The sequence below is a fragment of the Chelonoidis abingdonii genome, chromosome 4 (assembly GCF_003597395.2).
Source record: "Chelonoidis abingdonii isolate Lonesome George chromosome 4, CheloAbing_2.0, whole genome shotgun sequence".
Lineage (NCBI taxonomy): Eukaryota > Metazoa > Chordata > Testudines > Testudinidae > Chelonoidis > Chelonoidis abingdonii.
In genome coordinates this window covers 9,709,061-9,780,757 of record NC_133772.1, presented here as the reverse complement: position 1 = coordinate 9,780,757, position 71,697 = coordinate 9,709,061, and the positions used below count along the sequence as shown (strand labels likewise).

The window sequence follows — 71,697 nt, the reverse complement described above, 5'->3', positions numbered from 1 at the left end:
GGGGGTGGGAGCTGACCCCTGGCTGAGGCCTGCTGTGCCCAGCTTTTATCACTCAGCCATGGAGCAGATGAAGCCAGCTAAGCCAGCAATGTCTACCTGCCTGGCCAAACAGAGGCTCTTTTGTGCTGCTTACAGACCGCCGGGCTGTGCTTTAGTGCAGGGGACACACACACTGAAAACAGATGCACTGCAGATCCTGCCACAAACTGACTCAGTCTCTCTATCCAACCACCAATTGATGAACATGTGGTCAGTCCTTATACAGCCCAATTCTCTTGTGTTAGCAGCTAGCTTGCACCCCATTTGCTCCTGGCTGGATGAGAGGCCAGCAGCTGAGCGCTGTGGTCTCATCAGCAAACACATGGCTACCCAGACATGTCCATGTCTGACCAGGATAATGTGTGTGGCTATTTCCTGTGGCTAAAGTGGATTGCGTCATCCAGCCCTAGCACTTTCTGAAAAAGGAACATGTTGTTGGAAACAAAAGTATCTCCCTTAAAACAACTCCATGACCATTATTGAAGGGAAATGGTGGGAGCCCTGCGGGTATAAATCAAGATCAGGCAAAGCCTTGGAGGATAGCCTGTCTGGGGAAGCTATTGAATCAAGGAACACTGGCTTTTTGGAATGGCTCATGATGCCCTGTTATTATTTCCCCATCTCTCTTGTCTATGGGCCTGTGATTCCTAGTCCTCTGATGTACTCTGAAAGATTGAGGGTGTTGTTTGTCCTGATGCCTTGGCTCTGGTTAAAATCCTCTCCAAGGCTGGAGAAAATGCAACCAGCTGCTAAGACCTCCTGCTGCACTAACACCACAATCTCCTCATGACAAGTCTTCTGTACCCTTGCAGCTGCCTATGTAAAAGGTGCTTTTGTTTGCTTATGCTCAACAGAAATATAGCAGTTTTTCCAAACTGAGTCCTGCACCCGGGAGCTGAAGCTGTTATTCTGAAGGGTTTGGTCTGTGTCCCTGGCCCATAAAATCATGATCTGCTATGTACGGTTATACATTATTCAGGAAGAACGTACATGCATATTAGACATCACAACAGAGCTCCAGAAAGCCTTTTTGCTGGAGCTATTAACTGGTGCTTCATGCTTGACCTATGCTAAAATATGATAAAACAAAAGATTTGGACTAAACCCTGGTGACTATTTAACTGAAAGACATTAACAGATTTTAATATTTCATGTGAGATGCATCAGAACAGCCAGCATGATTTATTGAAGCAGATCACACGTAGTGTATATTAACATTGCTTTGTATGTGTCCCACTAACCCCCAGCCAATTAATTTTAAGTGACATGCTGGATGTTTTGAAGTCTTGCCTGGTCTTGCTGATGCTGAGCAAAGCAATTCAAAAAGTAGAGCCAGCATCATATGGAGGGAGCTCAAGAGAAGGCTGGGTCAGTGAATCCTTGGCTTCTCTAGGGCCTGACCCAAAGTCCAGGTGAAGTATGAACAAGCCCGAACCACGTGTTTCTTTGCAATCTCCTTTTTCATGGGATGGGGAGATGATTCTCTTCTCGAGAGTGTCCCCATTGCAAGGGTAGATGGTGCTTTACCTCTAATATCTCCGCACGCGAACTGCTGTTTTGTGATGCAGAGAATTGGCTTTTCTGGATGAGCTACGAAGAGTGGCTGCTGTCAGGTTTATCTCATCCCTGAGACTGGTAGAGCTGTGGCAGGCAGGCGGATGCAGTGGAGAGACTGGACCAGGAGAGGTTTAATGTGTTTCAGCAAGGAGCCTGGAGAGTGGAAGCACTGGAGTGAATTCAGGCCCAGTTGACTTTTCTTTCCATCACCGTGAACTTTACAAGGTGAATTTCTGTCACTGACTGGTCAGACACTTGCTCATGGGCAGTGCTAGCTTAGGGCTATCCTCTCCCCACCGGTCTCCAGCAGAGAGATGAAGCCATCAGAATCAGAGCGGTGAAATCCCACCTCCCTTAGGTGCAGCTGAAAGGTGAAAAGGAAGGAACAGCAGTTTAAAGGGTATGTCTACATTGCAATTACACACTCGCAGCTGGCCTGTGCCAACTGACACAGGCTTGCAGGGCTCGGGCTGTTTAACTGCAGTATAGATGTTCTGGCCACAGCCCAAGCTCTGGGACCCTCTCACCTCCAAGGGTCCTAGCCTGGGCTCCAGCCTGATCAAAACATCTACACCATAGTTAAAAAGCCCCTTAGCAGCTGGCCTGGGCCAGCTGGCTTGGGCTGGTTTTTAATTGCAGCGTAGATGTATCCACAGTCTCGGGTTAGTCCATCTGCAGCTTGGGATTCCAAACCCTCTTTCCACAGAACAGCTGGTTGGATATCTAGCTAGCTGCAGCCCGCAGGCAGAGCAGAGGTATGGAGGGGGGTTCAGGAATGATCCAGAGCATCCAGTCAGATATGTATGGCTACAGGGCTGTCCGTAGGGAAATCTAAATTCAGGAAGCAAAGGCCTGCTTAGGCAAAAGGCTTTGGTGGCTAGAATCAATTGCATGCGCGGGATTTGTTTATAATCATAGCTCCCCGCTGGCAATGCACTCATGGTTACCAATCCCTGAGCCATGTGACCATATTTCGGGACCTGTTCAGCACCAATTCATTCAGAATAATAGCTTTGGAACCTTGCATTTGGGAAAGGGATTCCAGACCTCACTGCATTGGCTGAATAACCCTCCTCGGCTTGCTCTGACAGGGGCATGGCTCTGATACTGCCACCTGGCAATTATTCTTCATTCAATTTGTTACCAAACCCCAAACTGTTTCCAGCGCCTATTTAAGAGCCTCTGCAAATAGCATTCGATAACGAGCAACTATCCCTCCCAAACCGTCATAATATGCACCGCTGCTTGACACTGTACACCAGAGTCAAGAGCCACAATTTATAGCCAGCTGCAACTTTGTGCTACATGGGATGTGAGAGTCCAGAAATGACTTCATTGCCCTGAAAAGCAATCTTACCATCTCTTTCCCTGTGTGCTGGACACACTCACTATCTCTATTCATCTTCATAGCCAAAGGTTTTGCAGTAAGCTCTGATGCAGAAAAGCTACTGTTTCCAAGATGGAAACAGAAGATAAAAACAATAAATCATTTCCAAAGAGTTATGATAATGGGTTATTGATTAATAGGAGAGGGGAGAGAAAACATAGGAGGCGCTGGAGGACATAAATCCCGTAAATTAGTTAACCCTCTGTGCACCAAATGATGTGAGCTTGTGAGCTGTGCAATCAGATCACCACAGGGAGCTGCAGCCACTGCTGCTTCTCAGACCTGCAGGCTTTACCACCTTTTAATTATCGGAGGTGAGATGAGCGACTGAAATGTGACCATTAGTTACATCTGCCCTTCTCCATCTCTGGCCATGCAGTGCTAGCTGTGGAGCTCCGGGGAAAGGCTGTGGCTATAGAAAGGCTAAGCACTGCATGTCGTTCCCTTCCTTTCAGCCTAAGAAAGATACACAGGACAAGCTGGTCCCAAGGTCCTGAGTCTCGCTGTTCCTGGGGAAGTACAAGACCCCTTCCCCTCCCTCTGCCTCTCACCAACACTGCCTTGTGTCCTCAGTTCATTTACATAATGCTGTTCCCTAGGTTGAAATATAAGATGCTTCCTCAATTAACTTGCATGCTGCGATACTATTGGTTTAAATATGAGCCAGAGGCCCATATGGCCAAATAAAGAAATGAGCTGTGTGATGATTGCTGGACCGTTGGGTAGAAGGTACATACTAGGGTACACAGGAGGGTGGAGGGGCATATATGAGCATGGGTGGATGAATGGATGGCTAGCTAAGACATTTATTTATTTTCTGCCTCAGAAAGAGCACTTCTTTACTCCATGAGGCTGTGAATTACCCCGCATATCATCTTACCAGTGTTGCACCTTCCATCCTCCTCTAGGCCCCTCCCCAACATCTTACAGCATTACAAGGGATCCCTGAGGGCAGGAGTCATTTCTTATCTGCATTGTGAGACATCTAGCAAACTCTTGGCCACTGCAAGTAACACCACGGTAAGAGCACAGAGGATGAGCACCCAGACATTTCCAGTAAGATTCAAACTATGGGCATGTCTTCACTAGCAACGTTAAAGCGCTGCCATGGCTGTGTAGTCGAGGCACCAGTGCTGGGAGAGCTCTTTATTTACAGAGCTCTCTCCCAGCGCTATAAAAAATCCACCTCCATGAGGGGCGTGGTTCCCAGCACTGGTGCACTGTCTACACTGGCACTTCACAGCACTGAAACTTGCAGCGCTTGGGGAGTGTTTTTTCACACCCCAAGTGAGAAAGTTGCAGCGCTGTGAAGTGCCAATATAGACAAGCCCTATGACTCAAGTTTCCCCGTGAACTCCTGGGTGAATGGATGGCCTAAGGCCAGGTGCCCAGAATTCCTACTCCTTAGTGAAACGAGGGCAGATGGCTTTGACTGACTTCCTCCTGAGCTGGTGTTTTGTTTTTTAATGTTTTACATTGTTTTGATCATAGGCCTTTGCTGAGTGACAGTGTTTGTGTGTGTGCAATATATGGTTGCACCGGGCTGAATGCATTTACAGCAGCATGATACAATCAGGTGGTCGATGATCTCTGTGTGTATCATTCACTCTGCCAAACTTGGATCACTAGTATTTTCTTCCTGCATTTTGACTTTGGAGTGTAAAGAAAAGTTGCCCATTTTCTCTAATAACAATGAACCAGAGGACTGGAATAAGCAGACAGTGTGTTTCAAACGTACTGTGTTCTCCCTCAATTATAGATCTTGCTTAGCTACAAATCACCAGTTCTGAGAGAAGCAGGTGTCTCTGAAAATACAATGGGATCAGTGATCATCATAAGACTTGGAAATACAAAACATTCCCACTAGATGCCCTAAACATCACAGTAAACGAATGAGAATTGCTGCATTCTTCTCTTTCCCACTCATTCCACGTAGTGTAGTCACCAATTAAAATGTTTTTGCAGTACAATTCACTTCCCTGCTGCCACTAGACAACTAAATCAACTCAACAAACAGCTTTAAGGTATTTGGGACCAATCTAATCATCCCTTAAAGTAACACTTACGTGCTAATGCTGGTAACAGCAACTTTAATGGTCTGCTTTAACATCATAGTGCCCTCTTGTGTCTCCCAGTGCAAAGGACTCTGTTACAGGAGTTTATGAGGAGGAACAAGAGGAGTTAATGTTTCCTTGGCCTTTCACCCTGCTACAATGGGCTATTCTTTCAGGGCAGTCTCCTGTCTGCCAAGCTAAGAAACAGTCAGACCTTAGACACCAGAAGGCAGCTGTGTCAGAACCAACAGAGAGGGGAAATTAAAGAAAAAAAGATAAAATAAAATATAAGAACAGGAAACATAAAGCAAGAGTGAGGCAGAGAGATGGTAATAGAGCTGACATTCAAACACCAGGGCTACAGAGCCCTGATTTCTGTTTATTCTGTCCCCTGAGACCACAGTCCTGGTGTGAGACAGACCCAAGCCCAGGGTACAGAGCCAGTGAGAGAAATGGGGTGGGAAGTTGAGTGAATGCAAGCAGCACAGGGGAAATGATGTTTAGAAAGTTTGTCCAACTTTAGAGTAGTTACTTTGCAAAAGGGCAAGGAAAGAGGGAGAGGCACAGAGGCTGGAGAATGTGAAGCTGCCTACAAGAATAGAAAGAGCCTTCCTGAAAAAGAAAGACATTTAAACAACTGTTTCAGATCCCAGATCAAAAACAGAATTGCCATCTATGCATTTCTAGCATGCCAATCACCATGGTATCTAGGCACCAATGTACATGCAGGCTTAGGCATTGCAAACAGAGCTCCAGTGGCAGAGAAAGTATTTGAAAATGATTCATTTCCCAGCCCAGTCCTGACCCCAGGATTCTGGGTTTCCTCCAGGAAGAGATGACATGATCACTGGATTCCCAGCCCCACAGGGTGCAGGTAGCTCAGAGGAATACTACTCTGCTTTAGATGCCTTGTTGGGCGGAACAAATAGAATCTAGGACCTGGAGCAAAGTGAGAAGGGAAAATGGCTCAGAAATAAGCCTCTGCAACTCCACACCCAGTTCTCTTGCTGGTGTGGAGTCAGACAGGTTGTACTCACATCCCAAGCTTCACACAACCCATCCTCCTCTTTTACTCTTCGCTCCTCCACTGCCTTGCAGTAAGAAGGTGTTGGGTATTTGCTTTATCCAGGAGAAGTGCTGGCACCTCAGCAAACATCAGCTCCAGTTCCTTGTGAGCTCTGCTGCATGCAGTGCATAATTCATAGGCTCAGAGATAACATTTCTGCTTGTGTTCCAGTTGGAACAGGCCAGACACCTCCCACCACCCAGTGTAGCTGAGGTTGCCCATTATGCTTTTTATTCAATATTTTGACACAATAGTTTTGATTCAAAATATGCACAGCTAGATGGATCCATGAGCACTGGGCCAGTCATACCAGGGAGAACAATGGAGTTACCCCTAATCATTTTTGTTGCCCTTTTCTGAACATTTTCCAATTCCAATATATCTTTTTGAGATGGGTTGACCACATCTGCACACATTATTCAAGATGTGGGTGTACCATGGATTTATATAGAGGCAACATGATATTTTTGTCCTATTATCTATCCCTTTCTTAATGATTCCCAGCATTCTGTTTGCTTTTTTGACTGCCACTGCACATTGAGTGGATGTTTTCAGAGAACTATCCACAATGACTCCAAGATCTGTTTCTTGAGTGGTAACAGCTAATTTAGACCTCATCCTTTTATATGTATAGTTGGGATTATAGATTATTATAGATCAGGGTTTCCTCTGCCAAATAAGCCAGTTGACAGCTCCAGTGTAGGCTTATCAGCTTGTAATTGCCGGGATCGCCTCTGAAACCTTTTTTTGAAAATTGGCATCACATTAGCAATCCTCCATTGCTCTGGTCCAGAGGCTGATTTAAGTGATAGGTTACATAGCACAGTTCTGCAGTTTCACGTTTGGGTTCCCTCAGAACTCTTGGGTGGATACCATCTGGGCCTGGTGACTTATTGCTGTTTATCAATTTGTTCCAAAGCCGCCTTTATTGACACCTCAATCTGGGACCGTCCCTCAGGTTTGTCACCTACAAGCACAGGCCTAGTGAGGCAAGGACTGATTTCCCTGGAGAGGGGAGTTTATTTTAATATGAAGGGGAAGGCCCTGTGGTTGGTTCTTGCTGTTGCTGTCCTGCACACATGACCCTAAATGATGTAAGAGACACAGTGGCTCCTATTCTGAAGCCAAGGTTCAACCGTCTGCAGACAGACCAACAGAAAATGCCAGCTGTTCTCTCAGGAACTGCTGCCATTCTCACTTGCAATAGGCTTTGCAGGTGCCTGGGGACATGTTTTTTTAAAACAAATGGTGGTTTAACCACAGCAGAGATATGCCCACATAGGCAGACAGGCTACAGACACTGAGCTACATCTCCTGTTTGGGCCTGCTGCTCCCCTACCTTGCACCTCATCTAGTCATTTACCCCTGGGCTGGGTGAATTTACAAAGAACCCTCAGCTCACTCACATTGCTGGAGCAGTTTTCACCTGGTTGGCAGCTGTGTAAATGGTTACACGGGATTCCAGGTAATGAAGAATCTGGACCTTTGCCTTTAAATAGTTTTGGGGGTGGAGGCTTTTAGGAAAAGTACAAAAGACCAGCTGATAGTACCATGCAACCTGAAGAGAACGGGAAGATAAACAAGCCCTGTGCTTGGTGGGTAGCGAAGTGGAGAAGTTTGGCCATTGGGGCTGTCAGAGAAGTCCTTTCATCTGAGCCAAATTCCCCTTCAGAAACTAGATGGCATCAAAGTGGAGAGGGGGATCCCACGTGGCCTCACAGAGAGATTCATTATACCACAGGTCTGAATTTCCAAGACATTTTTCCTGTTGTTAAAATCTTCCTGTTCCCCAGAGGTGACTCTATTTCAAAAACAGGCTTTTTAGCTTAGAAGAACCCTGTGCTATGCACAGAATATCAAGGAGCCACCTCTGCTCAAAAAGCAAAGGCTGAGGCAAGGAGGAGGACTCTGAATTCTTTTACCATCTGCTCCATCTGCTCTCTTGCAGGCACCCTGTATTGTTTTTCCAATCTCAAGGCTTGTCTACATTGGCAATTAACACCGCTGCAACTTACTGGCTCAGGAGTGTGAAAAAAACACACCCCTCCCTGAGTGCTGCAAGTTTGAGCACTGTAAAGCGCCAGTGTAGCAGTGCACCAGGGCTGGGAGCCATGCCCCTCGTGGAGGTGGGTTTTTCAGAGCTCTGGGAGAGCTCTCTCCCCACACTGTGCTTTAACGTTGTCAGTGTAGACTAGCCCTCAGCCTGTTCCATTCTGCGCTCTGCTTTTCCAGGGGATTGCTCAGAGGCTTTTCCTCTGTCTCTCCCAAATGGGAAATGAACACTACAACATTTCATGTCAAACCTGGGCGCCCCAACTGGGCAAAGTGAGTTAATCCCACCCTACTCTGAAGGGGGATTGGGGGCTAATTGGTGTAGCAGAGAGTTGGATAAATCAGAAGACTGACGGATAGTTGAGAATGAAGGTACAATGTCCATGGGAAGCCAACACCCAAAATGATAGTTCAGGTTATTGAGGTGACTATGAATAAGGCCAAACAAGGCATGTGACAATCGCAGCTGATTGGAGAGTAATGGAAAAGAGTATAAAATAATCCATCAAACATGGCTGTGGGAAAGACTTAAGTCTCAAACAGGATGAGTCGTAAGAACAAGAAATATTTATGCAGACCTGGGAAGCCTATTAAAAAGAAAAGTAAGAACATTGATCAAATGAAATTGCAATTACTTTGATGTCTACTGGAGAATAACTAAGACATGGCAAGTGTCTCTGGAGATAAAATATGAGTCTCTCTTTAGCAATGCAATTAAAACAAAGAAATGGGAAGGCTTCTTTGGATGTAGCCCTCGGGAATTAGCAAAGGGCAGGAATGATCTGGAGAGCACCCTGCTCCTAGTGTTTGCAATGTCCTTAGACACAAGGCATTTGTGCAAGCACGCTATACGACTTTTAGATAGTAACGGGGCAAAATTGAAAACTGCAGAATGCTGAGAATTTTAACACCTGCAATGAGAAAGCAAATTAGGCCAAATCACATCTGAGGGACCAAGAACAGTGAAACACATGGAAAGGGAATAAACTGAACACTGTGTACGCCTGGAGTGAGCATCTCATGGAAGCATCAAGAAAAGCCTGTAGGGGAACTGGGAAAACATTCCACTAGCTAAAGGTTAGCATGGGATTCTGCCCTCGTTTGGGGAATCAGTGCAGTGGGTTTCAAATTCTTCAGTAGAGCTGGTCGAAAATCTTTGTTTTAAACATTTTCCCATAAAAATGCCCTTTTTCCAAAAAAATCATAGAATCATAGAATATAGACCCAATCCCCAGACAGCTTATGATTTCTTTGGTGGTTTTTTTTTTCAAAATATTCCAAACTTAGATGAAAAAATTCCCTGAAATTATTTTCATATTTTTCCATTTTCAGAAACCCAAAATGAAATATTTTTGTTTTGTTACAGATGTTTGTTTATTCGTTTGTTTTGCTGAGGGTTTGTTTGGAAGGGAGTAGTCTTGCTTTTTGTTTGGTTGGGTGTTTTGTTTTTGCTTGGTTTGTTTGTTTTTGTTACTTGAGCTCTCATTTTCAGTAAGAAAAGGAAGAGAGAAGTGAAAAATCAGAAAAATACAATTATCATTGCAAAAAATGTCAAAACACTTTCCAGCTCTATTCTTCAGTGTAGGGTCTGATAACATTTTGCCATTTAATAACCTTAAGAAAGAAAGAAAGAAAGAAAGAAAGAAAGAAAGAGCCTCTTTTAAATGAATTCCCCTGGGGAAAACACCACTTGCCTTTAAAAATAATTAAACAGCAAGTTTTGATCAAATATGCACCAAATAATCACAGTCCATGTAATTCACCAGGGAGGGAGGTAGAAAGCTGTCTGAGTGGTCAGTTTTACCGACACTGCTGCTTTGACCAATTACTTGGAGCTAGTCTACAATGGCAACGCTAAAGCTAGAGCTTTTCCTCAACAAACAAAGGTCTTTGAGTCAGTCTAACAATAAAGTCAGCCAGCGATCTAGCTTGGGGGGTGGAAATAAGTCCCCAGCAAAAGGAAACCAAAACAGGCTGCAGGTGCCTGTGACAACTTTAACTGTCTAGGAGACTGTAATGTGTGCTCACAAATCATTATAAATAATTATTGAGGCTGGTATTCTACAGTGAGATCTCATAATTAAACATAATGATTTCATGGTGCTTTGGCTAAGTAAGAACCAGACATTGCAAGATAACGGCTTTTCTTTCCTTTTATTTGCAGTGTGTTAGCTCCCCATACAGCCTGAAAGGCTGTTGTTATCACAAGTGTATTTAGGTTTATTCTAACTTGTATGCTATTCATTAACTACTTAAAGTCAAACCTGATAAGATCTCGTTGCTAGGAATTGAGGTCTGAACTAATAGGTGGTCTTATTCTTGTTTACACAGCCCTACATTGAGCGGTGGTGTGGTCTAATACCTATATCCCTTTTACAGTTCCATAAGGGGTAGTCACTCAGCCTCAGAGTCAGCCACAAGACACAATTTCAATACCTGCAAAGTAAAAGTTACAAAGTATAAGGATTTATAAGCAAATTGGTAATGAGGTGAGAATGGATTCTGTGCAGCACGGGTCGTTTTCAAGTGATTGATTATTGCCAAGGCTCAGAGGCCTTAACTGTTTGACCTGCACTGAGGAAAAACTTGTTTTGTTTCATGTTTTATCCTGATTGCTAAAGCAATCAAAAGACCCCCCTGGTTGCTGCAGCTCAAGAGCTAACCCAGCAAGGCTGCTCATTCCAAGCTGAGCACTCTTTGTGGTCAAGGATGACCCACTGAATCAGTTGTTTTTCATTGGGGTGAAATTCACCCGTTGCATGGGGCCTACAGAAGGCCAGCGCACCCTTCAGTCTCACTTAAAGCCTCTCTGGAGGGCTTAAGTGGTGTCTGGGCCTGGCACTGGGGTGAATTTCACACTTAAGGAATTATTTTATAGTATGGAAAAAAAACAAGGAGTCCTTGTGGCACCTTAGAGACTAACAAATGTATTTGAGCATAAGCTTTCATGGGCTAGAATCCCACATATAGACCTTGCTCACATACAGACCTTTCTTTCTTTCTCACATACAGACCTATGAGAATCCTCCACCATTGTAACTGATTTGACTTTGTCAGCAATCTGAAATCAGTGAGAGAATATAATTCATTTGGCCCTGTTCTTTGAACCTGGCCCAGGCATTCTGAGCTTGCTGGGGGTTGAGACCACTTGTCAGGGCCGGCTCCAGGGGTTTTGCCGCCCCAAGCAGCCAAAAAAAAAGAAAAAAAAGCCGCAATCGCTATCGGCGGCAATTCAGCTGGAGGTCCTTCTCTCCAAGCGGGAGCGAGGGACCCTCCGACGAATTGCCGCCGAATACATGGAATTGCCGCCCCTCTCCAGAGTGGCCGCCCCAAGCACCTGCTTAATAAGCTGGTGCCTGGAGCTGACCCTGCCACTCGTGTCACTCCTTGGGGAGACTATGGGCTTGGCTACACTCGAAACTTCAAAGTGCTGCCGCGGGAGCACTGCCGCGGCAGCGCTTTGAAGTGTGAGTGTGGTCACAGCGCCAGCTGCACGTAAACCACCTCCTCATGGGGATTAGCTTGCAGTGCTGGGAGCTGTGCTCCCAGCGCTGCAGCACAGTTTACGCTGGCGCTTTACAGCGCTGTAATTTGCTGCACTCAGGGGGGTGTTTTTTTCACACCCCTGAGCAAGAAAGTTGCAGCGCTGTAAAGCGCCAGTGTAGCCAAGGCCTGAGTTATCTTGCACAAACCCTTGCAAAGTGCAGGCCTCAAGCTGCACTCCTAGAGCACTGAGTGCATCCTAGGTGGTGACACATGAAGGCTACAGAAAAAATATCACCATTTAGTTTGTTTGTTTCCATATCCCCAGTGCAAGGTGCTGAGTACTCATAACCGAAGTCCATTGAAGCTTCAGGTGCTCACACCTCTGAAAATCAGACCGAAGGCATCTCCGGCTGGGCACCCAAAAATGGAGGCACCCATGGTGAAATATCCAGGTCCCACCATCTGCGAGCCAGCCCCATCCAGGTACATCCAGGAGGAAACCTGTTGCCGACTGCCCTTTCTGTGGCACTGCTGTCTCAGAGAGGGCGAAAGACAAAATCTCAGTGTTTCCTTGTAAAATATTCCCTGCTGTTGGGTCTTTGTCTTGTGGAAGGGCAATGGGCACAGTTCTCAAGCAGGATAGCTGCACACGCTGTGAGAGGAAGAGGCTTGCCCCCAGGGCATAGCTAAGGCTCACACACTTCAGCAGTAACTACAGCTTGGTTAACTTTCTGAATTATTGAGCATTCACCCCCGTTAAGTACATTCATTGTGTCAACCTTAAAATACGGCCACCCTGCTGACTGCTTTGCATCAGACACTCCTTCATGTCCAGCAAGCAGAATCTTAAGGAAACTACTCTCCGCAAAGACTGATTTTCTGTTTTCTTCGTACATATTTGAAATTAACGTCAAAGACCATTTTGCAAACACTAATGAGGTGACTGGCAACAGACTGACAGCCAACACATCTGCTCTGGCAGCTTGGAGTTCAGACTCCATGTCTCAGGGTGTCACCTGAGCTCCATTTACTGTGCTTTCTACAGTACACTCCCTTTGTGCTAGAGCAGCCATGTAAGACTTGCCTCTCAATATTTTATAGACATTTACAATTGTTCTCTAAGATCCTGTGCACGCTTTGGCCAGCACGTGATGTTCAAAGGTTCTGGCTGTGCAGCCAGTGGATCTTTGTGTATTTGGTCAGGAAGCTCCTTGGAAAGGTCGATGCATTGTAATTGTGTCTAGCACATTAATGTTTGGCACGGAATTGCAGCAGCTTGACTGGCTTGGTGTGGAAAACAAACAATGAGCAGAGGTTGAGTGGAAGAGGATGCACCATACCAGTACGGTGATGGCCAATATGCTTTGCATAAACCATCATCTGCTTCCTAGTGACTATTAGCTGGCTAATTTCTTGTAGGGTCACAGGTAGGTCTTGAAGACAGACTGGAGCAGGGTGAAAGTACAGTGACCATAGTAGGGCAGTATCTGTCTAGGATACCTATCATGCTAATATTGAGGCATATTGCTTTCCCCAGCTACCAAAATTGCTATCTTGCACACTGAAGATTTTGCAGGGTGAGGTCCTGAAAGCAGAATTCATGTAATTGCAAATGTTGTTTGTGTGAGTAGTATCATTTTAAAATAAAATGGTTAGACAATCTATTAGTCTCAATAATCTTCTGCAGCAGGGAGTTCCACGGGACAATTATATGCTTGCTAATAAAATACCGACATTGAAGCTAAGCAATCAAAAGCCAATGTTTCCAGCAACAATATCATTCCTGGATATTGATTTTAGGGGGCTGGACCTCCTGAAAATAGAATAATTTTAAAAACCTCTCCAGCATGCGGTACTATTCTGAAGTAGATTTCAATGCAGCTGCCGTATCTGGGATTCTGCAAACCCCCTTTGTGCTCAGCTCTCGCTCAGCCTGTCTGGTGTATCTTGGTTTGATTTTTAATTGCTCTTAACTAAGCCAGAAGACTGTTTTGCTTTTAACTGACTCTCAAGAAGGCTCCTTTTCCATGACTGTTTTCCACATAGAGGGGGAGGGGTCTGAAAGGAAGCAAACCGTGTTGAACCCCATTTCCCCAGATTTCATGTAATTCTAATGAGCATACATTGGTCTTGAACTCCCCTGCTGTGAGCTTTCTCCAGCTCAGCAGTGTCCTTACAACAATAGGAAGCAGTATTCTCTTTTGTTCTTAGCATTCCACCAGCATCTCTGCACTCAGGGCTGGGCTTACCTGCTCCCACCAGCGCTGGGCTCATGAACAAGTTCTCATGAATAAAGAAGCCGGTCCATATGGAGCTAGTTCTGTGTCTAACCCCTTGGAAGGCAGCAAGGTCAGGCACCTTCATGCCATTTGCATTTTTTCTTTTGTGCACTGAAGACTGAAAACACTACCTGAGTTCCCACTTGCCTTTGTGAGACACTCTCCTTTCCTATCTCCTGGGGCATGCCCCTAGCTGTGCTCTCTGCTTACTGCTTCACCAGCTCAGGGTGACTCCCTCTGGGCAGTCCTGCTTGGCTGAAGGTCCCAATTTAATCTAAACCAAAGGGAAACCAGCTGAGATTGCCGAATGTGAATCATGGTATGCAGATGCCAGTGTGTGCATAGAGGCTGGGACCTGAACTGATGAGTTTTCTGACCTTGACCACACCATCCATTCCTTGGAGGGGCTGGGAGGATGGACAGTATTAGCATCAAAGATGTAGTTCTTCTTGCAACCAAAGTTGATGCCCAGGGGCCATATTGAAACCAATGCACATGCTGGGTAATTGTACAGGTGCCTTCCACCGTAGGTTTGTAAGAAACAATTGTCTGGCTGCAGTTTTCAGCGCTCGTTGCTCTCTAGCCGGGAGGGAGGGAGAGGAGGTGTTCAGGAATGGTAGGGGTACTGCAGATTAATTTGCTCGCACACCTATTGCATGTCTTTCATCTTTCCTATCTTATCCTTTCACTGAGCAGTGTTCTCTAATGGTTAGAGAAGAGGTGTGGGAGTCAGGACTCCTGGGTGCTCTTCCCAGCTCTGCCCCTGACTCCTCATGCAACCTGGGGAAAGTCACATCCACTCTCTGTGCCTCAATTTCCCCATCTGTATATCAGGGCTGCTTGCTCCTGCCTCACAGGGCTATTCTGAGGATTAAGCAAGCAGATGTTTCCAGGTCACTTTGCTCTTCGGTGGCCCAAGGATCACTAAGTGCAACAAGTTTAAAATTAGCTGGGTACATTATTTATAGCAATTCCTGTGGGTTTTGATCCCTTTTGCTCTCATGTTTCTCATGCATGGTCTCACTTCCCAGGCCACGTTTGAAAGCCATGATCCTTTGGTTTTGGGGGGAGAATCCTGGTCAGTTTCTGAAGCCTTGTTCATTATTTAGACATTAATCAAATGTTAATGAAAGCTCAGGTCAGCTGCATCCATACATTCGCTTGAAGTCTATTATATCACCTAGGAAATCCATTTTTCTTTCTTGACCTTATTATTGTCAATGGCACATGGCTAAGAGTTCCAATAAATCACTGCGGATATTCTCGGAGTGGCTTTGTCACTCTCGCCTCAGCTTCTACCCCACAGGGATGAGTAAGCTGGCTTGCCCAGCTGCTTTGCCTTCTCTTATTTCAAAGCACCAATCTTCCCCCACCGGCCCACTGCCACACCGGCGATCTGGTGCTTTTTTCCATCCTCGGTACAAGGGAGCACATGAGTGAAGCATGGGCAAGAGGGATGTGTGGGGGAAATCTCCAATCAAGACTAGTGAAGAGCCCAGCTGAGGCCTGTGTGCAGATTCCTGCTGCACCAGCCTCTCATTCCAGCAGGGAGTGAAGGGGGGACAATATGCCCCAACCCCTGTCATGCAGAAGACACCTGTGCCCACTGGCCAGCCGGTGCTCTGAGCAGGAAGGTGCCATGTGGGGACCCTATGGGGCAGGAGCACCAGGCAGCTCCCATGAAGGTTAACACTAGCCCTTCTACGGCAGCCTTTCATCCCTAGGGTTCATGCGTAGCTCTTCCCACATGGATACCACCAGGGCAATGGGCACAGCCAGGAACAGATGTTCTTGGGGACATTTTGCTGCACAACGACACGTTTCCGCACAAACCCAGGCGGATCTTCCTAATGTGAACGTTCACATCATCCCCACTTCCACTCTTGGAAGCAGGGGTAATGTTGCTAAAACACTCAGCCCCGTCTCCATGCAGCAGGGAGCTGTGCTGCATAAGGGATTGCATCAGGCAACTTTCCAAGGAAAGCCCTGGGGCAGGGCAGGGAAGCTGGGCAAACACATCCACGTTTTCTGTAGACTCCTCTCTGCTTCTCTGACATCCCCTTTCTGTCTCCCCTCCACACACACACTGACCTGTGCACTTAGAGCAAACCCCCAGCCTAGGAAGGAAACTAAACACGCTTGAAAGACTCTAACACATTTCAGGGAGAGCCTGAAAAATCCACCAACAGCTGCTTGGTGCCAGACACAGAACATCTTGCTGAATCCCAGCCCAGTGTCCCTCAACAGTGTCCACATGCCGGAAATCCACCCTGGCAATTAGCTCACTAGTTGGGACTGGAGAGAGAGGCCGAGGACTGAATGGGCCACGCAGCCCCAGCTCCATTTCCCCCCTTGGGGCTGAGGCATATTGGCAAAGGGGCAGGCACGGTGTTGGAGGAAGCTTGCCCAGCACCCATATTGTACTCACAGTTAAGCAGAGGGATGTTTCTCATGCACACCAATGATTAGCATCCAATCATAGCCAACACCCCAAGTCCCTGCTACTGGGGGATGCCAAGCTCTGTGTCCAGTTACCATCCATCCCTTCCCACAATGCACTGGGGGTCTTAAATAAACAAGCACATCTGAGGCACTTATCCATATGCTTCCTGATCTAATCCTAGCCCTCAGAGGGATGGATCACACTGAATTGCACTGAGAGAATGTCAGGCATGGCGCTGCACCACATTGTGCCATTTATCAGTGCCATGGCAAAGCTGCCAAGCAGAGCCTGTGCCAAGAGTCTGTGAAAAATAGATCCAGAGCCAACCCAGCAGACAGGCTGTGTGTGCGAGGATGCAGGCTGCGCATCACCTGGATCAGTGATTGGTGCACCGCTGGCCCATGGGTGCTTGATTTGCCATTTAACAGCAAAGCTGGAGCATAGGGGAGACCAGGGACCCACATCATCACGCCAAAGGATCAACCAGTCACAAATCAACTTCACTTGCACCCAGGTTTGGCCTGATCGACACACCTAGCTAACTCTACCCCAGCCTCAAAGCCACACAGGCTACAGAACAAACTGCTTGCCAAGGCCCAGTCAGCTACTCCTCAGCCAGCCACAGGGACTGCCCATCGCAGCGGCCCTGCTATTCCAGTATGTGTAACACCACAGAGGGAAGATGGGAGTAAGGCAAATGGCTGAAGTGTCAGACTGAATGATGCCTTATCCGGGATAAGAAGCACACATTCCCAGCACCCAGCCCCAGCCTTCCCCTGCCTGTCTGCAGGGGGTGGTGATTGTAAGGTGTATGTGTGTGTGTGTGTGTATGGCACTGGTGTGGGTGCTGGCCAGGATGCTTAGATGAAATGTTATGCACATGGCCAAAACTAGCTGGCACACTGAGCTGTCTGTATACCCCCATACACACATCTGTGCACTTTTCTCCAACAGGTGCCCAGGAAGGGTATGATTTCCACCCAGGGCAGTGGGGCCCTGTCACCATAATCCAAAAATTAATACTTTTCAATTGGAATGCAGGTCTGTCTAGTCCAGTATCTGGTTCCAACAGTTGCCAGCCCCAGAAGTGTCAGAGGAAGATGCAAGAACCCTGCAGGGGGCTGGTGTGGGATAGTCTGCCCTCCACCCCACCCCCGCTCATCCCTCAGTTGACATAAGGGTTTCTCACCCATCCCAAAGGCTTTGCTGTTAGCGTACAGTCTGGGGTCAAGGATGGTGGCACTGGAACATGACATCATCTCCCACCTCTATCACTGGCAATCATTCCTGGGCACAAGTGGAGAGGGAAGAGGATTTTCAGTGCAAAGGATTTTTTTCTTCCTCTGCATTCATCTGTGGGAAATTGCACATGGTTCCAGCACTGCACTCTGACTCCCCGTCACATCTAAAGATGAATCATCCACAGAGCAAGATCTTATCTAGAGTGTTAATGTTTGTTTTCATCATCCTCTGCTCGCAGAGCCCTCATCCCACCTGGCACGGAGGTGCTGCAAGGACCAAAAACTAGAATGTCAATATTACTGATGCCCAGGCGAATTTGTACCCCAAAAAGCAAGACTCAGACCTGCCGAAGCTATTCTGTCCCAGATTCATAGAGCTTAAACACCAGAGATCATCTGACACAGGCCATTCTATTCCACTCAGTTACCCTTGTGCTGGGTTCAGCGACTGCTTCTTTGCATCTTTTCTCAGCAGTCACCCTACACCACCATCTTTCAAACAACCAGAAGGCCTGTCCAAGTGCCCCCCGAAACACACACACCTCTCTCTCTCACACACACAAAATAGTTCTCTTAGGCTGCTGTTTAACTGGCAGCAGCAAGGAAAGCTGTCACTTTGCCATTCACTCTGTTGTTTGACTGCATGAGGATATGCCAGGTCTTCAGGTAGCTGTGTGAAACCGCACCATAAATTAATGGAACTTCAACCACTTTGGATTCCAGTTTGGCTTGTTGAATTGGGGATGGCTGGGTTGCCCATCCCAGGAGCCCTCTCGAAGGAGAAATTACCTCTGTACAGAAACTTATGCACCAATTAAGCCCTCACAGTATGACCTGAGTGGTGCACAAACCTCTGCATGGGGGTAAGATTCACCCTTAATTTCCACAGAATCAAAGAGCACTGAAGCCATTATTATTCACAATTAGGGCTCCTAAGTAGCTTTCAAATGACCCAAATTCTCCTTCTCCTCCTTGGGAGTTAGCAAGATGTGAGCCCACCCTGAGATTAGAAAAGTCCCTGTCGCCCTGAGTAACTGAGCCAGCACAATTCCCTGATACATCTTCAGGGATTTATTATTCCCAAATCTGACGATTTTCCATTCAGATCTCTGCTAAAAACTTTTCCAGAGACCACAATGACCATGTGAAGCTGCGACAAAACATGCTTCATTATAGAGCTTTCCTTCTAGAAACTGTGACAAGAAACGCAGAGATGCCACCAAACACTGCCAGTCTGGCAACAGCCTCTTGTCCTCAGCTGCTGAGACAGCACAGGGGCTGGGCTCAGCAATCAGCAGGGATAAAGACTGAACATTTTGTTTTTGTCAGGTCAGGGTCTGCTGAACATATTCTGCTGAGGCTGAGTGGGAAACAAGAGTCTGTGACTTGTCTAATGGGAGCAGAAACCGGAATAGAGAACAGTAAATATGCTAGGATGACAAATAAGCTTGGAGAAACTGCTCCAGAATGCCGTGGGAAGTTTACAGGAGGCACATGTGCTCCCTTGATTATTTCATTCCCCTCTGCCTGTGCGTTGCCTGGGACAAGGTGTGGTTCACAAGAATGAATGTTGACACAACCCTGCTGTACAGCAGGGCAGTCGGGATGGCTTCCACACTTCACCAGGGACGCTTCTTAGTGACTGTGATATCCAGACGTTGGCTTTTGACTCCCTGTCACTTAGCCATTATTTTCCACCAGAGCTGGCAATAAAATAAGGGATACGTTTAAAAGTCTAATTTTCCTCCCTGGCCTTTCCTCCCTGGGCACGACATTCCCCCCTTCTCCACCCGTAGCTGCCCAGTGGCTCCCTGTATAAATGTGTCTAGAGCCCCAGATGTACAAATGGGGCCCAGTTCTGGCTACCACAGAGAAGCTACTGCTGCATTCCCCCCTTCTCCACCCGTAGCTGCCCAGTGGCTCCCTATATAAATATGTCTAGAGCCCCAGACGTACAAATGGAGCCCAGTTCCGGCTACAACAGAGAAGCTAGTGCTGCATGGATGAGCTTAACTTGCACAGCTGGGACGTGTGGAGGTTGATCAAGGGCTTAACCTTCAGGTCTTCTGTGGGAAGAGACTATTCACCCAGCCATGTGACAGAGGGGGAAATCCACTCCCTCCATGCAGATAAAGGCGATGAAGATATCAGACAGGTGACACACCGCTGTGTGGGACTTGACTCTTCATTACTGAGTCATCAGGCTGCCGAATCGATTCCATTTTCACACACTTTATTGTAGTTCAAAGCTTGGTTGGCTTCAGCATTTCATTTTCTGCGGGTGCCGTGCTCTCCTTAGACAGACATCAAAGAAAGAGGAGTATTAGAGGGGTCAGCCAAGCACTCACCAGTGGCATTAGCACCAGGAGAGCCAGAGCACTTCGTTCATTAAGATGTAAGACAAGAAGTCTTTCAGTGAGAACATTTGGAATGAAATAGTCTGTAAAGAGGATGACTTGTTAATGTCAGGCCAGGGGGACGATTCACCACTGCCGGCACGTGCCTGAGGAAGGACTCGAGAGCTCAGAACAGAGAGTGCAGGCGATCTGTGTAAAAGCAGAGTCTCACTTTAAGGAGAAATGCTTTTTCTTTTCCCAGCCAGCCAGAGCTAGACAGGTTCAGAGAGCTGGTGGTCTCAGCATCCCTCCGTTAAGTCAGTACAGGTGTGGCACAGGCAGCAGCAAGGTCCTTCCTCCTTAGCCTGGAGGGACCCTAAGAGTGAGCCTGGAGGTGCAATAGATGAACCCAGAGAGATACACAGACCAAGGGACTGGTGTGTGGTTAAGGAGACCCTGAGACTCCAAATTCTGAGCTCTTACACCTTTGTACCTCCCCTGACTCCAGTACGGCTGCACCAGTGTAGCTGGGACTTTGGAGCTGAATCTGGCTCTCAGTCTAGCCCTGTTCACCAGAGCTGAAATACATTTGAAATGTTAGGAGCTAAATAAAACAGCAGTCCAGGGTGGCCCTCATTTCCCAGCTGAATGTGAGTACGTGTTTTACACAGGCACTCCCCAAGCAGCAGTCCCTGTCCATGTGCAAAGGGCAGCTCCAGCATTGTGTTCCTTTCTGTGCCTGTCAGCTGGGGCCAGACAGTAGAGGAGGCTTACCCCATCCATTTGTGGGTGGTGGGGAGTACACAGAGAGAGAGTAACATTGTTATGGAGGGAGTCACCAGATGGGCTGTTACACTCTTTCATTACCATGTGAGAAGAAATGCTGTGATGCTAGTTTTGTGATGTGGTTTCTTTACAGGAGCTGTTACAAGAAGCAAGGGGGTTTGTTCTCTCTCCCAATCTCCCTAGCTAGTCAGTGTTGTGGGTGGAGTTGCTCCCTGGAGCCTGGCATTGCTGCTGGGCTGGGATTCCTGAGGGGTGGGGTTTCCCTCCATGGTGTTTGTGACCACCTCTGTTCCAGGACTAGTGTGAATAAGCCAGTTACACTAAAAAACACACTGATTTCTCCTGCAACAGGAAACTGATCTGCAAGGCCCCAGAGTCTGCAGAGGATGCACCAAGCCAGCTGCAGCCCAGGACCACACTGATTTCCCAACTAGATTAAGGCTATGGATCTTAGAGCAGCACAGAGGTACCGCTATCGCTGTGCTGCTGACGGGTCTCATGTGTAGCCACTCTCCTGCCGGCATAGTGCTGTCCACACCAATACTTTTGTCGGTGAAACTAAAGTTGGTTGGGGGGTGTTTTTTTCACACCCCTGACCCACAAAAGTTTTACTGACAAAAGTGGTAGTGTAGACAAATCCTAAATCCCACAGTTAGCCAGCCCTTCCTGGCTTTCATGTGACTGCTCTGCTTTAACAGGTGCTTATCAAAACAAGTCAGACATTTTTTGATTGCAAAACCCTTATGTATAAATGTTCCACTCCAGAGCACAGCTGGTGAATGTCACCTTAGCACAGAACTCATTGTATTCCTCGGACTTCCTGTGTGCCCCAGCTTAGCTGCAATAAGACCCAAGAAATCCCTTTTGGTAGGCTTGCCACAGAAAACCCTACTGCCTGCGGGAAGGGCTGGCACAGGGAGTACTGTTCTGAAGCTCTATATGCCTTAACTAGAATTCCTATTTTGAAAGTAACTGCTCGCAATTTGGTCAATATCAGAATTTGCCTTCTACTGGAAAAATAAAATCAATAAAATGTAATCTCCCCAGAATCAAACAGACACAGCTAAGAACACGCATTCTAACAAAACCAGGGCTGCTTCTCTGTTGTTCTGAGTGGATGAGCCAGTAGCTCAGCAGAACACGGAGAACATATGGATTTTTTCTGCGCTCTGGAGCCCAGCGTCTAATGGGAGCTGCACCAGCAGCATAATAACGCAGCAAACAATTGCGGTAAACAAACTGCATTGTAAAAAGGCCACCAGAACAGCTGGGCACGGCCACTCTCAGCACCTTCACTTTTCCACAGTTAGTCAGCCAAAGGAACGGAGCAGCTAGTTTGGGCCTGTTTCTCAAGTAGAGACAACCCTTATCCAGTTTACTCTAATTACCAGAGTCATATAGGTGCCATTTCAGCAAAGCACTAAAACATCTATCATCTAAAAGTCAGGCTAGATAGTAGCCAACTGGTTAGAGCAACGAGGCTGGGAGTCAGGACTGCTGGGCTCTAGTCCTTACTCTGGGAAGGAGTGTGGTTCAGTAGTTAGGTGAGTATCAGGACAGCTGAGCTCTGTTCCAGCAATAGCCATGATGTAACCTTGCTCAAGCCAATTAGACTGTCTGTTCCTCAGTTTAGGTATCTGGAAAACAGGTATACGATTTACATACTTGACAGGGCTGTTGAATCACGTTCATCCTCTTCATTTATGCTAACAGGCAGATACTAGGAATAAACGTGTCCCCTTGTGAGGTTAAATGAATGTCTTTAAAACTAGGGTTACCGGATAGCAGCTGCGAAAAAATGGGATGGGGGTAGGGGGTAATAGGCGCCAATATAAGAAAAAGTCCCAAAAAAACAGGACTGTCCCTTTAAAAATGGGACATCTGGTCACTTTACCTAAAACACTACAGGGCTGATTTTACCACCTTGATGCCTAATCCATGCTACCTACGGCTGTGAGCTATCCCAGTGACCCATTGATCTCAGCAGGGGGCCAATTGCCTCTAAAGCTGGCAGTATCTGAGCATAAACACTTCGCACTTCTACAGCACCTTGCATCTGAGGGTCATAAAGTATTATTATTTATTTATTAGCGCCAGTCCCCCTTGGAGATGCAAATGCTAGCTGTGTTAGGTACTTGTTTCCTGGACCTTTTCTCATGGGGTACAGACCACAGGCACAAGGGGCTATGATTGAGGTCCTCAGCTTTGTTCACACCAAGACAGAGTGTGAGGGACTTATCATCATTCAAAGCCATTGAATGGCAATATAGCTTTTCAGAGAGTCCTCTAAAAGCACAGGAGATGAGAGAAAGTGTAAGAAAATGGTACTGACAACGCTAGTTCTGTGTAACAAAGTGAAAAAGCAGCTTTTCCCCACCCATGCAATTAAGACAACTTTAAAGGAAAATTGAACTGAGGCCCAAATGAGGCCCCTTGTCTTGAGAGTAAATTGAAATATTTCTCTAAAACATCTTCGCTTAATTCCTGCTCCATCAGACTAGATCCTTGAGGTTGCTTGGCTAATTTCCTCCCTATTGGTTATTAGTCTGTTTGGGCACGGCTAGAGGGCTTTGGGCTTACACGCAGAGTTTCCGGAAAAAGAATTCAGCTAAGATTTAATAGGATTGTTTTCTGTGTTGAAATGCCAGCTTGTTTTGAATGAGTTTCGCTAACCTGATGTTAAACCATTATGTAAGGGTGACATCTAGTTGCAAGGTAATTATCTCCCAGTGGTGTCCAGCATGTTGCTTTTTATGCTTCATTCAATAGCTGATCTCTGTATGGAACATAGTTAAGCACAGAGCAAATAAGATTCATCCTATGTGGAAACATTTACCCTCAATGCTTAATCTTCATCCTAAATGTAATGGGGTGAAATCAATCAAAGGTAAATTCAGTCTGAATATTAGTTAATGCTTCCCAAAGGTAGGGTTTTGGTGGGTTTCACTAGATGGCACTGTTACACGTAGTCTTACAAGTTCTTATTGTTAGCTTGGAGGCAGGAGAGGGTGTTTGAATCGGTGCTGTCTTGTTAGTTTTGTGATACACAGACTTTGGAGGAGTTGTGGCAAGCAGTGTGGAAATTTCCTATCTCCTTGATCTCTATCTGCGCCTCTCTCCCCTACCCCACGTGTACTCAGTGTTGTCCGGCAGTGGGGGGAGGTGCCACAGTCTCCATTGGGAGTGGGAAGGGGCCCTGTGTCAGACATGCCTCATCACCCTGAGCAAGTTCGCCCTCCGCAGCCTGCAGAAATCTGGTTAAAATACAGCCCCCAAATTCAATTCAATGAGGCTGCAGGGACAGCTGAGCACCCTGGGTAAAACTGACATAGGAAGAGTGCACCTGTCCCAGGGATGACAAAGCACCGCTGACCTTTCCCCTCCTGCCCAGGGCCGGTGCAACCATTTAGGCAGACTAAGCGGTTGCGTAGGGCGCCAAGATTTGGGGGCACCAAAAAGCAGCGGCCCCAAATTTTTTTTTTAAGTGGTTGAGTGGCCAGCTGCTGCTGGGATGGAGAGGGAGTCTGAGCTGGCAGCGGGCAGCCCAGGGGGTCCCCTGGGACAGTGCACCGCCGCGGCAGCCGGCAGCCCAGTGGGTCCCCTGGGTCAGCGAGCTGCCACAGCATCCAGCAGCCCAGGGTGTCCCCTGGGTCAGTGCGCTGCCATGGCAGCCCAGGGGTTCCCCTGGATCAGCGCGCCGGCAGCCAGCAGCCCAGGGGTTCCCCTGGGTCAGTGCACTGCCGCCGGCAGCCGACAGCCCAGGGGTTCCCCTAGGTCAGCACGCCGCCGCCAGCAGCCGGCAGCCCAGGGGTTCCATTGCGCAGTCGCTGCTTCACTTCTCCTGCCTCCCAGGCTTGTGGGCCAATCAGCTGTTTGGTGCCGCAAGCCTGGGAGGAGAATTAGAGCAGGACAGCGTGCTCGGGGAGGACGTGGAGTAGAGGTGAACTGGGGTGGAAAGGTACCGCAGGGCTCCTTGGGTCAGGGGGTGGGGAGCTGCCGCGGGGTGCAGGGAGCTGCCACGGGGGCAGGGGGCACACTTCAGGATGGGGGGGGCGGGAGCTGCTGCAGGGCTGAGGGGGCACAAGGTGGAAGTATCGCCTAGGGTGCGAAACTTCCTTGCACCGGCCCTGGTCCTGCCTCCATCCTTCACCATGCGCAGGGTCTAACTGGTGCTTCTGCCCTCCTGCACCTCCCCACTGCCCACCTCCTGCAGCTTGAGAAATGCCCCTTAAACTACCCAGACCCTGTTCATATGAATGGATACTCCCCTCCTCTCCGTTTGGCAGCAGTGGAGCAGAACAGGGGCCATTTCCCTGCAGGGGGAGCAGAGATCGCCTCACGGAGTGGAAGGAGAAATTGTGAAGGTTGTTTGATAAAACTGTGCAGAGCAGGGCATTGAGGTGAAATGAGCACCCGGATGCCATTATCACTGGCTGGCTGGGATTCTCTCAGTCCACGAGAGCAAGACCTCTGAGATCCCAGAGACAGGTAACAGCCAGTTGCCCAGGGTCAGACGTGGAAGGGCAGGGTCTGGCTAATTAACAAGCAGAACAATAGAACCTTCATCACCTGGGGAAAGCGACAAAGAGTCCAGTGGCACCTTATGGACTAACAGACTTATTGGAGCATAAGCTTTCATGGGTGAATATCCACTTCATCAGACGCATGGGTCTGCATCTGCCGAAGTGGGTATTCGCCCACGAAAGCTTATGCTCCAATACATCTGTTAGTCTATAGGTGCCACAGGACTCTTGGTCCCTTTTTACAGATCCAGATTACCATGGTGACCCCTCTGATACTTGACACCTGGGGGAAGTGCTGCAGCTGCTTTGACACAGGAACCCTTGCCCTGGCTCCAGCTTTTTCTCAGTAATGGCTCACCTGTAACCATCCCCCAAGAGACTGGCACATTCCCAGCCACGCTGGTTAGTCCAGTGAATCTGCTGCTTTTCTTGGAGACTCCTGCCCGTCTGGTTTGTTTATGCACCTATGATAAGCCCTTTCATGAACTGAAAGGTGATGACATTATGCAGCAATAACATTTGCCAAGCACTGAGTCCAGTGAGAGCTGGCAGCGTTCCCCTTCACCTGCTCCACTGCACGATACTCATGAGTCGCTGTGTGCTCTGCCTCATTGCCAGCCAAAAGGAGAGCGAAATGGATGTACAGAGCCGTGCAAAAAGGGATGCAGCTAATTGCCTGACAGGGAGGAGATGAAAATGAGACACTGATCTTTAATTGCAAACAATTACATTCACAAGAAACAGGCTCATTCTCATGCACAGCATGCCAGTGCTAATTAAATTTTAAACGTTTCATTTTCTCTCCCCCCCCTTAATTTTCTGTAAAAAGTAATTAACTTTCTTTTCTGCAAGTAAGTCATTAATTAATACGTTGTTAATTATGACCAGTATCATATTGTTTCGATGTACATAGTGTTATTTTTTTCTAATACAGTTAGTCTCCAGCTCTCAGGAAGTGACTTTTTGGTGGAGGCTGATTCTCCAGGACAGGAGTGTTACCCTGGAAGCATTCGACTCATGGGGCGGGAGCTCACCTCACATCAAAGCCTTGGGGAACCCACTACATGCACGCAGGGGACAATCCCGCACTGGCCCTTGTGGGGGAGGACCCATAAACAAGCAGCGACATCAGCACTCTGTTCCTCTCGGAAGAACCCATAGGCCACCTGTCTTGCCACAATTCTCTCTAAATCTCCATTTCCAAATGGGGCAGAAGCCAGAGAACTGAGGCCAACTTGCTGGAAGAGCCTCTAGCCACGTGGGGACAAAAAGAGCTCCCCCTACCTCCACTGTGTGCCTGCCTCCGGCAATCAGCTCTCCAGAGCTCAGTCATCATGCTGCTGTTTTGTTAGGCTCTGGCTTCTGAGATGCTCGGATGCCCTGAACCCCCCCAGAGTCCCATCACTACAGGCCGTTACCCATCTACAAAGTAAGAAAATTCATAGCTGTGTAGGGCCCAGCAATGCCCCTCAGTCCTGACCCAGGCTGCCCCTCTCCCCCTCATTATTCCCTCTCAGGCTTCCCACACAGACACAGCTATGCTGATGCCCTCAGCGCTGATCTGATTTCCCACCCCTCCCACTATTCCATCCTGGGCTCCTCACTGATGCCCCTCAGCCTTGCTCCTACAGACAGGGAAGTTCCTGTCTCCAAACACTGCAGGACTTCAGTTAATCACTACATTTTATTATGCAGTGTGAGGACTAGAAGCTAGTGAGCTAAGGACTCACACACACAGGGCTCCTGTGCAGTGACCCAGGCCCTGGGTGGCAGACCTCCCTTCACATCCTTGGGAATATCCTGTTGGATCTTTATTTATCCAGCTTGCAAATCAAAGCAAACATCCCCCACGCCCCTGGAAGAGCAACTCTGTAAAATGCCTCGGAGACAATCAGCCACCGCCATTCTCCTGCACGAACCCACAGGCAAAGAGGCTGGGGGCCAGGAAGCCATTTATTCTGCCCCCTCTTGAAGGAATCTGTGGTTATCCCTTAACGATATGCAGCAACAGTCCTTCCAAGCTAAGCCGTGCGTTAGCATTCTGGTGTTCAGATTCCTCTTTCTGCACATTCCGCCCACCCTCCCGCGCTATCAGAAAAAGAAGGTGGCAGAGCAAGAAATGAAGACCTGCCCAGCCCAGGACGGAGATTCACCCTGCCCAATGCTAACTGGACCTCAGGCCGTTTGCTGCACAGCCCCTGAGGAGACCCAGCAGTTCCAGGTTTGGACTGGGAGGGGTGATGGAATTTGTCTCAGGTTCATGCTGCCCCCAATGCTGGGAGCAGTGAAGGCTCCAAATGTCCCAGGTCCATGTGAGCTATAGGGGGCACGCAGTGCTCTGTGTCTGTTATGGGGCCCTTCCGCCTGGGACACCTCCAGCCAGGGACCTGCTATTTCTCCTGGCTTCATTCCCAGCCTCACACACACTGCTATGCACGTGGAAAGACCCAAAGGTGCCTGGCTACATCCTAATGATGCCAGCTCTGCAATAAGCAAACCGTGCAGAATGTACTGCCAGGACAGGATGCAGGAGCAGCAGGAGAGAGCTGAGGCAACATCCTCCTGCTCCTGAGCTTGCAGCACTAGTCAGATGTTGGGAGGTGAAGTTGAAGCCATTTGCCACTAGAGGGCGCCTCAAACTGCTGAATTGTACCAAGCCATCATGCTTGGAGAAAGTAACCTCTGGGGTGTAGAGAGCTGGGCTCCCTGCAGCTCCCCCAGGACCCAGGGTATGGCCCTTTGTGTGCTCAGACGTCTGGCAGCTGATGGCAGTCCATCTCCCGGGGCAAGGAGATCCTGGAGCAGAATCGCCTTACTTCCAAAACCAAATTCCTCCCATTTTTCCAATGCAAGCACAAAGTGGGGGAAATCTGATGCAGCTGCCTGTCACCTACACCCTGATGAGCGAGACCAGCCAACAGGGCCTGAGTGCTGGGTGGTCTTCAGTGCCACAGACAAGAATAGGTCCCCGAACCACCTGCTTCTCTTTTCCTCATAGGAGAGATGCTTGGGGCTGGCAAAGGAGCCAGTCCCCTTGGAAAGCAGAGGGGATAATTCAACACGAATCATTAGTTCAGTGAATTCTACCTGTTCCTGCTGGAATAATAGCGTCAAATCCACTCAGCAAATATCCAGCCAATCGCAACTAAGCAACACCATTCACATTTGGACTGTTGAAGGTCTCCCATAAAGCGTTTGAAATGCTCAGTCACATGGTGTTTTGTTCTGTTCCTGGAATGGACAGACACCCCTGAGGGTCATAGGGGTGTGTGAATGGTGGGCACTTCACCACTAGCAGCCTAAACCTCAAGCCCTGGAGCTAAATGAATAACTCCGTTAGGCTGTAGCAGTTGTAGGCTGTTGTCCTCAGTGTGACCCAGGCACGAGAGGCGCGCATGTGACATGCTGGATCAATGGAGTACACAGGAGTGTCCCCTCTGAATACCTGAGTGAGCCGATTTCACAAATGGTTTCCATGAACATTTGTGCCAATGAAACTTGGTCACATTGTGGAAAAAGAAAGTGGGTTGAACATGAATAAACCAAATTCACTTACTAAATTCCTCGACTATTGCCGAAGAGCGTTTCTCAGGGTTCACCCAGTACTGAGTTACACCCGCCCACCAGAGCCTCTCAATTCATTAACCTTTCCCTCGGGCTCTGAAGCCCTGCAATGAGCAGACATTCACTAGCTGTGAGGTTCAGGGACTTTTCGGGGCGAGCTGACAAATGACCACGCCCTGACACACTGCGGCCGGGGCCTTTTATGCTGCGAGCTGCAGCCCATGCTGATAAACCTGGCTGAGTGCGAGCCTGTTTGGTTGAGTTAGGAGCACGAGTTAGTTTCAAGTTGTGTCACAGCCCAGCCTGCGCCCTCCCTGCTTCCAGGAAAGCACACAGTACTCAATGGCTCAGCAGGCCCCGTACTCAGCTTGACTCACAGGATGACATCTGTGTGTGGCTGCAGTGTCCATCCCAGCAGGGGTGTGTCGTGGGCTCTGGCACACCTGCAGGTCTGGGAGCAGCACTGGGGCTTCTTGTGATGTGCCGAGACCTTGTCCTGCTGCACGGCTGCCCTGGGGCTGAGGCAGGGGCATCCCAGCCTTCTCACTCAGCAGCTCCAGGGCCAGTGAGCCCTTCGGTGGCCTCTCTGGGGTGAAAGGCTCAGACGCACCAAAGGGCCTGTGTAAGGGCATTCCCATTCAGGGCTGGACAAGCTCACATGGCCCATCCCCCAGGCGTCTCTCCCCCAGTGCAACAACATTCCCTAGAGGGCCACCCTGCTGCCTCTGGTGCAGCAAATGTCCCATTCTGCCCCCCCCCCCGGCCTCCCCAGTTCCAGAACATCCCCACAGTTCATTCCGCTTCCAGTCCCTGTCCCCCTCATTCCCACCCCCAGGATAGGAACCTTCCTTGCTTGACTAGCCAGTTGCTCTGGAGGGTCAGCCCATGCCAGGGTGGGAGCGGGGGCAGGGGCAGTAGTTCCCGGACACCTTCCCCTCATCTTCATTCTAACAGTGCCCAGCTACTTTGGCTAGAAAGCCAGTGGCTGGCTCTGCAGTCACCGGCTTGGCACCATTTCCCATGATTAATAGTAATAATTAAATTCATATCAAATAGCAGAGAAATGTAACGGGCGGCCTGGAGAGAAAGCTGCTGGTCAGAGGCTGACAGTGGAAGACGAATGGGGACTCTCCATGTGCAGGCCGCAGATGGGGGAAGCTCCCTGCATGGCTGGGTGAATTTATGGCAAGTTAAGTCATCCCCGTGATGGAGAGGCGATCTACATATACCCAGAACGAGCCAAGCCACAGCTCCCCAGGAGAGAGCGACTCTCTGCAGGCCCCTGGGGGCTGGAAGGGAGCTGCTGGTGTCCCACACACTACGGGCTCTTCCAGAGGGATCCCTGGGCTGCATAGGGGAGAGGCCTCATTTCCCATCGCACATCATGGCACCTTTGTCTTCAGGCCAAGCTGCTGTGGCATCAAACAGCCCCTGAGGCGGATGAGGACACTAGGCCTGACAGGCTCCCACCGTGCAATAGAGCACACGCCAAGCCAGCTGTGCTCTGTGCGAATGGGGGCAGGCCGGCAGTAACGGCCAGGCCCCAGGCAGTGGCTGAACTTGGTCTGTGAATGAGCATTGGGTGCAGAGCACAACTTCACAGCACAGGCAATGTCTCTTCAGGCCACATTTGCAGTCGGTTCAGCAGTACGTGGGTGCTCGTGAAAATCTGGTCCTTAGAGTCTGCAGTGACTCACCCAGTGTTGTAGGGAGAGTGGAATGCAGAGGTGGGAACAGAGCACCACAGTCCCTGGTTCTGAGCCCTCTGCTCTGCCTGTGCCTGTCCCAAAGGCTGATACATTCCCCTACTGGCCCAGAGCCCTCCCGGTCACAGCTGGTCCAGGCCCCAGGCTTCCCCCAGTCCCTCTACAGCTTCCCCCAGCAGAGTCTGGATCTCGGATCTTGTTGAAAAAAGTGAGTGAAACACAAGGTGCACAAGAGTCTGGGATGCAGCTGCTGATGCTCACAGGACAGAGGGCTGGCTGAGCACAGCCTGTCCTCGGTGAATGTGCAAGGCATGGGGAAACGAGGGGCACGCGCATTTGCACAGCATTCATTTGTGTCTAATGCACTAATCAGACAATCCATGTAGACACCTGGCATTAGCAGGAGGTCCCCGTCCCACAGCTTTGCTGGCAGGGAAAGCACAGAGTCACATTGCTATGTGAATCCCATGTGCTCTTCACCTATGGCGAGGGGCCCATCAGCTACCTTGTGGCTGTCCCATTACCACCTGCCGGGAGGGACTGAGCAGGGGTGGGAATCAGCAGGGCCTGGCTTCTATTTCCAGCTTCACTACTGAGTGTCAGCGTGAGTCTTTGTGCCTCAGTTTCCCCACCCATCAAATGGGGCTGCTGCCCCTCCTCCCCAGCAGACATGAGGATGAACTGGTCGCTATACAGCATTTTGAACATGCTACATGCTATAACTCAGCATTGTCCCCCTGAGGGATGGGCATACACGTCAGCAGAAGACACAGCCTCAGGGCACTCAGGCTCTTCGGCCACACCAGCTGCAGCAGATCTGGCTGAATTCAAGGGGAGGAGCGGGAGAAGTCTCTGCTTCAGGCACACACAGGATGTGTGCCAATATTAACTGCAGCTGCAAGCACTTGATCTTGCTGTTGTCAATGAAGAGATGAGCAGAGCTGTGTCAGGTCCCATGGCCAATGGACATCAGCAGATCTGGGGGGAATGGAGTGTTCCCAGGGCTGGTGCAACCATTTAGGTGAACTAGGCGGTTGCCTAGGGCGCCAAGATTTGGGGGCACCAAAAAGTGGCGCCCCCCCCCAAATTTTTTAAATGGTTGCAGCCACTGCTGCTGGAGGGGCTGAGCTGCCAGCGGCAGCAGCTGCTGAAGCCCAAGGTGTCCCCGGGTCAGGGCGCTGCCTCCGCAGCAGGCAGCTCAGGGTGCCTCCCCCCTCCCGGGTCAGTGAGCCGCCGCCGCAGTCCGGCAGCCCAGGGCGCCCCCCCCCGGGGTCAGGAGCCCCTGGGGTCAGTGTGCGGCCGCCGCAGCCCGGGGCGCCCCCCCCGGGTCAGGGAGCCCTGGGGTCGTGTGCGGCCGCCGCAGCCCGGCAGCCCAGGGCGCCCCCCCCGGGGTCAGGGAGCCCCTGGGGTCAGTGTGCGGCCGCCGCAGCCCGGCAGCCCAGGGCGCCCCCCGCCCCCGGGGTCAGCGGCCGCCGCCGGCAGCCGGGCAGCCCAAGGGGTCCCCTGGCCCAGGGAAACCCTGGGCTGCCAGCTGCCGCGGAGGCGCTCTAACCCTGGGTCAGGGTCCGCCGCCGCAGCCGGCAGCCCGGGGTTTCCCTGGGTCAGGGCGCCGCTGGAGCTGCCGTAGTGGTGCCTGCGGATGGTCGGCTGCTCGGGCGGCTCCGGTGGACCGCCCGCAGGCACCACTGTAGCAGCTCCACCGGAGCTGGGACCAGCGCGGGGGGCGGCGAAATTGCCGTCTGTCTAGGGCGCTCAAAATCCTAGCGCCGGTCCTGGGTGTTCCCCAGATTGCAGATGCAGGGGAAGTGATGGAACTCACACTGAATTGCTGCTCCCTAGTTCCCCTTCCATGCAGAGCTTTGCAATCGACTGTCTCTGCGAGGAGAACGCACTGCTCACTGCTGTCACTGACCAGAGAGACGCAGAGCTGGGTAAGGCCCCTGCTGCCTCCGGAGGAGCTACATCCTGCAGCCCAGTTCTCCAGCAAAATGCCTTGAATGCGAAGGTTCCGGTCGTGAGAGCCCAGAACCAGACAGCGTCGTGAAGGATCTGCTCCTGGCACTGAAATACAGAGCAGCTGAGCAGCAAATTACATGCACCCTCCAGGGTACACAAGCAAAGGTGCCATGCGGGACATGCCTGCACCCAGCAGAGCCTCAGGCCAGCCTTACTCACATACACCTACGCTGGCTCCTTGGGCCTGGAGCTGCTCCGAACATGTCTGCACCCTGCCTGGTGCCACGCCAACCTCACCCACTGACATGTGACTGCTCTCCTGCCGGAGATGGAGATGAAGGGATAGGGCTTCCCCCGAGGCTTGGTCTCTGCGCTATGTCATAACGGGCACCACTGTGCATACACTGCCTGCAGATGCCAGCCCAGAGTGGCAGTTGGCTAACAACCCTCATGCTGCACTGCCAGAGGTGCTTCAGGCATTGGAACAGGCCGTCTGCTGCAGGGTTACAAGTTCTGCTCAGGGAGCACAATGAAGCCATACGGCTAAGCAGCAAGAACAACGACCTTTCGGGCACCCACCCTCCCTCATCCCCCGTACTGAGGCACCGAGCGCTGCTTGCCCTGAACCAGAACCCATTTGTCCAGAATAGGGGGAAGCAAGTGGTGATGGGTGGAATTGCCATTTCTTGCCCAGCACGAAGCACACAGCATCTGTCTACCGCTCGTAATGGACGAGGGACAGGAATGCAGGTGCTCATTAACAGAATATAATATACAGTGAGAATCATTGATGGCCATTTTGCAGCAATTATCTGTCCTGGGTGACACTGGTTTGTTAATATATTATAGAAGATAATAAGCCTCTCTCCACACAGCTTCTAACCAGGCAGGAGCAAGCAAACAGTTGTCTGCTTAGAATTCTGCGCTGGTTGATGTCACTTTCTCGGCCCATCTGGATTCAGCACGAGCAGAGAATCGGTGCCAGGTTTCCATGCAGCTTGCTTTAAATATTGCTTTTGGCACAGAGGCGCTAGGAAACGGGCTTCATTGACCCTGTCTGAGGTCTCAGTCTGGCAGTTTGCAGCTTCATTTCCTGGGGAACATTGTTGCGGACAGGGTGAGGTCTGCGTGCATCATCACTGGAGGGAAACTTCACTTGCCTCACTTCCTGCTGTGACAGGCATTCCCGTGCAGGACATGACTATGCGATTTTCAGTTAGACTCTGTTGACAGCATCAAGAAGTTAACAGGTGGGAGGAGAAGCCTTTTTATAGCCATAGAAAAAGACCTTTCATCGAGAGCTTTGCGTTGGATCCTGCAGGGAAATCAGCACTGTGAAGTCAGTTATTTCCATGGCAACAGACTATGATGTCATGTGCATAGGATGATGCCCTCACTGCTAGATGTGGCAGGGAGGGGTTTGCAGGGAAAGGACAGGGGGTGGAGAGTTGCCCAGGGCTGAGATCAGGAAAGACTAAGCCCTTCCTCAGCATGGACACTCAGTGGAATATCAGTGTCAGATAGGGTGACCAGATGTCCCAATTTTATAGGGATAGTCCTGATTTTGGGGTCTTTTTCTTATATAGGCTCCTATTACCCCCCACCCCCTATCCCGATTTTTCACACTTGCTGTCTGATCACCCTAGTGTCAGACCAGGGCCAGGGCCGTCTCTCTCTTCCTATAGATGTTTTCACTGTAACATGCATCCCAAAGAAAAAGCTGCTGTGTCCCAGGTCAGGACACAAGAATCACTTGGGTTCCTGGTACTCTGACTGGATGGCCATCTGGTTGTCATCCGCTGCCCTGGGACCCTCATGGCCTGCCATTGTTTAAGGTTAGAATACAGCCAGGGCAACCCCACAGGTTTCCCTGGCCCCAAATGCCCACCTACCCATTCCAAGCTGCCTTGGCTCAGCTACCCCAATGAGTGACCTCTGCCCCATGCCCTCCAGCTGTCTGCAGGGCCCTGCAGTTTGTCGCAAGAGCCGCAGGGCCACTGCACATTCCCCTGCCCTGAACAGCTGTGCTGCACTGAGCTGAGGGGGACGTGGCTGTGGGTCTGGTGTAGTTACAGGCCGACTGAGCGAGCTTAGCCACAGAGGCTGGGTTTCAGCATGTCTCTCTCTTTCCTTGTTTTTCCAAGTCACTGAGCTCTGGCTAAGCCGTGCTTTCACCCTCTGTGCCCTTGGGCTCCTCCGTGGAACTCACTCTGGCGTCTCCACAGAGGCATTTGGAATAGAAACAAGTGTCTGCAGAGCAGCAGCCCCGGCTGTTCAGCAAAAGCTGCAGAGACAGCAGAGCTCCGATTCCCTGGAAAATCTGAACAAACTGCGCTGAATTCGGAGCTATGGAGCAGGGGGCAGGGATGCAGCTCCCCTCCTTCAGCCCACCACGTGAATGAGTTCTGCCACCGTGACCTGGGCTGAACCTTTCCGTCTCGGATGTGGATTGCGTGCGCTATGGAAGGGTTTAGCTGCTTGACGGTGGTCTGAATGACTCTGTGTGGGTGAGCTCCAGGGATTGTGGGGGAAGAACAGAACTGGCACAAGGGAAGAGGCTGCCTTACCCTGCAACCTCTAGTCATCCTACTCTCGACCACTCACTTTTAGCATATCCCTCTAAGGCAGCAGCAGTCCCTCCTTTCAATCTCCTGCAGGCTCCTTACCATTTCTGTTGCCTTTCTGTGGCCCCCTTCTCTCTCACACTAGCCTAATCTGCGCTGTGCTTCGCAGCAGAGAGAGGGAAAGCAGCTTTCACCTCTCTTGACTTTTGCAGCTCTGTCATTTTATCACTAAGGCAGATTCATTGTACCAGCCTCGCTATGGCAGTTATAGTAAAAAATTGCTTTGTCCACACTGATGGTAACTTGCTTAAAATAGAAAGTAGGAAAAAAGTGACCTGAAAGTAGGGCAAAACTGAAGCATGACCATGTGCCCAGTCCTCTTACCAGGTGTCTCAGGGTAACGTAGATAAGGGCTATAGAAACAAAGCCACCTGCCTAACATCTGCAATTCCTCTGGGCACTCGTGCGACTTCTCACTGCTCTTTACAAGAACGGCAAGCTGCAAGGCCGTTTGTTTTATAGAGGAGCCATCAGTTTCCAGCTCATTTTATTACATAAATAAAAAGTCAGGTTAAAAATCTAGTGGTGTAAAGTAAAACTGCTGCTTGTAAAATTAAAAACGTTCAGGGTTAATGAGTGGGGAGGGTTACTTTTGACTTGGCTGCCCTCACCGCTGAAGTGAGTTGACATGCATTATCCATTGCTGCAGCTGCATCACGTGTTCTAGCACGTTGCCTTCAGGTGTGAGAGAGCTGAGAGAAGGAGCATTCTCCAGCCATGCTTGCACCCCCAGCAGCCACACATCAGAGTCCTGTCCAGTGACTCTGGTGGGAACTGGCCTGGGATATGCAGATTTAATCCCCAAAATTCCTTCTCATGCACAGAGAGAATTTAGCTGGGACTATTTATCAATGCCATTAAACCAGCCAGGAGCAATCTGACTGTGTCTCTCTCTCTCTCCCGCACAGAGAATGTTTATCCAACCAAGGCCTAGTTTCCATCTAGTCACACACTGACAGCAAGCCGACAAGCTTTGGAATTCCTTGCTTTAGACACATTTTCTTTCTCACAGCTCAGCTGTTAAAGCTAAATATAGTCAGGACCTTCTCAGTGCTATGGAACAGGGCTCTGATGCTTAAAAAAGGGACCATTTATTCCTGTGAAGACAGCGTGCACTCTGCACCAGATAGCATGCATTACAATTACATTCAGCCAGACACAGTGGCAGCTTGTGGGAAGTGAAATAGGGCCCTGTCCACTTCCTCAAGATTGTGCTTCTCTTTCACGTTTACCTCTGTGGTGGCTGTCAGGTAACATCCTGAATCTTGAACATATCCAGTGACTGGACTAATCTCAGGCCAATGCGTGACACATGCAGGGAAGGGGCAGCATGGGAACATGCATGTTTGACTAACTCGCTCTGAGCTGCAGCAAGAGAGGTTAGCTCTCCCATGCTGTTGCACTAACACCCTTCGCCTGTGCTAAGTTTATTAAGACAAATAATTTTATAGTGTCAGTCTTAGCCTGGAGCTATGAATACTTTGTCCAGGCAGCTCAGCTGTCCCCATGCCTCCAACGCCAGATGCTTGCAGATTCAACCTCACTCTGGCCTGGTTACCCTTTTGGGCTATTGTATCCGTTCGTATGACCTGACTAAGCCAGTCACTGGCATGTCCTGCCTGCACCCAGACAGCGCTAGTACGTGGGCTGTTACTTAAGAACACTTTGAACTGCCATGCATAGAACCATTGTGAAAGCATTTCTGGCAGACAGCCTGGAAGAAGATTGGGAAAACAAACGATGCGGGAGTTAATTTCCAACTATTTCTGCAATTGTGCCTGCTATGAAGAGAATTTTTGTTTGTTTGTTAGCTACCGTAAGGGAAGGAGGAGGGGGAAAGCATGACAAAACCTTCAAAGAAAATCTCTAACATCCTGCAGGGGCTTCTTCCTCTGGGCTGGTAGAGCACGCCAAATGGGAGCTGGATGCATCTGGCTAATGAAAACTCGCCCACGCTTGCCTCCAGTGGCAGCAGCTAACTACTTGATCTAACTAGCTGGAAGCACTCTTTGGACAGCTTCCAAACATGTAGGATAATCCAGGTTCTTCAATCCGGGGTGTTACAAAAGTTTTTTTTTTTTCCAACCAATTTTCTCCCCAGTGTCAGACCCCTCAAGCATAGGAGAATACTGATTAAATTAAAATCCAGTGCATTACATTAACACACAAATTAATGACAAGTCAGAGAACTTGCCTGAATTCAACAAGGCGACATTCAATAAAGACAACTGCAAAGTACTTCACTTAAGCAGGTAAAATTAAATGCACAGCTACACAATGGGGGATAATTGCCAAGGTGGCAGTACTGTGAAAAGGATGTGGTGGTTACAGTGGATCACAAATTGAATGAGAGTCAACAATGTGATGCAGGCACAAAACGGGCTAATATTCTGGTGTGTATTAACAGGAGTGTTGTATGTAAGACATGGGGGGGTTGTTGTACAGTTCTACTCGGCCCCGGTGGGGCCCCAGCTGGGGTCCGGTGTCCAGTTCTAGGTGCCAGACTTAAGGAAAAAAGAGTCCAGAGGAGAGCAACAACAATGATCAAAGGTTTAGAAAACCTGACCTGTGCGGAGAGATTAAAAAACTAGGCATGTTTAGTCTTAGGAAAAGGAGACTGTGGGACAGGGGGGAACCTAATAAGTCTTCAAATATGTTACAGCCTGCTATGAAGAGGACAGGGATCAATTGTTCTCCATGCCCATTAAATATAGGACAAGAAGTAATGGGCTTAACCCGCAGCAAGGGAGATGTAGGTTAGATATTAATTAGGAAAAAGCTTGCTAACTCAGGGTAGTTCAGCTCTGGAACAGGCTTCCAAGGGAGGCTGTGGTATCCCCCCATTGGAGGGGTTTAAAAATAGGTTGCACAAACAGCTGTCAGGAGTGGTCTAGTTACTTGGTCCTGCCTCAGTGCAGGGGGCTGGGAGCCTCTCAAGGTCTCTTCCAGACCCATGTTTCTGATTCCATCCAGGCGTTTCTGTTAATAGTAAATTAGTCCAAGGTTCTGTTTTGCCTTCGAGCTTGGAGGAGCGATTCTCAGCCTGCGCAGGCACACCCACCCCAGTTCTGCTCCGCCTCACATGCTAAAAATAACAGTGCAGCTCAGACTAGCCATCTGACTACGTATCCATCTGGCCCCCTGCATTCATACTCGTGTGGCTAGCCTGAACCGCCCCATGATACCCCAGCACTATTCTTAATGTGCGTGGGAATCGCACCTTCCAGATCAAGCCAAAGTGTAAGCACAAGGCTCTCTGTTAAAGTAAAGCAGCCTAGTGGAAGATACACACACATCCCTCCCCGATCTGCATACCTCACTGGAGTCCTAAAAACAGCTGGTGCCAAAGGACCCCAGCTCCCTGCTCCAGTAGGAGAGAGCTGCCATTTCTCCAGCCAACCAAGCCTGCAAGCAGAAGAGGTGGAAGCAACATGAAAAGATGTGACCTTTGCTGCCTCTACCTCTTCAACCTCCCATCACCCAAGTTTAACCTCATATTTATTCAAGAAAACTGTAAAAAAAATTATAAAAAAATTAAGTCCTGGGAAATCTTAAACCAAATAACCCCCCACAAAGGACTTAAAGGACACCGGCAGGGCTTTTCTTTGACATGTTGCAGAAATGTGCCACAGCCATTTCTCAGCTTCCTACAGTTTGAGTCACTGCTCACTACTGCTGATTAGGACCATATGCATAGGACTGTCACTGCAACATGGGTCTGCTGCTCAGGATGGGTGCAGCACCACTGGCAAGGCACCGATACCCAACACAAGCCATCAGAGAGTAACCCACTGGCATCCACTGTATGAGCACTGGGCTGGTGGCTAAGCTACTGGAGGTTGAGGCATTTGTGCTCACTCAGCCGAAGGTCAGGGTGACGCTGCCAGCAATGCTCCTGTGCCAAGCTCTAATGCGGCTGCTAAAAACACCAAGGGATGAGCACTGGCATTAAAGAAAGTGCACAGGCAAAGACTTGCTAGAAGTCTAGTCCAGGGCTAAAGCGTGCAAACTATTCACCATTAACTCTTTGATTTCAGTAATAGCAGCCAGTCAATATTCTGCCCAGCATCTCCGCTGCACGCCACCCATGCAAATAGGTGACACTTGTGGGCAATGGTAGCTTATGTCTTTACTAACCTCCCTGGTTCAACCCATCAGAGGTGAGAGAGGCAGGTACCCAATGGGTCTCAGTCCATCTCCCTCATCCCATGCCAGCACTATGTTACGTTCAGTGTAGTTTTCTAATGGGTCGAGCCAGTGGTGTGTGTGGATGGCCCTCAAATGCAAGGCGGCAGCCTGCCTTTATAGGCACATGGCTGCATTTGCACATTTTCCCAAAAGGGGACAACTTCCTTGCTGAATGTTACTGCCTGATACAGGGCAGTGAACCCACAGCACTGAGCATTAGACCTCCAGAGACCCCAAGACTGGAAGCCTTGATTGTGATGTTCTAGTCTGACCTCCTGTATAGCCCAGGCCACGGAACTGCCTCACTATCATTCCAAGGGCAGAGCTTTTCAAGTAATGGCTAATCGCCCTTTTCAAATGGTCAGGGATGGAGAATCCATCACCACGCTTGGCAATTTGTTCCAATGGTTAATTACTCATTTGGTTAAAAATTTACTCATTTCCCCCTCTGAATTTGTCCAGCTTCAGCTTGCAGCCCTGGATCATGTTATCCTTTTCTCTGATAGATTGAAGAGCCCATCAACTATTTGTTCCCCATGTAGATACTTGTAGACTAATCGAGTCACCTCTTTTTCCCTTTGGGAAGCAAAATAGACTCAGCTCCTTGAGTCTACATGGATCGACACATATTCCATCTTCAGTTTCTAGGCCAAAAATGTTTTAGGCCTTAATACAGCAAAGCCCTTAAGCATGAGTAGCCCTATGCACTTTAAAGGGACTGCTGGTCATGCACAGGACCAAGCATGTGCACAAATGCGTTGCCTGACTAGGCCCTTATGCAGTTACTGACCTCTCGGTGGAAAAACGCCTGGGAGAATGAGAACACAGGGAGCAGAAGCCAGTGCTGGGAAATGGGAGCAGAGGTAGCAGCGAAGCCTTATCCCACAAGGAAGTCCAACAGCCCAATCTTCAGCTAAATATTAGATTTCCTGAAGTCTGAACAGTAAGTTACCGTAAGAGGCACTCCACCCTCATCTGCCAAGAGCTCCTTAAAAATCATGGGCTCTCTTTCCTGCTAGAAGTATGTTTTCCCTATGCTAACTGTGCACATTAGCTATCCCACCATGCAGTCCTAGTGGATGCAAGGCACAGTAGTTTTACCACTAGGTAAACCAAGGCAAGCTCCACCTGAAGCAGTGGGTGGTGCAATGCGGTGTTGACGTCACCAAGTCACCTCATGGAGAGAACTACAGTGCATTGTGTCCACTAGGATTCTATGGAAGGGTTGCTAACCTGCATTATCTTGTTAAAAAACCCCACAACCTCCACCCCAAGCTTTTTGGCAGCAAAGACACCACCTAAGAGGCTCTAATACGCATGGCACTGTGTAAGATAGATTAAAGATACAGAAAGCACACTGCTTTGGCCAAGACTGCAAGAGGGCACAGGGCAGCCATTTCATAGCTCCTCCAAGCAAGAGAAAAGCAGTGAACCCACAGCAAGCCCAGCACCAGTTTCCAGTCCGAGGTAGCAACCAAGAGTTGTCACTATATGTCTGGCTAGTGATCCAGTTCTAGGTGTTCACATCACCATGAGTGGCAACCTTGTGGAAAGGACCAGGTATTGAAAGGGCCATGGCAAGCAATTCCCCATTGAACTAGTCCCTCTAGGTCACGGCTAAGACACTCTGGTGGGGAAGACTCTCAAGCTGGGGACAGAACCTCATCTCTAGGGGTCAATCTGGTACCTCATTGGTGTGAAATTTTTAGTGTTTCCAATTTACCTGGCAAGACTCCATTGTGCGGTAAATGGAAGAACAAACCAAGTGCAAGAATATGTAGCAGCTGGTAATTTGTCTCCTCGTATGTATGAGAACAGCAACCACACCTTCAGCTCTTTAAGGTTAGTTTATTGCAGTGTGAACAATGACAGACATATGGAATTTATAAACATACACAATATCTTGGTTTTACAAGGTCACAGCTCAATACAGTACAATAAAATCTGTTTATACAAAATACTCTATTGGCTTTATAACGTTATTCTAGAGTATGAAAACACCCTGACCTGTTCCTTTTGTAGGTTTAGAATAGATGCAATTAAAAAAAACAAACAAACTCACTAAATCAGCAGCCAAGGAAACAGGGCAGAGGACATCACAGTTCATTATGTAATACTGTCCAGGGCTCCAAGCGACAAAGCTAAGGCCACCTGCTGTATGTTGTACGTATGTAAAAAGTCTCAAAAAAATTAGTTTCAACTTTATACCTTCTAGCCCTAGATCTGTATGAACTACCCTCACTACTGTTTGTCTGGAATTTTATGTTGTGCAAACTCAGTTCTTCAGCAAAGTTATCGTTCAAAAAAGTTTCTGGAATATGAAAATTGACCAGGTAAAACCTAAGACGACAATGGAGAGAGGAAGCTTTAATAGAACTATGGAAGATTTCCCAGGATAGATTATGGAACCAGATGAGGTTCTGTTTCATCAAAACCCCCTATCCTTCAGCTGATTTAACATTCAGGGTTTTTGTTAAGAAATTCAGATACTTAGGCTTTTTCTTAAAACAAATTATATATTTTTAAAAGCCAAGACAACATGAACAGCTTCTAAGGCCTTGTTTACACTACAGGGAAAAGCTGATCTAAGCTATGCTATTCACGTAATTGAAATTGCGTAACTCAAGTCAACATAGCTTAGATCTACTTATCGCTGGGTCCACACTACGCTATGTCAATGGGAGACGCTCTCCCATCAACTCCCCCTACTCTTCTCGATCCAGTGGAGTACATGAGTTGATGGGAAAGCAATCTGCAGTTGATTTAGAGGATCTTCACTACACCTGCTAAATCAACCACGCGCTCATCGATCCCCCAGTAAGCACAGACAAGCCCTAAAAATCATCTCTAAAACCAAGTAAGGCAGTGGCATCACTGTGTGCAGAGTCACTGACCATCTGGGGCTACAATCTACCCACATACAAAAACCTTTCTGCAGTTGAGTAAACCTCTTAAAAAAAAAAAGTATAAGGTGTGTGAACACGCTCAGCCCTCACTGGAGCTACAGCAGTCAGTATCTGGAATGGAACACTCCCTTTAGTGTTTTTACTTTCCAATGAGCTTTGTGGGTCTAAGTTTTAAACTAAGTTTGCATCAGGGTGTGTTGTATTCTCCAGACATACAAGTCTTTGTTTTTGTTCTGTTTTTGTTCTGCTTTGACTTAATCTCACAAGAAATGCAGCTCAGATGATCCCCAACATGCTTCTCTGTGAAATTAAGTTTTGTCTCACACCAGTAAGAGTTTAAAGTTAACTTGTCATTTTAAAGAGATTTGAGCAAGAAATGCAGTTCACTCACTGTACCAACCACATTACGAACAGAAACACTTCTTCCGTCTTCAAAGGGAAGGACTGAAGTTCTATTTTTGTTGCTTATTCTCTTGCCACAGCCTTCCAGTGCGCATGGATTAGGTGAACTGCATTACACCACCACCTCTTAGAGGCCAACCTGAAGAATCTGTAACTTCAAATATCCCACATGCTTCTCCCCCTAAAAACCTACCAAATACACACCAACTGGTACATCTCTAGAATGTGGCTATGAAACATACTAAAATATTTGACTAGGAAAAGAAAAATATCAACATTTGGTGGGTGAATTATACAAAAGTTTATTAGAAAAAACCCAAAAACCTCAGTCTTACAGGATATCTGTTTAACATCCACTAAAACACAAGCACCAGGAGCCTATGGGTCACGGGCCATCTGCTTAACCCTCTTCACGCAAGCTGTGGTATTTACCAGTGCTAAAGAAAATAAATATGTACAAACAGAAGACATCCTCCCCTTCCCCCTTAAGAATCTTTGATCTGAGTAGTTAGAAATTGCTTTAAATTCTCACTTAAACAGGAGCAAGTAGAGTTTTTTTACAGGGCAGTTACGCAGCTTTAGCTATTTTATCTCACGGGCGTATCAGATTATGACTGTATCTGGCCCCATTTAGTGTGCAAAATATTAGGCCTCAGAGCACAGGACAATATGCCACATACTCAAGACCAGATCCATACCAGTAAGGGAGTCAACCATGCTCTGAACACAGGAGAGGCTCTGAGAGTATGTAACAGAACTGACAACCCCTTGCTAAAAGCCAACTCCACTCCCACTGAAGCATTTGGAAGTTCTGCTGTTGACTTCGGAAGGAGTGGGATCCATCCTAGAAGGCCAGCAAGCCTTTTGCAACATCTTGTTTGGAACAGAGCTCTATGAAGAGTAGAATGCTCGATTTTACTGAGGGGGTGCATAGTCTAAAGGAAGACTCAGGACAGAAATGCCACCTCTTAGGAAGCTCAGGGTCAGGGCTAGGGGAAGAGGAAGGGACACAGTAGTACTGGCCCACACTGGTAGAGATGCTGATTTCCTAAATGAAGCAGCAGCGGAAGACTTCCAATTCCAAAGCTACACTCAGTGATAGGATTGGAAAGACGAATGCACAGACCAGATACATACCAGCATTGATTCCTTTAGTTATGACTAAAGCAGGTTCCTAACTAAACAACTCAACCTTCTGCATTTGTACCCATTTGGTTTCATAGTGTTACTTTAAAGAGAGGCATCACAAAGACAGAGTTTGGAAATTTCTTTGCCTAGGAAAAGTGAGATGATCTAAACCTGAAACCTTCCTGCATCAGCAAGTGTCATTTATGAAAATGGGATGATCACAATAAAATGAGGCTCCACCCCAAAAGGAGTGGAGTGAAGATAGTTATTAATTTCAGTCATCAACTCCAACCCAAGTGTTCCATCAAAATTTAACTAAAGGGGGATGTTTAAAAAACTACAGTAGATAAAAATGTTTTCAAGAGGTGCTAGAAAAGCCTACAAATAGAGCCAGGTGGTGTCTGGCATCCAAAGGAGTTTGGATTTTGTCTTGTTTTAAGACCGCCCCTCCCACTAACCCACCCCAAAAATATCCCAACTTCCACTAAGAGTCTGGCAGTTAAGAAGTATGTGAAGCAGTATTCATTTTAGACTCAGCATTGAAGCCAGTTGAGCCTCAAAATATCCAGTATCCTTTTTTATGGCTTTAAAAAACAGACATACCCTAAGCAGATCACAAAACTAACTGAAACATGGTTTACAGAGTCGCGTTAAGGCTCTTCCAGAGTAGTCTAGAGGTGGAAACTTTAAGGCACCTATTAGTACATTCACGTTACTGTTAAAAAAAGCAAGAATATAAAAAAAAGTTTCCCACCCAAGTAAGAGGATATGGCACATGTAGCTGTTACCGCTGTTGAATCCAGATGGAAAAACAGAGAGCTTTGTTTAAAAATGAACACCTGGTTTATACACTTCTGATGACTGCTCACTATCAGCACAGCATTTTCCCCAGACACTGTTTTAAAGGAAAAGCACTTCCTCCAACCCTCCAGGATTAAACTCAGTTCCTCACATGCGACTCTCCTCCTCTTTTATGCTATCTTCTGTGTTTTTCTGCGACACGTTGGCCACATCGTTTGCCTCTTTTTGTTTCTCGGCCTCTTTTTGTTTCTCGGCCTCATCGATATTTGTTTCCTCCTCTCTTCCTTCGTTTCTCAGCTTGTCCTCTGCCTTTTGTTCTTTCTCCAACAGCCGGTAGTTGATGCCCATTCCCACAAACAGGTAGATCCCAGAGACGATCAAGATGATTCCACATGACCAGTATGTGTATTTGTAGTCACCATACATGTCATTGAGTTTACCTGATGGACCAGAGAGGACAACATTATGTGGCTGACCATCTCCCACGATACAGCGGGAATCACTCTAAGCTAGTATGCATAAGCTCTCCCCAGATGTCTAACTCGTAATGTGTGTGCATGTACATGCATCCAGCCACAAGAACAATTTCTGCTTAAAAACATAGGTTTTTTTTAAAGCCTTATCTAAGTGTTAATCAAATGTAGTGCTGGTAAAATGGCAATGCACATGGCACTAAGCTCTGATCAATGTCAGCTTACATTTTAAAAGCAAACCCACAAGGAAGAGGCTGTTCACATAAGAGCCCCTTTTTTGGTTAGTAGCAGTCTTTTTTTGGTTTGGTTTGGGTAGACCAGAAAATCCAGCTATTTTACAAAACTGCCTAGGAGTCCCCCAGAGTTTCCTAGAAAACCTGCTTTTCGGGTGACATTCTTCAACCAGGGTATCCAAGCTGTCACTCTAGTCCCATCTCCCCAAGGTTAAAAACCCAAGTTTGCTTTGCTCTAGGGGAAAAACTCTGAGAAACTTCCCACGGACCCTGAAATTTTATGTAGAAAGAGTGTTGACACTCTCCTTGCAGGAAGACCCTCCCTGCACTGGGATATAATCCCCACACACTCTAGTATGTCTATAACCACTGGCCATTCCTGTTGGGAAGAGCCCTCCCATGTGTGTTCTGGCTTCCCTCATGCCTTTCCGCATTTCTGTGCCTTCAATTCTCAGCCTTCCCAGCAAGTGTCCTTTGGGAAGGAGCAGCAGTTGTTCCCTCCCCCCTTGGTATTCTCACAGTACACAGGCACCCCAGGAGGTACATAAATATACTCTACCTAGGAGAGGTGGTCCTAGGAGCACAGGACAGCATTCCACAATTGTCACCAGCCCGACAGCACTGGAGAACCTCTGAGCACCAACCAAATCCATCAGTGTTTCAAACAAGACAGAGCTGAGCCAGCCAAAGGCAAATCCAAAGAACCCAGCGTAGATGCAAAACCCAGCATAGGTGGTGGAAAAGGGTGCCAGGAGGTGGCACAGTCCATTATACACCACAGAGACAGCAAAGAAATATTGGACCCTCGGTCTGACCCACTTGGTGTTTGCCACCAGTCCCATGGAAGGCCTAGCCACCATGTCTACAAAGGCCAGAATGGAAAGCAGAAAGGCAGACCGCTCATTACCAAACTGTTTACTCTTGCCATAATTGCTGAGGAAGACTAAGGGAGTGAACAGTCCAAAGAACATAATCATATTGCCAGACAGATAGAGCAAGAAGCCTCTGTGTGTAAACAGGGACAAATCCAAGAACTTGTTAATCCTCTGGTAAACTGTGAGCTTCTGCTTCTTCGTCTTTCCAGCAATAAGGTCCACACTGGCATCGCCAGCTCCTTCATCCGCTTTCATAGCTGACTTCCCTGCTTCCTGCAATACTTCTTTTGTGACCTCTTTCTTCAGCTGATCTGGCTTGGGGCCTATAGGTCGCATCAGAGATCCAGCTACACAGCAGTTCAGCAAAAGGGCACCAAGAATTAAAAAACTCCCCCTCCAGCCAAATATACTGAAGAAAAACTGGTTCAGGGGGGCCAGTGTAGACAAGAATACAGGGCTACCTGCCATAGCTAATCCATTGGCCAATGGACGTTTCTTATAGAAGTACTTGCCAATCATGGTCAAGGCTGGGTTCAAATTAAATGCAAGCCCAAGACCTGGAAAATAAGAGAATACATGTGAGTTTAAAAATGAGAGATCTCTGCACATCTGTAGATTCTGGGATTAATGGACTGGATACTGGGCTGAGTTCTTCTCACATTATACTAAATTTAACTTGCACTGACCTCAGAAGTTATGTAGGGGGTAACTAACAGCAGGATTTAGCCAGTTATTACAGATTCTCAGTGATCTAGGAAGAAGGTGCCAATTTTGCTAGTGAGCAAACTATTGGGGTTTTTTTTTTTTTTTTTTAGAGCCAGAATTGAAGAAGTTCCAGGATACAAGAGATAATGAAGTTTACTAGTGTGAAATAAGTCTGATTTGAGATAGGATGGGGATGTCTAAGTACCAGAACATTATCTCCTTTGATACAAACATCTTTCGCTGAGGAGGATCTCCGATTCAGAACGTGTATAGATATATAGCAATTTATATACTGATTCAGGACAAGGCTAAGCTGAATTTTTATGATTCTAACCCTAAACATGAAGAGACCACTCACCTCCCACAACCCCAACACAGAAGTATAGCTCTTCCACAGTGTTACAAAAAGAGGCTGCGATCAAGCCACACCCGGACAGACAGCCCCCAGCAATCATTACTGGCCGACTGCCATACTTGTTCACCAGGATGCTGCTGATGGGACCTAGAAGAGATCAAAGGAGAGTTACCCAAAGGGAAGACATCTTTGCTGGTATGCATGCATTACAAAGCAGATGGACACTAATAGGACTGCATAGAGGTTTAGCTTCAGGAGTCAGTGAAAGCTGGGCATGGATGATTAAGATGAGCATTAGCCATTGCTCTTATGTCAAGAGGAGGGAGGGGCAGTATAGAAGCACAGGAGAGCGAGGTGGATGACATAAGGCCATGTTGGGTTAAGTGCTCGGACATCTCCCTCCAGACCACGATGTTCCAGGCTGTTTTGAATCCAGACTGAAACAGTTCACAGTGGAACATTGCACTGGCTCCCCTGCAAGAGCCTGTCCACTCTGCTCTTTGCAGAGTTTGAGGAAGTTTGTAAGTCCATAGGGTTGCAGAGAGCCTCACAAATATGAACTGATGCAATTCTGCCTCCCCATGTTTATAGAGACACAAGGGGGAAGATTAAGCCCTGGTGTAACTCCCGGGAATTCAGTGGTGTTATACTGCAAATTAATTTTTCCCAATAGCTCTGAGACACAAGATCTGGCCCCACCCATCCCTTCCAAGGCAGTGTGGCCTAGTGGATAAGGCACTACACTGGGACTCTGAACTTCTGGGATCTATTCCTGCCTCTGGCCAGCTGGGTGACCTTGGATGAGTCACTTCCCCTTCCTGGGCCTCTGGCTCCCCATCTATAAAACAGGGATGGTACCATGCTGACTCCTTGGGAAAGCACTGAGCACTCATGATGCAAAGCTATATAGGAGCTAGTTATTTTTATTATTCTCTGAACCCTAATGCAAACTCTAGCTGTTCTGAGAGTGGCTCAAACAACCCACCACATGTCTCCCAACACATGAACACCCCTGAATATGCTGTGTGCAACAAGCTGGTCATTACCACCCACCCCCGCGCCAGGAGGGGGTCATGGTATACAGAACAGACATTTTCAAAAGCCTGCATGTTGGGCAAGATTCTCTAGTAAGAACTTTTAGATGTGGTTGGTTCCAAAATATCAAGTGCACATGGGGGCACAAGGGGAGGTTTGAAGGGATTTTGTAAAATGCTTTAGTGAGTCAGAACAGAAAGAACAGTCCTCAAGTGAGGCTGGAGTTTAAACTGAGTCAAATTTGGTTCTGCGTTTTTTTTGTTGTTTTAAAGTTTCACTTTGCTTCAGCTACAGAAGCTTGATGGAAACCTGAACGTTTGAGTCAAGCCATCCCACCACTGTGAAACCATGATCTGTTTTAGTTAGATCCTGCTCCTTATTTTCCACTGGAGTTCTATACATAAAAGCCACAATCACATGGAAATCTTGTCTGCATGCATGTTACCAATCTAGAGAAAGGAAAAAGCAGGATGGTCCCTAAACTAAGTGGGTTTTTTCCAAATTTTCAAGAGTCATCAGTTGCTCTTTAAAGCCTTCAACCAACTGACATCTGAATCAGTCTGTGATGCTAGGTGTGACAGCCTCCACCAGACCAGCACAGCTTCTGAAACATCAGCATGATTCATTTCCTGCACTAGCTAGTCTCACTAGCTCAGAGTATTGTCTTCCTCTACAGCACTGTGGCATGCGCTCCTTTATATCCCAGGAGAAACCTTTTAAACTTGTACATACTCAACTTCTCAGGCTTGGAGGGCAGGACAAGAAAAAAATCTCCCCCTCCTTCCCCTTTATACCCAAAGAAAATAGTAACATGAACTTTCATTAAAGCTACTCATGAAAAGAAGCAAGGGGCAGGGGGAGTGGGGATGGAGAGCAGTTGTAAAAAAAACTTTCCCACAGCTACTTTGAAACAAGAGAGCTTGTGTTTATTTGTGCTGCATGTGATGCTGTCCACTCTTTGGGGATATTTCTGTCCTGAAGATCAGACTGCAGTTTTCCAAACTGGGATATGTAGGTCTAGCCTGTTTGCAACCATCCAAATGAGATAGATCATTTACATTATGGTGACACCTAAAGGAGTCAGCCAGATCAGGGCAGTACTATGCCAGGAACTGTGAAATACATGGTAAGCAAGCATCCCTGCCCCCAGTGGGCTTACAGATCAAGAGTAACGTGGAGGAAACACAGGAGCAAGTGGGAGAGCACAGACAGGGTAATAGAAGTAACAGGATGTTTAGCATCTAGCTGTGTGTTGAATGCACAGCCAGGGAGTAGCCACAGCTCCAAAGCCCCTCCAGCAGAAACATTTCCATGCAGGGGAGGAATTTTTGTTCATTTGTTATTTTAATTACTCCGCCAATGTTTGAGAAGTCAGATTGCTGTGTGCACCCACAGTTTAAAATGCTTCACTACAAGAAATCCTGATCCAAAGTAAACAGTGATCAGATACAGTAGTGCATGCTCTACAGACATTAAAATGTATTTAAATAAGCTGAATGAGCACCCACTGAACATTAACAGATCTGGTTTCCCCATTAACAGACAGCAAGGTCAACATGTTATTCCCAGCTACTCAGATGTGGCTTGTCCTTCACCTCTAGTTGAGCAGAACCTAGAAAACGTTTGAAGAGGATCCAGTGGTGGTGTCAGCAATCTGGCTTCCTAAGTGGAGCCAAGGCGCTCTGAAATCCCAGCAGGATTCCAACTGGCCTACATCCTCCATCACATACAGTGCCCATGTAGATACTTCCCAACACACACAGAGCACTGAACAGTCTCTGTAAGTAACCTCTGAAATTGGAGTTGAACAACTGAGCCAAGGCCCAGTGCAAATCCATAAGGACTGACTCTTCTTTTTCACATCTGTGGCACGGCATCCAGAGGCTGTGACACTCCCTCCTTCCCCCACCCAACGTGCAGAACACACCAGGAGTTTAGCAAAGTTTGAAAGATTTGCACATTGAACGTGAAACCACTCCCTGATATCCCTGGAGTAGATCCTGAGGACAGCACTGCAAACTACCCTGCCCCTTAATTACATACCAGGGAACAGCAGGACTGAAGGCCTGCTGATATATTGTCAGGGAGCAGCATGTTAAGCTTGGCTTTAAGAGGTCAGCTCTTACTGTGGCAAAAAGCAATGCTCATGTCAAGTTAGGCCCAAAATTTAGGCTTCATAAACCCAAAACTGCTGAAGGCAAGAGCCAGATCCAAAGTGCTCTGTGCTGGATGCGACACTCGGCCATGCTTAAGTATCTTCAAGTACCCTTCCCCAATCCAATGGGACGGGGATTTTGGGGTTTGATTAAACAAAAGCTCAAAGATTGTGGCAGCGCTGTAGCACACACCTTTAAAACTGGACAGAAACTTAACAAAATACCAACTAGTCTATTTTTATTGTCAGTGTTGAGAAAAGAGAGCAGAAAGTGAAATTAAAATGTTTTCTCCTTGTTTTATTAGTAACTGAGACAAGGACATTTCAAATGATTAACTTGTGTCCCTTTAACTCACTTGGACCAAAATCAAAGCAACGAATACAAACCAGTATCTGACCCCAAGTGCCCTCCACAGCATAGGCCCAATTATCCTCTGACCATGGACTTCAGCTGAGTCACAACAATGTCATACTAGCAAGAGTTCAGAATTAGGCCTTGCTTTGCTGCTGCCCATTCCTCTCTTATTCTGGAGAAAGAGACCAATTCCCTGTGTCCCTTGGTCAATCTGGTAGCTTTCACCAGAACAAAGCATCCTTTAGACATTATGAAGAAAATTGAGTTCCTTCAAGAATGTGCTTCTCAGGATCCAAAGAAGTCTGGGAGGAACAGACCATGCATTGTAGCTGCTCAACAAAGGCTCAGCCAAGCAGAGTTTAGTATTCTTGCTGGTTCTCTGCAGATCTGTGAAAAAGCATGCAGAGCAGTAGTACAGTCTGTCTGGGGTGGGGGAGGAGATGCCCTTGCAAATGTCACACACACCTCCGGAACTTCCTCCAAAGAGGTACTAAGAAGTAGACTTTGTATGCAAAGCACCCCTACTTCCTGTAATGAGAGAGTTAGTCAGACTCCTAAAGTTACAAGAAAAGAGTTATTTGGGGAAAGGGGGTGGGACTGATGTCACATCTGGTGACTAACGCTTAACACTAAGGCACACAGAGTTTATTATTTACTTAACTCTCTCTTTACAAGCTCTTGGTCCATACTGTAAGAGCTGTGGAAAGCCTGAAAGCAGTAATGCAGTGACTGTGTATACTTGTACCACCCCTAAGTCAAACACCAAAGCTATTACAGAGGAGCATTCCTGCTCTGGAAAGTTATAGACAGTTTCAAATTCGGGCCATAGTGCAAAACAGCACTTGGGTCACATACACATTAACAAACCAGTTTGCAGGACCAGGCACTGGTGAGCTCTGGGGATTTTAAGACCTTTGCAGCCATCATTGTGATGGAGCAACACTAAGGCCTGGCAACTGAGGGAGAGAGGCAAATCACTTTAGAAAAAAAAAAAATTAAGCAGAGTTTTGTTCCAAGAGCAGGTGACTTGTTCCACTTTGCCATGTCTCTTTTAGCCATTACTGATCCTTCTGCATATCGGCTCCCAACAGCGTTTGAGAGAACACATTATCAGGACCACCAGAGAGACAGGGAACGGCCTACATCAGGTCTCATTAAGTCAGTTACAATTTACAAGCTTGTTATAACATGAAGGCAGGGAGATGTGCCGGTTGCCTCACTAGCTGAGCTAGGACAAAGCAGGGACTGTTCCCCCAAGGAAAAGCCTCATGCCCAGCTCCTGTGGTCAGCTGCTTTTGATGCACAAATGCAAATATGAGTCAGGCGGTTTGCCAGTTTGGGATAGCGGCAGCACGACAATCACCAATATTCAGAGCTGCCTCTGGGGTGGACACACTATGGCTGTCACAGTGGGAGCTTCTTTTAGCCAGAGTTTACCTTGCACATTCACAGACTGCTACAGAATACTGAGGAAGCGAGGACGAGGGTAAGAACCCACCTCCCCCATGTGATCGGAAGTTACCTATTTAAGGAAAGCAATGTAAGATTGGAGGTGATTTGGAGTCTTGCCCCCATCTGTCCAAACCCCCAAGATGTGGAGAGGGGGTCTTCACCAGCATTTAAAAATAAAAATAACTGTTTGCCTTGTCCAATTGTTTCCTATACTTTTGATCCCTGCTGCCATCTTTCTGCTGTTAAAAGGGGAGTTTGAGACAATCCTTTTCCGTAGGTTGCAAAATGCCCTTGCTAAAGTTAGCCCAGGCAACTAGCACTCACTTTGACCAGGTCAGATTTCTCAGCACTAGAAGTGAGAAACAAATTGAAAAGAAAAAAAAAGTTACAGGAAGAGCAGTTGCTGTGTTCGGGCCAGATCCTTAGCTAGTACAAATTCATAGGTAACTCCAAAAGGGAACACTGATTGTCTAGTCTGACCTCCTGTGGAGCACAGGCCATAGAACCTCCCCAAATTTTTGTTTTAACTAGAGCCCCTCCTTTGGAATCTTGATTTAAAAGTTGTCAATAGACTACAACCCTTGGTAAAAATTGTTCCAATGGTTACAACCCTAATTATTAAATATCTGAATTTGCCTAGCTTTGGCTTCTGGCCATTGGATCTTGTTATACTATTGTCTGCTAGACTGCAGAGACCATTATCAAATCTCTGTTCCTCATGTAGGTACTTACAGACTGAGCAAGTCCATCCTTTACTCTCTTTGTAAAGTTAAATCAATTGACCTCCTAGAGTCAATCACTGTAAGGCAGGTTTTCCAATCTTTTAATCATTCTCATGCCCCTTCTCTGAACCCTGCTCAGTTAACAAATATCCTTCTTCTACAGTGAACATCAGAACTGGACAGACTATTCCTGTAGGGGTCACACCAGTGCCAAATAAAGAGGTAAAAACCTCCCTACTCGTACTCAAGACTCCCATTTATACATCCCAGGATCACATCAGCTCCCAGGGTGCCACTGTGGCCGAAAGAGCTAATGTTCCACTATTATCCACCATGACCCCCAAAATCCTAATCTGCATTCTTTGTTCCTACATCTATCACTTTACCTTTGGCCACACCACAGTGTGTACTTCTATTGATTTGCTGTGTTTAGAATCAGCTCTGCAAGCTGCAATTTCTTCCATCTATGACAACTTTCTGTAGGGACTCCTGTATTCCCTGTAGCATCATACGCTGGTCTTCTGGTAGATGTTAGAAGCAGACAAAATGTCACAGCTACATTCTAATGAGGGCAAGTGCAGAATGACGCAAGTCCTAATTCCTTGGAAAGATTTTACTTATAGCTTTGCAGAGGAGCAGGACAGATTAACCTGATTTTCACATTTTGGGCATTAAATAAAGTTTATGCCAAACTTCTCCAAACAAACCCGTTTAGAAAATTTCACCCAAATGGGAAACAGTCAGTTCCTATCAGTGTTTTGAAGAAAGGTAATACAATAAGAGTCCATTAAATCAGACACAGAACTAACAATCGCCTCCCTGTTGTCTCTAGTCTGCTTGCTTACCTCCTGCATACATAACAGCCAGCATGATGGAGGAGATCCAGGAGACTTTGCTGCTCGATGCATTGAAGATGACTTCAATCTCTTTGAAAAACACAGTAATTGATTTGGGAAATGCATAGGAGAAGCCAATGGAGATGAAGGCTCCGATGACCACCGCCCATCCCCATCCTCCTTCTGGTGGGGTGTATCCCTGAGGGCCTCCAATTGCTGGTGGCATCTTGAGTGAAGTTGGTGGCAATTAAGCTGGGTTTCAAAGATCTGCAGAGAACACAGATGTCAGCACTTAGTAAAGAATACAACAGCATTTTACTCTAGAGTCCTTAGGAGGAAGGAGGTCCCTGGAGCTGTCCAACGGTCACTCTTCTTGGCTTCCTCCAACACAGAAGAATTCCCCATCAATGATGGATCAGAATTGGATGCAACACTCATGTGAAACCCAGAAGTTGTTTAAGGGAGTTAGAATGGGGACAAGAAGGTTACCTGAGGGATTCAACAAGAATCAAGACCACCACACATTTAAAATAATAAAAGGCAAATATTTTCAATGACGACTAAAGATTCCAGGTGCCTTGCTTTTTAGATTCTCAACCTGACACCTTGAACAGAGCAGATTTTTAGAGGGTGGGTGCCCAGCACATTCAGAAACTCAGGCTCCTGAAAGGTGTCTCAAGACAGTCACTCAAAAGAAGCTTTTGAAGGGCTTTGCCATAAGATGTTTATAAGCAGTGAATTAAAAGCATAGATAACTCTTTGAAAGCTGAAAATGGAAGGCAGCTTCCTTGCCAGCTACAGATCAACCCTACAATAAACCTGTGTGACTGGGCAGCAGTGCTGAGTTATTGGGAGCATTGAAAGTCTTGCTTCTGGAAAGTGCAGGGGTTGCACATGCAGTTATTGTAGAGCCAGGGCATTTGGCAAGCAACAGTGCTGTAAAAACACAATAATGCATTGTCATTTATTTTTTAAGAGACGATATTATGTGCATTTTTGCAAATTCATTCTATTTTGAGCCTCCAATCTGGCTAGTATCCATTTCCTCTACTAAGCTTTAACATTCACATAGCCATTATAAGTTCACTATCTGTCACAGTGGGGGGAAAAGACAAGATATATTACTGCAGAAGTAGGGCAGCACAGGAAATGCACACTAGCCTTGGGAGGCGCCAATCTTACCACAGAGGAGGACAATGTTAGAGTAGTCGTCAGGGCAAATTAGAAAGTGACTGGAGTGTGAAATAATTTGGGAAGTTGGTTTTGTTTTCTATAGGAAGTTAAGTGCACACTGTTGACTAATATGCTGGCTAGAACACATATTATGCTGATAGTACTACCTGCAATATACATTCTAAGCATTTGAAGAATCAGTATAGCAGTTATATAGCTCACATTGCCCTGTACTTTTGTTATAATCCTGTACACTTATGTTAAGTATCCCATAACACTTTGCATTAGCTAAAGTAAGTCTTGACTTGAGTAGATCTGATACTGACAGTTTTCCTGACGGATGTCTTCATAGCAACAGGAAAGGAGTTACCCATGCAAGTTTAAGAGGTGCCTTCATGCCCCTTAGTACCAGGACATGTGTTCAAAACAAAAATAAGGGAGCATCATGACCTGAAATGCATGGGTGTAGAACAAAAGACAAAGGGGTACACCACGCTACCAGTACCAAACAAGATAGGTCGTTGATTAATTCAATCCAGTCTCAAATGACGTATGCAGTTCCTTTTACTGGTAAACAAGGATGGCTTTAGAGAAGTAACTTTGGAGAGCACACTTTCTGTGTAAGGTGAACATCATGGCACAGGACATGTTCTTTGGAAACTGGTTTCATATAGAACCTTGTTCCTGTACCACATTAATAAACCCGACTGACATTGGTTATTTGTGTATATTTCATAACAATATAACACCACAAAGTACAGTCAAGCAACTGACTCTACAATTTAACAACAACCCCAAGAGCCTTTCCTAAGGAGATTGCTTTAGAAGTTAGTGCTGGACTCTCCTCTTATATCCAAAGAGAGTCGGATTTTAACACTATCAAAAGGGGAGGGATGAGGGTGGGAGTGGGAAGAGACAGGAAATATATCATCAGATTATTGAAATGTGCCCCTCAGAGAAGAAACAAACATCTCTCCTTGAGCTAGGTATCATGTCAATGTTTCTATTCTGCTTGTACGCAAAGCAACCTCTGAAGGTCACTAAATGCAGCTAAACTTAGCAATGACAGATAACAATGGAACGTTTCAATAGGTGCCTACATGCTCTCCAAAAAATTCATAGGGTTTGAATTCTTGTCTGCTTCGATGCAGCTCATGTTGCAGGTTCACTATCAGGCCATCCCATTACATATAATTCAGGGTGCTTTAAAGTCTAATTTCACAGGCTAAAACAACCAAGGATTTCCTGCGAGATTTTCCAGTTACTCTTTGGCAGTTTCTAGGCATTTGGTTCATCCTTCCCAATCTCTCTTCTCTGACTCACTTCTTAAATACAATTCTGCTACTTCATCACCCTCTCTACTGGACAGGAGGGAGTGAATGCCCTAGGGTGGAAAGCGGTGCTTTCTGTGCTCAGGATTTTAATCACAAATCTCATGCTATTCGTTGGTTTTGGTAAAGCCCCAGCTCCTAGAATCATGTAGTTACAAGAGTACATCAACTTTCATTTTTAAAGTAGTACATTTCTAGCCATCCTGGTTGCAGAGAAAAGCTCAAATGTATAAAACAAATTCATGCCAAAGGCTCAGAAACCAGCAGACAAATATAAAGAGTAGAATGTTTATTTGTTTTTTAAATAGTCTCATGATATTTTGGGGCCAGTGTCATGGTTTGGCCATACTGAGTAAAATTACACCCCTACCAACCTTAATTGTTCTCAAACTGAACTGACTTGTGACCTCCCTGTAGGGCCATAACAACCCTACAATGTATAGTTGTAAGATAGTTTTCATTATGAGCCCAAGAAAGTCAAAGGAAATTAGTATTTTGACACACTTTTGTGTCCCTAGACTGAAGATCCCTAAAGTTTTTCCCTTGGTCTTTTGTCATGGCAAGTATTGCTAAAGGAAGAAGAGCTGCTCACAAATAACAGATTGCAGGGAGGATGTCATGCGGAAGGTAGAGCTCCATGCTGAAGGATGGACATCGCCATTTCATATGATGATGGCCTTGTTTTGACTGAATGCCTCTCACCACAAGCAGCAGCTGAAACAAAGATCACGCACAATTTGAGAGAGAGCAGAACATTTGTGCTGACAGCAACAATGTAGGGAGAGGATGGAAGAACTTGAAAGGTGCAGATGCACTGAGGGTAAATGCTGTTTGTTTATATGTTTGCCAGTGCCTTTTTTTGGGTACATGCTATAAAGCTATTGACATGCTGAGCTCCAGTTATACTGACAGTTCAGAACAGCACCCAATAGCTTCGGACCCAGGATACAGAGCAAGACAATCAGAGCACCCCAGACAGGAACCACAGACTAACCAGCCCACCCCTTCAAATAACAGCTTTGCTACATTCACATGCACATGAGATCTGCTAGGGACTTACAGTGTAATCTTGTGAGCACTTCTCTCCCCACCCCACAAGAAGACAGGCTCTTTAAAGTCACCATGGAGGAAATTCAGAGGCATGCACATCTTTAAGCAGGAAATAGAAGCATCCTTTAAAAAAAAGGATCAGATATTTGTCAGTTGGCCTATGTGTGCCAGCAGTCACTGCACCTGTGCTATTGCAAACCCAAAACACAGAACAACTATATCAGTGATAACAGAATGCTCCACAAAGACGACATCTCTCAGGCCTGGGAAGCTCTTCCAGGATCCCATAAGCACGCCCTGGCAGGATAGCATACAGAGATTAATCCTACTCTGGCAAACTGCACCTTGTATTAACTTTGTGAGGAGAGGGTGTCATAAACAGATAGCTATGGGTTAATGTCTCTTTCACCTGGAAAGGGTTAACAACCAACACTTGACCGGAGCACCAATCAGGAAACAAGATACTTTCAAAATCTCAAGGAAGGGAAGCCTTTGTTTGTGGGTTTTGGGTTTGGCTTTGGCTTTGTGCTCTCTGGGTCCTGGACAGGACTAGAGGTGAAACCAGGTTTCTGCAATCTCTCTGCTACAGTCTCTTATCTATTCAAAATAGTGAGTAAGTAAAAAGCGTTATGTCTTTTATTGTTTTTCTTTATGCTATTGAGTGTGTAGTTTGCTGGAAATTTTTAATGTATTTTCATTCATATATTCTTTCCCAAATCAGAACTTAGAGCCAGAAAATGAGATACTAGCATGAATACCTCAAGCTTAACTTACCAAGCTTAGATCCGCCACCAATCAGGACGTTTGGTGGAGCCCTGATTAGCTCGTCTCCAAACCTTACCTGGGACCCCAAGACATCAAGTCCTTGCAATCTCACAACAAAGGAAATACCCACTTCCCTTCCCCCCTCTTCTTTCCGTAGAGGAAGAGAACATAGCAGATTTCCCTTCCCCCTGTCTGTTGCTTCTCCCACCAATTCCCTGTGAGGGCAGACTCCCTTCCCTGAGAGGTCTATACAAGATAACCAAAATCAATAATTCTAAAAAAAAAGGAAATTTAATAAAAGAAGGGAACATAAAAATTTGTCTCGAATTCAATGAAAATACAGGGTCTATTAGCTTATAACAAATGATAAACACCTTATCCAGAAAAATACATATGAAATATTTCCAGCAAACAACATTTGCACATGAAAAAAAACAAATAAAAAAAGACCTATACCACGCTTTTTACTTACTCACTATTTGAATGAAAAGATCGTAGCGGGAGATGCAGAAACTAGTTTCACCTTCTAGTCCTGTCCAGGACCGAGAGAACACAAGCCAACACTGCAAACCCACAACCAAGGCCTTCCCTCCCTTGAGATTTGAAAGTATCTTGTTTCCTGATTGGTCCTCTGGTCAGGTGTTGTTTGTTAACCCTTTCCAGGTGAAAGAGACATTAACCCTTAGCTATCTGTTTATGACAGAGGGTTCCAAGCATTCTGCTACTGCAGAATTTGGCACAGAATCCACCCCTTGCTGAGCAGTTGTGCTCCACAATCTATATGTTAAATGAAAAGATGGAAAGACTTTCTAGTCTGTGGTTACAGAGATATTTTTCAAGGCTGACTGGATATAAACAGACATGGCATTGTCTTCCTGAACCTGTGGGCAGCCTGAAACAACGGCTCCAAGAGGGGTAAACGGCCCTATTTGTAGCAATGCATTCATTCAATGGTAACTGAAGATTAATTCACATATGACTATGGGCTTTTCTCCACTTATGACTGGCTTGAGGCTGTGGTGATCAATCCACTGGGAGTTGATTTAGCAGGTCTAGAAGACTCACTAAATCGAATGCAGATCGCTCTCCTGTCAACTCCAGTATTCCACAAGAATGAGAAGACTAAGGAGAGTCGATGGGAAAGCATCTCCCATCAACATAGCATAATGTGGACCCTGCAGCAAGTAGATCTAAGCGACATCAACTTGAGTTGCGCTACCAACGTAATCCAAATTGTGTAGCTTAGACTGACTTCCCCCTGCAGTCTGGGCCTGCGCTCAGTTAGTATGAGCATCCAGCTAGTGTGCTTATTCCACTGTCCTATACTGCCTTGATACCCGCCAGAGTGCCAAAAGTCTCAACTTCCTTTTCCACAGTGTCCAAAACCTCCAGCAGCTCCTACAACATCGATATGATGCATATTAAGAACTGAAAGTGCAGGGACAATGCAACATAGACTAAATTTCACCTAAAAATAGAAGAGACCACTATACAGAACATATTGTTCATTTTCCTACCTGATCAATTAAAAAAACCTTTATTTAATCTAAATGAAGCCAATGCAGAATTTGCAGCCTGAAGCATAAAACCCAATTGCAGAATTTAGTTCCATCCACCTGCAGATTACAAGGGACCTTGGATCTACTCACCCCAGCTGAGAGGTGCCTTGGGGACACTAGCCAGGACTCCTGAAGATCAAGAAAACTTCTGCTTATCACGCCAAGTATCATGAATGGCGATCTCATGGGAAGCATAATCTGGATCAAAACTGGAGGTAAGGTTTTCAGAAGTCACCTAATACTAGTTCATTTTCAGGCATTTGTGCCTTGAACCAGCATACAGCAGCAGCAAGAGGAAACAAAGCATTGGAGACTGTTTTAATTAAACCTTTAAGACTTGTTTAGTCAGTTTGACACAGCCACCACTTGTTTCTTTTTTTGCTAGAAACATATTTAGACAGCTTTTTGGCCAACACACATGACCGTCACAGGCAGAACCAAGTCACCTTGTAGTTCTGACAAAAGAATCATTTACAAGGTATTCCCCCTAAATAAACCCCATTAGTTGAACTATGCTTCCAAGCCCAAAAGGAGTGTTTCTCATTGTATGTCAGGTGACTGCAGCTTCCACTGAGCTCACTCAATAGAGAGGGAAAGTCACATAAATTGGGGCTTTAATGCAGATTAAAGCACACAGGCATTCAGGAAAGAGCTCAGGATTTACAGATTTGTGGCCCGTTTCTCCAGCAAAATGAGATGCTACACAATGGCTAGCAACAGACACAAGTGCTATTCAAACTGAACGCTCACGTGGCTGACAAGACATGCTTACAACCAAAGCTGAGATTAAAGAGGGTTAGAGAAGGCCCTGTGCAGGGTAAACCACAAACGTCCCAATCACATAAAAATCACAACATTTTGGGCCATTTTCACTCTCAATACCAAAAGCACTTAGTCCATAAGGATTGTTAGCTTTTTCTGTACAATTTAACTTTCAATAGCATCTAAACAAATGTATGTTTTGTTTTTTTAATGTCACTTTCCAGCAGAGATTTCATGCACTAGTTTCTAACCATCTCTTATTTTTAGTCATACTGAGCGTTTATAAGGTTCACTGAACTCCCCTTTCAGCTGCTGTTATACCAAGACTGACTAGTCCAGTACAACATTTGAGGATGAGACTACTGAGAGATTAATCTTTTACCCACTCTGGAAAATTACTAAACTGACTGATCTTACTCAGACTTGGATACATTTCTTTCCCCTTCCCCAGAAACCCTCTCCCCCCCTTCACAGCACAGACTAAGGTTGCAACATTTGATGAGCAACAGATCTTCTCAGTAGGCTATTTCTCCCCCACTCTCCCCAGTTTAAATCTAAGCAAAAAGAGAATTAGAAATTTCAATGCACTGCTAACACTAGATTGAAGTAGGAGTTCCACTAGATCTGAAGTTACCAAGCAAAATTCGTAGAGAATAGGGCCAGACAAGACAATTAGGGCTGATTTACATTACCAATTCTGCATGCTACAACCTTTCCCCTCAAGCATTAAAAGCCCATGAGAAGACCAGTTTTAAAGGTTTCTCTCAACCCTGTTTCAGGTTTTATCTTTCCTATTTTCTTTTCTACCCTCACATGGAAGAAATTTCAGCCAAAGGAAAACACCACATCTAAAAATAGGAGTCAATTCAACGTGAAGCGTTTCCCAAAAACCCAAGTAATAGTTATGACACTTCCAGTTCTGTTTTGGAAGAGCTGCTACGTGTCAGACGTGTTTAGAACTCAAATTCACAGCTGCAAAGCAGTCAGCTACAGTTTGCCCTATTTAGGCATTAAAGTAGCCACATTTGAAGTATTTACAGCTGATGAGACCAAGCAAGGACTGCAAGTGTTGCATTTTCTATGTTGTAAACCCTTTACAAATCCAAGGAAAGACTAGCCTCAGGCAACCTCTCCTCCCTGCATTCCACCTCCCCTGTAGCAAATAGTGGTATAAGAGCTAGACTGAATTCCTTTTTGGCATGCAGGGCTGCAGACTCTGGAAGCAAGCAGGAATCTACTCCCCTCATGTAGCTAGCACCAGGTCCTTCTGACTGCGATAGTCACCCCTTTTGTTTTATTTGGAGGTATAAAAGCAGAATATCCAGGATGGGTATTTTTACCACGCAGTAAATTACTGTATACTGAAAATCCCAGCTTGGCAGAATTCCACAGCCAAAAACAGAAGCTCTCATTTAGAAACCACTGCAAAATGCAATGAAATATTTCTGCAGCAAGCCCTTCACAAAATCTCCTTACAGTGCCTTTTTATGAAAGACACAGTAGTAGCCTTCTCACAACTAGGACCAGGAGGGAGTCCTCAGGGCGCGTGTTTGTTGTTAATTTTCTGTATAAAATTATACAGAATCCTGCAAGCAGGCACCTCATCTACTCCATCTGCTGAACTGTTAGAAGTCATCACCATAGAGCAAGGGTGGGCAAACTTTTTGTCCTGAGCGCCACATTGGGATTGCAAAACTGGATGGAGGGTCAGGTAGGGAAGGCTGTGCCTCTCCAAACAGCCTGGCCCCCACCCCCTCCCATTTCTCACCCTCTAACTGCCCCCCCTCAGAACTCCCATCCCATCCAACCCCCCACTTCTCCTTGTCCCCTGAATGCCCACTCCCAGGACCCCCCACCCTTATCCAAGCCCCCCACTCCCTGTTGCCTACACCGCCCCCGCCCAGACCTCCACCACCCCATCTAACCATCCCATTCCCCACCCAGTGACTGCCCCCCCAGACCCTTTCCCACCCTCCCCGATACACCCCGGGACTATACCTATCCAACGCCCCTGTCCCCATCCCCTGACCCCTACCAAACCTGAACAGGCTGGGACTCCCACATTATCCAACCCCTCCTCCCCATTCTCTTGACTACCCTCCACCCCTATCCAAACCCCCCGGCCCCGACCCCCTTACCATGCCACACAGAGCCACATGTCTGGCAACCACGCCGCCCAGCCAGAGCCAGACACGCTACCATGCTGCTCTGCAGGAGCCCACAACCCCACCGCCCAGAACACTGCCCACACAGCGGTGTAGCTGCAGGGGAGGGGCTAGCCTTCCACCATTCTGACTTGCAATCAAAACAAAGAATTTCAAGTGGACAGGACTCAAAACTTTGTTCCCAGAGTTCATCACAAACTCTAGTGTAGACAAGGCAGCGATATACTAATCCTGCTCTGAGGTGTCTGACTAACCCGTGACCTGTCACTAACAATAAGTATGCAGCTGAACTGGTTCTGAGCACCAATCTGCTTCAAATTCAGACAAACCACATTCAGCCCTATTTCAGAGACAGAGGCCAAGACTGCTTGGAGCAAAGCTTAACACACAAAGTAGCACCTTGCTAGAAGCTGCCAGGCCTTTTTCTCCACTAAAGCTCCCATCAATGGGAATTTCCCTCCCCAGAATTCCCTGGTAGAGATTCACATCAATTTCACATGCTTTACACTGTTTGGACACAAGTGTTTGGGTTTTTTTGGTAGTACAGTAGCACAAGAAGGTCCCAGCAAACAGAAAGGCCTCAGTGTGCTGGGTGCTGTCTAAACACACAGACAGAGACAGTCCCTGCCCCAAAGTGATTACAATCTAAACCCACAGGCTACGTCAAGACAGGGAAGGGACAGAGAGGTGAAGCGACTGGCTCAGTTGGCAGAGGGTGCTGGCAGTCAGGAATTATTCCTGTTGCTGTTTTAGAAAGTTTTCCTTTGGCTCCTCTAGCACCAACTGTGAAGTTTAACCCGATTCTCACTGTCTACACTTCAGAGGAAACTAGAAAAGAGCCACAGCCACTAGAACAAGGATTACCTACTATTTCTACTAAAGCCAACCGTGGTGTTTTTTTCCCCTGGGGCCATAAGATCTGGTGTGCCATTGACCTGTTAAAGCCATGGTCAGCATTCTAAAATACATTCCTGAGCAAGAAGCTTTTATCAGGCTTTATTTATGTTTGTCTATCTTCCCACTGATTATGTCCTCATGCACTTGGGAAATATTTTGCTTCTTCCTGCTACTGCAGAAGCCAATCCAGCTGCCTCCAGTTTAACTTAATCTGAGCAATAGCCACACAGCATCTAGCACTTCAGAGCCAGGTGTTAGCTGTACAATACACCAGTAAATATGGGCATTAGCAGAGGCATGGCATCTCAGCAAGCCTAGCTCTGCTTTCCATTCAGAGCCTTGCCCCTGTACTAAGAAGCAACATGCAGTGTTCATTGCTCCTTAAGAACAGCACCAGCAGCTGGACAGGAAGAGTCCCTCTTTTGGAAGAGGAGCACATGGAAAATGCAACTGGTTTCATCTTCTACTTCTTTCCTGCTCCCCATGCAGCATTTTAAAAGCACCCTGTTCTTCCAAAGCAGCCAGCAGGCATCTCTAACATGTCCAGATTAGAAACATGGGCACTTCTGAAAACCTTACCCTTCCTTTTCAATCACACTTTAGTTTCTCACAGAATGTCAACTTGAGCCAAGTGCACCCAGCCTCTGCCAGATCCAGCCCAGGCCCCCTCCCCACCACACACACTCAGCTACCCTCCCCCAGTGAGAGGGTAGGAGAGGTTGAGTCTGTCCCATCTGATAGTTTCCCTCCCTGTATCCATAAACAGCTGGTCTCTACCATGCCAGCTCCTCCCAAGCCTGCCCTTTCCCCCCACAAGAAAAACCTGCACCCATAGCACATCCCCCATATTGAATAAAAGGAATCAGTTACAATCATCTCATCTCAGCCTAGAGAGACTACAAGTGTCAGAATTCTCTCACCTTAATTTACAGACCACATGCTAGAACCCAATCAGATGCATTCCTCTGTTAGAGGGCTTGCAAAGGGGGAGGGACAGCTCAGTGGTTTGAGCACTGGCCTGCTAAACCCAGCATTGTAAGTTCAATCCTTGAGGGGGCCACTTAGGGATGTGGTGCAAAATCAGTATTTGGTCCTGCTAGCAAAGGCAGGGGGCTGGACTCAACTCAATGACCTTTCAAGGTCCCTTCCAGTTCTAGGAGATAAATTAATGGAGATATCCTATTTATTTAAAGCAACCCAAACTCATTCCCAGGTCTAGAGAATCTCCTATGAGAATGGAAACAGAGGCCTGCTAAAGAACCAAAGCCAAGTCTTACTGCTGTGAAATATAATGAAGTTACTATCCGGAGTCTGCTCAGCGAAGTCTGATTGCGTAACTGCTAATAGCAACCATTACAAAACAGTGACATCTGAGATCAGACAAGAAATAAGTGAGCTACAGGAAGTGCTACTCTGTGGTAACTTGTTAAATATCGGATTTGCTAAGCAATGAACCCATTATACAACATCCCCCCAATTCTAGCAGAATGCAGAGCACTTGCCCCCACATCACTTCTGCATCACAAGGTTAGTTTACATAGCTGCCTATCCGCCAGCCAGTACACGTCACAGAGCAAGGGGTAGTGTTTCACAGTGCAAATTCAGGTGGGAATTCTGCCCCCAGCCATTAGCTTAGTCTGGAAGAACCCTAAGAAAGCATATTTCCTTACTGGTTTGCAACAAGAAGGTGTGCTCCTGAGCGAGTCACAGGCCTTTTCTCCAGTTGGGAGCGGTTTATCACTTCAAACGCAACAGCCTTTGCCTGGGCAGGAAGGAGCTGAATTAGGGCTCACTGCAAGCTAATAAGACACCAATTTTGCTGGTTTTAAGCTGATTTAGAGAATGAGGTCAGGGGACAAAAGTCCACTCCTTACCCCTAGCTGGGGGTTTAACCCAGCTGCATGTGACTCACAAGGGCTCTGCACTACACAATGGGCAATTGAGGACCTACCCGACCACAGTATTTGTGCAAGGGATGAGATAAGGTCAGCAACAGGCATTCAGAGAACTTAAGGACATCAGCCCACAGAAAGAGCTGCAGACCACACTCATTGTTTCATGCTATCAGTTTAGTTTGTCCCACAAGTAATGACACACACACACCCCCAGCCAGGCCGGCGGTTGTATTAAGAATGGCCAGCATCTCTTGAGACGCACTCCAATCCACAAACCACAGGGTATAGATTGATAAATGCCCAAAGGCAGCACCCAATACTCCTAAAGCAGACCAGAAAGCAGCTGTTCTTATCCGCAGTCCAAAAAAGCAGCCTCCAGAAGCTGTGATACTCTCATCAGAGTAAAACTGTATGATTTGAAGTATTGGAGCTACCCACTCACCCTCACATCCTTATCAGTGCCAGCTGTTAGACTGGCACAGATTCCCTTACTGATCTGTTGCCTACTTTATACCATCCCTTACTAAAACAGCCTATGAGTGTTGGCTAAAGCAAACTCTCTCCAATCACAGTGGAGGGCAGGATGTTGTTTAAGCTTGGAGTAAAATTCTTAAGGATGTCCTAGGGAAACATGCTAGAACTCATGAGTCAAATGTGGGAGCAGACTCTACCCCAGGCCCTAGTGAGAGGAGAGTGAATCTCTGGGTCAGAGAGATGAATGCCATAGATTCCCTGCTGTGATGAGACTGTAAGAGGCCCAGGCAGTGACTCAAAGACAGATCACAAAAAACATGAGCCTTTTTTATATTTGAACATCTGCTGCCTGTGGAAACACTCCTTGGCTCACACACCTTGTGATGCGGATTCAGAAGATTCTCATAGACCAGGGAGACGGATTCAGCTCCTCCTGGTAGGGAGAAGGAGGGAAAAAAAGGGGGAGTAGGTTAGACTGGATTACCCTTGTGGTCTCTTCTAAACCTAGGATTCTATGACATGGCTAATGAGCACCCTTTGTGTGTCAAGTGTTTGGTGACCCAGCAAATACAACCAACATTATCAACATGAACCATAACTGCCAATCCCTCATTCCAGACAAGTGAAGAATCGATCCCTTTCACTCTAGCTACCTAGTTCTTGAATATTTCACCTTCTGACAAGGAGTGAGAAAAAGAGCAGGTTTGCAACAGAATTTTAACAGAACCAGAAGATTTGGAGAGTGTTAACAAGCATTTTCCTGAAGTCACCTACAGCCAATTTGCCTTCTAACTAAGTGGGAACTGGAGTGGATTAGACCATTCTCTGAGGTTACCCAGGCTCACCGAATAGAAAGTTTAGTGGTTGTAGATGATATTGTAGGTGAAGTAGCAGAGAAAAAAAAGTGAGGAGCTAATAGAGATGTCACATGAGACCCTAGAAGGTTAAACTGCAGAGAAAAGTTTCCTATTAAATGATCTTTAAAGTCTGTCCAAGTCAGTAACAGGAATCAAATCACATGACAAAAGGTGTTAAGTATCTTCAAGATTTAAACACACCACTAAAAAATTATATATACATGTACACATATCACTGCTAGGGGAACAGTCTCCAGTCCACACTGCAGAACTTGCTAAAGTAACTATATGAAGCTTTCTGTTTAATTACTGTATTTAACAAGCATGAAGCCAGACCTCTGCAGGGCAGAAATAATCAAAAGCAGATTGTTTTGCTCCTCGCCTCATAGTATGCCTAGTGCAGTTCCTTCACTTTCATGCTGCACTGGGGCTGATCTCAGATATCCACATTTCTATGGCTGGTCCATAGCTGTGCTTGTCAGCCTCTTCTGGGCCTGTGGAGAGAAGACCTAGTACCCCCTGCCTACTCCAGACAAGAGCATGTCTAGAGCATGGAGACAGCATGGTCAGTTGGGCAGCTGCACACAACAAGGGAGTACTGCTGGCTGTGCTTGCCGAGCTGGGAGCCAGGAAAAGGCATTTCAAAAATACAAAGGCTATTTTAAAGGGATGGAGGTGGCTTCCAGACTCTGTCCCCTGGGCAGTGAAGCTCACAATAGTGACCAGTGTGGTCACTAAGAGAATGTGTATTGTGGGGCAGCTGCTGGAAAATTGTTAGTATCGATGCTCACACCAATTTCGAGCTCAGTCGGTGGCTCCATGCCACTCAAGGAGATGGTTTTAGTGTGTGGCTGTAACGGGGCACTTATATCAACGGGACACAAATCTTAGTGCAGACACATGCACAAATAGGTTGACCCCAGCTGAGTTACCGTTCACCCAGTCTTTGGCATACATGAGGCTTTAGACTATCAGGGAGTGTTTGAAAGTCACTTGTGACAATGTTTGATCAGAAGCAGCTCCAAGTGTTAAATATAACCCTGCATGCAACATCTGACTATTACTCTGCCAGCTTCTAAATGGTACCTCTCAGAAATGAGTCATACTGACAATGGTGAGGAGAGACCCACATTTTCTTGTAAAACTGCTCAATATAAACTGGTTTCATGGCAGGAGGAGGAGGAAAAAAAAGTCCTAAAAGCTGCAAGTGCAACAATAAAACCAGTGCCACAATGTTTAATTGGATTCACCTTCAGCGGAATCTCTCCTTAGCCCACATGCAGCTTTTCAAAAACACACATAAGAGTATGTGGCATTAAGGTCTGCAAATTTTTCGTCCTGCACACATTACTGGGTATTTTCCACTTTAGCTGCCAGATAAGCCAGCACAAATTTAAGATCAAAGTTCAGAAGATGGGACATAAGCAAGCAAGCTTCTTTCACCACCAGGATCAGGAATCCACCAGGCCTAAGCAAAACAAGTCCAGTACCTAAGGTACCAGGCCAGGTCAAGGTCATGTCCAAGGCAGCATAGGGGAGCATATAATGCAGTTGCCCAATGCAACTGGTCTGTAGATTTAATTTTTCAGTCAGTATCCAGTTATTTAGTTTTCAAGCATGAGACAGAGCAAAACAGAATTCTCCTCTTTTATGCTGTCAGAGATCTAAATTACAGACACCCCCATCACATGTACCATGCATTCAGAACCAAAACAGACACTGACATATCTTCCATCCCTCTTCCCATTTCACACTATGCCCAGACAGTAGGTAGCCTCACATACCATGTGTCTTACAATAACAAGGTACAAAATACAGATTCTGCTTTGAACTGCCTCATTCGTTGGTTAATAAAAGGTGTAACTAAGCATGAGCAGGCGACTCTTACACTTATATAAGACATGTTCAGGTACATAGAGGCAGCAATGAAAGTAAAATTCATGTTTTACTTTCATGAGATTTCAGGCATCTCTTTTCAAAAATAAAATAAACAGCTATTTTCATCATCTTCTGTGAAGTAGCTTGATCAGTGTTCAGGGTTAACAGCTAGAACTGGCATCAGGAGATGAACAGTCACACCAAATCTGAGAAGGCATAGAAGGATGGTAGAAACATTTAAACAGCAATTGGACCTCAGTGGAATAGCTCCTCACTTGAATGGGGTCATCCAGCAGATTTGCTGCCTCTAGGGAAGGAAAAGCTGCATAAACACCATCTCTACACTGATTTAATACAGCAATGAGAACTAGCAGTTCCTTGGGCTTCCCTGTCTGTCTGTATCCACCTGCTATCTCTTGTCTTGCACTGAGACTGTAAACTCTCTGGGGCAGGGACAGCCTTTGTTGTGTTTGTACAGTGCCCAGCACAATGGGGTCCTGGTCCATGACTGCAACACGTAAGCACTACTGCAATACAAATAAAAATACAGCAGCAGCAAGAGTGTCCTAGGAGACACAGATGAATTGCAAAATGGGACAGCTAAAGTGAACTTGTACAGTTTACAAAGAGTTACACTTCAAACTTGGCTCCTAGATCTGGTTCCTCATCTACATTTTTCCAAGTTTATGAACTGTTTGCCATCTACAGCAGATTAAGGCCAGAAGTGAATCACAGTGCAGGAGGTCAGACCAGAGGAGCAGAATACAGGCCACAGAATTCCACCCAATAATCCTTATATCAAGTCCAAAAATGTGTGGCTGAACTAGAGCACATCTGTCAGAGAGCTATCCAATCTCGTTTTAAAGACTGCAAGTGATGGAGAAACCAGTAAATCCGTTGGTAAACTGCTCCGCTGGTTAATTACTCTGACTGTTAAAAATGCAGGCCTTATATGTCTTAGGAGTTCTTTGAGTTATTGTAATCCACCGGTAAAATCAGCCAGCCAACCAGTTCATACACTAGTCAACAACCAAACAGATAGGTCGCCACTCTTTGTATTCTCCTCCCATGCAAGCTTTTATTACTTTTTAGCAATTTCAGTGTCAAGGCTGTATGTGGCACAAGTGCAATTAAGTCAGAATGGTGAAGCTCAATATTTTTATAGGACAATTCAGTTAACTCTGACTTTATCTTTATAATTCAGTCTTGTCCATTTAACTAACACTTGAAATTTGTCAGTCATAAAAAAACAGTTTACTCTGAAGTACCGGTACTTTGTTACCGAGCTAAAAGTATACCCAAAAAATGGACTAATTCTTACGGCGTAACTGACAGAAGTCTGAGGTTTTAAAACTTGTGTTAAGTCACTTTAAGCACGGTTTGTCTATTTTTTGTCAAGGTCCAAATTTTTTGGTCAAAGTATAGTCAAGGTCTAGAATCCAGAGGAAAAAAAAAACAATGATAAAAGATTTCAGGGTCCATTCAAAAGCATCTAGCAGTCCAGATTTGGCCTGCAGTCCACCTGTTGACTAGCCCTGCTTTAAGCCACTTTCTTTACTTTTATTGTATGTAGAAACTTAAGACTCGCAGGCTGGACACTTAGAAAATGAAGGCCTATATTCTCTTGAATAAAAAAAATTCTTACCAATCAGCCTATGCAATAGCACACGTACATCAGATATCCTGTTGTGTTAAAAACATACACTGTGAGATCTGCTTAGTGAGTACTTATCTGGTTCAAACTGTTTATTTAGGCTACAATGGTCTGATTTCAGGACTACTGAGCACCTGCCCTTTAGCAAAATCCTTAAGCTCTGAAACTATTTAAAAAAATAAATCAGGCCATACATTTTAGCACAGGAAGCATGTGAGAGTCCAAAGAACCAGTTAAATGCTATGTCTGTACAGTAATAACAGAAAGTTCTACTCTACTCCACAGGTCATGTCAGTACATAATGAGGTATAGAGTGCAATTTGTTAGGACAATCACCAGTGACTTTTTTTTGCTGGTGTGACAGCAAGTAGACTAAAAGGGCTCCATTCATTCCGTATATAAGATATTAAGATATAACTCACTAAAAGGCCTCACACTTGATGAGTCTGGTCAGTTTAGGTTCCAGCTGGAATTTTATTTGGAGGGGTTGAGCTCTCAGATCAGAGACTAGCATAAGCAGAAGAGCTGCTGTGATATGTCAGTTTCAGTAAGATTGTTAAAATTAAGCTAGCAAGGCAATTCCATCTTCTAAAGCTTGAAATTTGTTATTATAAATCTCAACCCCAGAAAAGGTAAACCAGCAATATTTTCCTTCTTTTGGTACAGGGAATCTGTCACGGAATCCCCAGGCGATGCTCTGGAACTGCTCCCCACCAAGCCAGTCAGGACTTTGGGGAGCCTCCTCTTCCTTGGAGCAGACTTGTTCAGGGCAAGAAGCTCACACGGCTTCACCTCCTGGGTCTCTCCTTGGAGCATTCAGCATCCTCTGCCCCTCCGTGTGCTTCCCACAGCGAGCCCACCCAGGCGGGGTCCTGGGGAAGCCACAGGGTTCTGCACCCCCACTTTGCAGTCAGACGTGACTCTCAGCCAGCAAAACAGAGGTTTATTCGATGACAGGAACAGGGTCTAAAACAGAGCTTGTAGATACAGCGAACCAGACCCCTCGGCCGGGTCCATTCTGGGGGGCAGTGAGCCAGACCCCTAGGTCTGCACTTCACTCCTTATCCCCAGGTAGCTCCAGACTAACCAACCCCTCCAGCCCCTCCTCTCTGCTCAGCTCCTTTCCCGGGCCAGGAGGTCACCTGATCCCTTTGTCTCCAACACCTGCAGTTGGCACCTTTGCAGAGGAGGGGCCCAGGCCATCAGTTGCTAGGAGACAGAGTGCCAGGCATTTAGGTGCACTGGCCCTTTGCTCTGTAGCAATCACACACCCTTATTCCACCACCTCGATACTTAAGAACTGCAGAGGGGACACTGAGGTACAAACACAGAATTCAGAGCAAACATTAAGAACATTCCCAGTCCGTCACAGAATCAAGGAGGCTACTGGCAATGTTATTTTGGGTACAAATGACCTAGAAGCACAAGAACGAACGACACCTGAAGAGCAGAGATGAAGTTTGCATATACTGTACTGTGCAGACCCACTCCTAGCTGGAGTTGAGTCCCTGTACTCC

General features: G+C 46.8%; 1 protein-coding gene across 4 annotated transcripts; it reads right to left on the bottom strand.

Moving 5' to 3' along the window:
- Window positions 1–41,115: 41,115 nt before the first annotated feature.
- On the bottom strand, window positions 41,116–66,226 carry SLC16A1 (solute carrier family 16 member 1). Of its 4 annotated transcripts, XR_012655694.1 has the most exons (6): window positions 66,169–66,226; window positions 53,730–53,987; window positions 47,169–47,312; window positions 45,790–46,662; window positions 42,785–44,964; window positions 41,116–42,734 (listed from the first exon to the last, which is right to left on the bottom strand). XR_012655694.1 is itself a non-coding variant. In XM_032802586.2 (5 exons), exons 2-5 carry the CDS (start codon window positions 53,944–53,946, stop codon window positions 44,672–44,674), a joined length of 1,527 nt encoding a protein of 508 aa, XP_032658477.1. In that variant the 5' UTR covers window positions 53,947–53,987; window positions 66,169–66,226; the 3' UTR covers window positions 41,116–44,671. The 4 variants fall into 4 exon arrangements, 3 of the variants coding, with proteins under 3 accessions (XP_032658477.1, XP_032658496.1, XP_032658485.1); XM_032802586.2 differs by having other exon boundaries at window positions 41,116–44,964; XM_032802605.2 differs by lacking the exon at window positions 66,169–66,226 and adding an exon at window positions 59,689–59,775 and having other exon boundaries at window positions 41,116–44,964.
- Between the last annotated feature and the right edge of the window lie 5,471 nt (window positions 66,227–71,697).

What these genes read in the sequence shown, in the direction of transcription:
- SLC16A1 (XM_032802586.2), bottom strand. Translation starts at nt 53,946, where the DNA reads ATGCCACCAGCAATTGGAGGCCCTCAGGGATACACCCCACCAGAAGGA. An exon ending in GGCTGTTATGTATGCAGGAG is followed by an intron (nt 47,313 to 53,729) that starts GTAAGCAAGCAG and finishes GATCTCTTCTAG; the next exon opens with GTCCCATCAGCAGCATCCTG. An exon ending in CCTAGGACCACCTCTCCTAG is followed by an intron (nt 44,965 to 45,789) that starts GTAGAGTATATT and finishes CTGGTCCATCAG; the next exon opens with GTAAACTCAATGACATGTAT.